This window comes from Castanea sativa, chromosome 5, assembly GCF_040712315.1.
Source record: "Castanea sativa cultivar Marrone di Chiusa Pesio chromosome 5, ASM4071231v1".
NCBI classification, from domain to species: domain Eukaryota; kingdom Viridiplantae; phylum Streptophyta; class Magnoliopsida; order Fagales; family Fagaceae; genus Castanea; species Castanea sativa.
Genome location: NC_134017.1, coordinates 73,687,022 through 73,756,079, shown reverse-complemented (window position 1 = coordinate 73,756,079; position 69,058 = coordinate 73,687,022). Strand labels below are relative to the sequence as shown.

Here is a 69,058-nt window from a genome sequence, read left to right as displayed (position 1 = left end):
GGTTTGCACATATAACAATACAATAAAGAGGCTAAGTTTTATGTTAGGTTTTATTTTGGGTTTGCAATTTCCACGTCAAATTGTTCTTGTAACTAACATCCAAATATTTGTATTTTGGTGTTTGTTAGAAATACTTATTTCAATAGTATTGTATTTCACTCTGAAAGAATATTCATGAGTTTCTTTATATAGGAGGCATATGAGTGCAGTATAAGTAAGAGTGTAGTATAAAAATGTGTGCTATATAAATAATCTAGTTGGGCCTAAAACCTACAACACTATACACGTTAACAACCCCCCTCAAAGTCAAGGTGGGTGTGAGACCAGTTTGAGGTTGTTAACCAAATCACAAAGGTATCCTTTAGGATGTGACTTGGTGAAAATATCTGCAAGTTGATCTTTGGAGGAGACAGAGAAGAGCTTAAGAGCACCATGGACAAGATGATAATGAATAAAATGACAATCAATCTCGATGTGTTTAGTCTGTTCATGGAAGACATCATTGTGAGCAATATGAATGGCACTCTGGTTGTCACAACAAAGAGGAGTAGCAAAGGAGCTTAGATGTGGTATCAACAAGGGCACGATATTATGCTTCAGTACTAGAGAAGGCCACAAAGGTTTGTTTCTTACTTCGCTGGGAAATCAAAGAGGAGCCAAGGAGAAACCAATAACTAGTGGTGGACTTGCGATCAGTGGGATCTCGCATCAGAGAATGCATGGAGTACAAGAGGAGACTGAGTTGAGTAGAAAAGGCCATGGAAGAGAGTGTTCTTCAAGCATCGAAAAATGCACAGAATAGCAGCATAGTGAGTAGATCGTGGAGCAAACAAATACTGGCTTACATAATGAACAACATAGGAAATGTCTGGATGAGTAATTGTAAGATAAACTAGGATGCCAACCGATTGTCTGTAAAGAGAAGGATTAGACAATGCTCTCCCCCCCAAGGGAGTTAGATGCACATTAAGTTTAACTGGAGTGTCAACAGTTTTGCTATCAGTGAGTCCAGCTCAAGACAAAAGGTCAGAAGCATACTTGACTTGAGTAATATAAAGATCATCTGTGGAATAAGTGATTTCAAGACCCAAGAAATAACTGAGATGTTCAAGATCTTTCATCTCAAACTGCTGACTGAGAAAATTCTTGAGTTCTTGAATGGTACTGAGGTCATCACCAGTTATGATCATATCATCCACATATAGGAGAAGTAAAATGGTGCCTTTATTAGTGTGACGAAGAAATAAGGCAGAATCATAAGGACTGGCAATGTAACCCAAGCAAAAGATGGTGGAGCTGAACTTGGCAAACCAAGCTCGTGGAGCTTGTTTAAGGCCATAAAGTGCACGTCGAAGATGATAAACCTTGTTTGATTCAACAGAGAGACCAGGAAGAGGTTGCATATAAACTTCTTCACTCAAATCCCCATTAAGGAAGGCATTTTTAACATCCATCTAAAAAAGATTCCATTTATTAGTAGCGGCAACAGCTAAAAGGGCACAAACAGATGAGATACGAGCAACTGGAGCAAAAGTCTCTTCATAATCAATCTCATACTCTTGTGTAAGACCTTTTGCAACAAGACGAGCCTTATAGCGCTTAATTGACCCATCAGAGCAAGTTTTGATCTTGTAGATTCACTTACAACCAACCACAGACTGTCCAAGAGGGATAGTAACCAGATCCCAAGTATGTTTTTTGGTTAATGCATCAAGTTCCTCTTTCATCACAATATGCTATAAAGGGTTAGTGGAGGCCTCATGATAGGTGTGAGGCTCGTGGAGTGTAGCAAGGACAGTGTAACAATGATAGTCAAGTAAATGTGCAGTAATGGATCTTACCCAGGTTGAGTGACTAGGTGGAATGTCTTGTGGAGGATCTTTAGGTGGAGCAGGACCAGGGGACCAGGCTCAAGGTGGGGTAGCTCCTCATCAACCTATTCATCTTCGACCTGTCCAAGTGAAGCATCAAAAATATCTGGAGGTTGGATAGAAAAGTCCAAAGGAGGATCAAGAATATTTGTAGAAGGAACATGAGACTCGTTTGGAAAGATTTCTAAAACAAAGGAGGTAGTTAGGGAAGAACGAAAGTGAGACAGTTCAACAAACAAGTGGTGTTCCCAGAAGACAAAATTACAGGAAATACAAAGACAATGAGAGACAAAATCATAACACCGATACCCCTTTTGAGTTTCTCCATAACCAAGGAAACAGCAAAGTCTAGACCGAGGCTCAAGTTTGTTGTACTCATGAGGCTAAAGAAGAACGAAACAAGCAGATTCGAATGTGTTCTATACAAGTAATCTAGTTGGGCCTAAAGCCCACAACACTATACACGTTAACAGCCCCCCCTCAAACTCAAGGTGGATGTGAGACTAGCTTGAGGTTGTCAACCAAATCATAAAGGCATCCCTTAGGATGTGAGTTGGTAAAAATATCTGCAAATTGATCTTTGGAGGAGACGGAGAAGAACTTGAAAGCACCATGGACAAGATGATAACAGATAAAATAACAATCAATCTTGATGTGTTTAGTCCGTTCATGGAAGACATCATTGTGAGCAATATAAATGACACTTTGGTTGTCATAATAAAGAGGAGTAGCAGAGGATGTGGACACATCTAAGTCCTTAAGAAACCATCGTAGTCAAAGGAGCTCAGATGTGGTATCAATAAGGGCATGATATTCTGCTTCAGTACTGGAGAGGGCCACAAAGGTTTGTTTCTTACTTCTCTAGGAAATCAAAGAAGAGCCAAGGAGAAACCAATAACCAATGGTGGACCTGCAATCAATGGGATCTCGCATCAAAGAATGCACGGAGTACAAAAGGAGACTAAGCTGAGTAGAAAAGGCTATGGAAGAGAGTTCTCTTCAAGTATCGAAGAATGCGCAGAATAGCAGTATAGTGAGTCAATTGTGGAGCAGACAGATATTGGCTTACCTGATGAACAACATAGGAAATGTCTGGACAAGTAATTGTGAGATAAACTAGGCTGCCATCCAATCATCTGTAAAGAGAAGGATTAGACAATAGTTTTCCCCCCAAGGGAGTTAAATGTGCATTAAGTTCAACTAGAGTATCAATAGTCTTGCTGTCAGTGTTGACGAGCCAACTGGAGCATCAACTTTACTTCAAATTATAATAAAAGGGATAGGAGGGGGTGGCTAGAGTAGCATCCCTACCTGGATGCCACCATCTAGGCATACAAATAGGAGATCTAGTGAGTCATAGCTATTATCTCAATCCCACAAGGACACTAGTGGGCAATGAGGCAGGATTGAGGTTTATTCTAAACGCTTTTCATTGTGAAATTTGAACCTAGACCTCTAATCGCCAAACCACTTGGGAGTATGCTCATTAACCATTAGACCACCACCCTTGGTGATTCAAATCATGCACTGCTGGTCCAGTTGTTACGTTACCTTTTCTTCCAACTTCAACCCACCCAGTTCTCCTAGCTAATGAAATCCTAGTAAAAGACAATTTATTTGACCAAAAAAATTAAAAGTAAAGAAAACATATTAAGTAATCTATTTTGTGTAAATTATGTTGGGAAAAAGAAAACACCACCTCTTGGTGAGAGCAAGATCCCAACCAATATTTTTAATCAAGTGTAAAGTTTCCAACGCAGAATTTAATCCTTTAATCTAACACTCCCCCTTCAAGTGTGGGTCACCTTAGCTGCACTTTAATAGGGGTCTAACAAGGCGTTTTTTTTTTTGGGAGATAAGGTGGAGAAAGGTGATTGAACCCAACAAATACCAAGATTAAGCAAGAAAGATATGTAATATAAAATTTAAGAGACAAATCATTAAACACATTGAAGGAAGGTACATCTACAGGTCGAGCTTTGAATAACCCACTATAATGATCAACAAGTTACAGTAGTTTTCTACACAAAGTGCACACTTTGGTTCGGCCCCTAAGATTTCCATCCTGAACCTAAATCCAACTTCCACCACATCATCCTCTGATACTTTCTTTCTTTATTTCTTTACAATATCCACCTACCTTCCAAATTAGTGTTCAAATTATAATATATGATCAAATTAATCTTAAATCAGTGTCAGTCTTATAATTTTTTTGTAGTTTAGTACGTACACCACCAACTATCCATTAATCCGGAAGAACATCATAAATTAATCTCTTTGGTTATAAAGGTGGAGAGCTATAATTAACCCTTGTCTCTAACCCCAAATAATTTTGAGATGCTTTCTTCGATATCCCTTGTCTCTGACCATTGTGTGCTTTCTTAGTTACATAGAAAACATTCCAGCAGCTTAGTATATAAAGCCTTGAGAACTTGGTCCAATAAATAAGTTAATAAACCCTTATTGTAAGACTTTTTTCCGATATACAACGCCCAAAAAATTAGTATGAAACTTTTTCTTTTCTGTTACAGATACAGAGGGAGATGTAAAAAAAATTGTCACAAACACAGTGGTAATAGAAAATAAGCATTTCTATATTGCTTATTTATTTGCTTTAGCTATTAAATGTTCATGCTTGCTATATGGAACTTGGTTTATCACGTACATTGGACTAATTGGTAGTTTTAGATTAAAAGTGATTAAGCCGGTAAGATGGTTCATAGGTTCTAAATACATGCCAAGGTATTAGTAGCATCTTTTTAACCCTTTTTTTTTTTGTGTAATCAGAGGTGAAGCTAAAGAATTTGGGTAATTTTATATACTTACATAATTTAACTGAAATATGATTATCCTCTCGCATTATATATGATGTTAATACTAATTCCTCTCTATTTGACCAAAAAAAAACAATTGAGGATGATTTACCTCTCTTTAACACAAAATTTTTGGTTTATTAGGGGTTTAAGGTTAATTCCAAAATTTTCGTATTAATATGGCTCCTACCAATAACCAATAACAAATGAACGCACATATTTTTTTAATTATAACCTACTCATAGTTTTATATTATGCCATTCATTATGAATTTATTTACTCAACAAGTTTAAAATTAATGTTTATAGATTATGTGTGTATATTTTCTTTATTGAAGAATTCTTATCTTTGTGGTATTACAATGTGAAATTTGGAAACTATTTGTGTTGAAAAATCACAATTTGACTCCCTATAAATGCTCTAAAAATAAGCCTGTGGGACACATTGCTAAATGCCATAAAAGGCTTGAGTGTCTTCCACATCACTAATATATTTTAAGGTGGAGTGGCACACGGTTTGACAGATGATTTAGAGCCAAGTCATGGATTTAAGTCACATGAGCATCATTGTGAGCAAGGGATTGTCTGGGTGACCACAATTTAACTCCCTACAATCGCACTAAAAATAGACTGACCATTTGTTTATGTATATTACCATGCTTTGTATTTGATGGATTATTTATAAGTTTAACATTGTTTTTTTCTCTTTTTTTATCCTTATTTCTTAGTTTTCTTATGTAATTTGAAGAAAAAAAATGCGCTTGAAAGTTTATCTCTACACACGCATACACACGCATAATTATGACTTCGTAATAGTCCAAGCTCTAACCTGTTGGGTTACAATCTACTTTACATGAATTACGATAAAGATAATCAATTGAATAATTTTAAGCAATCCCAAAAATACTTTTAACAAATTTACCAAACCAAGATACCAAATTATTCAAACCTATTTCTCTGTTAGCGTATCATCCATACGACATTTAGACCATAGTGATGGTCCTTGATTTTAATCCAATTATTAAGAGATTCTCTTATGCCAACTTCAGTGTTTGTCAAATAGGCTTAAAACAGAGATATGAAGCATTAAATAATAATAAAACTAAAAATTAAATAAATAAATAAAATAAAAAAGATAGAGAGAGTTGAAAGAGTTTGGTCTGAAAGAGTTTGGTCTATCACATACGTAATGAAAGTTTATTAATTCTAGTCAACTGCATTATTTTTTCACAAGTTAAAGCCACAAGTAACAGTTCTTTTATAGCTTATGCATTTGATACTGGGACAGGTTGTATATCAACTGCATTATTTTTCCACACTGGAAGCTTAATTGACCCATAGACATTATCTAGCGGCAGAGTTGATCTTTACGTTCGTGCTGCCTATTCAGAACTTGGTGAGTTGTTTTTTGTTCCATCTTTAACCCAATCCCACAAAATTCCTCAGCTCCCCAAGCTGATGAAATCGTTGTAAAATGCAATATATTTTACCCCAAGAAAACATATATAGTTATCTGTTTTATTTGAATTAATGTAATAGTTTTTTCCTGATTTACAGATACAAAGCGAGAAGTGAAAAAAAAAAACTGTCACAGTCACTGTGATCTTAGGAATGACCATTTCAATCTGCGCTAACAGACTGTGGAAGTGGATCCTGGCTAAACAAAGAGGTAATATTTCAACTAAAATAACACCGCTAGTAAAATTTTTGAGTTGTTTTTGAGTTCTTGGGAAGCATTTATAGTGAATGTTTTTGAGTTGTCATGCCAATCTATGGTATATATATATATATATATATATATATATATAAAAGCAGAAACCTCATGTGTTAGAGTATGAGGTTTTGCCATGTGACGATCTCTTTGAGGAGTTTACTCCCTTCATAACTCTCTTCTCTTCATGTCTTTTAGCATACTTGAACAGCTGCGAGTATTTTTCCATTTGACCTTTCACCTTACCTAAATGTTTAATGGCTGCCATGTGGTCATTTCTCTCTCTCTCTCTCTCTCTCTCTCTCTCTCTCTCATTTATAAAAGGGTGAATATCCTTGTCTTAAAAGGAATTAGAATGTTTTTCATTTACCACGCCTTGATATCAGATTTGGGCTTTTCGTCTCCACCTTCGCATGTAATTCTTGCATTGCCTAACTTCTCCTATTCCCAATCTTCTTATATAAGTACTAGAATCAAAATACAAATGCAAAAGCATTAATGTGAAGAAGGCAGGGTTAAAACTATATTGAACCTTGTGGGTTGTGATCACTTTGGGAATCACTATTCGTATCTCTATCCTCAATTTGCTAAATGGCACTTCCTCTAGTACTCTCTCTCTCTCTGTCTCTCTCTCTAGATTTTGACAAGCATATGGCTATAACTAAAATTATATTAAAAGCTAATACTCATTTTGAAAAGAAAATAGTTGTTTTCCTTCTTTCTATCTATTTGTGTGTGAAGATACGACATCGTTGAATCACAACAATTAAGGATTTGAAGCTTGCATTGAAGAAGAAAGTGAACGTCATGGATGGAATAATCCAAGATCGGTCATAGTGATATCACATGGTAATTGTTCTTTATTTGGGTTATTTCAGCAAACAATTTCATATCTACAAAAACAAATTGACCTTTGGTGCTTGGCTGCTTGCTAATGCCAATGAAGGGTGAATATGATTGGTGATGGTTGATGGCGGTGACCACACAATGGGACCCCATTCAGTCTTGCGTCAATTTAGATTGCTTTCATAGATACAATATTGAGTCACCTAGCCTTAAACATGTACAATTTTATTTAAATGGAATTATAGTGGTAATCACTAATCATATGGCTTTAAAAAATCATATGATTTCTTTTTCTTTTTTTATTTACAAATTATTTGGAATTTGTGACAATTCACTGTTAGCACCAAGGTTGTCAAAATCGGGATCCTACGTAGGATCGTGGGAGGTAGGTAGGATCGGAGATCGTAGGATCGGATCGTGAATCGTAAGATCCTACCTATTTTCAGATTTTAAGCAAAAAACCTATTGATAGTGACTTTGTATGTTATATAATTACTTAAAATATAAATCCATCCATTAAAAAAAAATTGCATCATAAAATGTAATTTGCACGCACTACATCGTTCTTATGTCATTCTAATGAAGCAAAATATATTTAACTTTTGACATAATGTATCTAAAAAGTTCAGTACATGTTTAATTAGCAACTAAGTACCAAAATATTATCTACACATATGAAAAATGTTTTCCAAATTCTAAGTTCCAAATCCAAAATAAGTTAGGCTAGTTAGCATATAAAAACTAGCTAACTACAATTTTACAATATGTAATCTAAAAGAAAATTCTCAATCTAAGGTAAACTAGCTAATTAAATAATGAAGATCTTGTTTCATAATTTTTCAAATTTTACTTAATTTAGTTAACAAAATAGAAAAATAAAAACCTTAAAAGTTTTGTCAAAATCATATACGCAACACAACAATATGGAATTAAGCTAACAAAGTACAAATAAATGATAAACTACTAAGTACTAACTACCAAAACAAATTATCAGAAACCTTAAAGGCAGCAATGGCTCATGGCAACATTATTGAGAGGGTTGAGAGGTGCTGGGTTTTTGACTGAGTTTTTTTAAAAAAAAAAACGTTAAACTTAAGTTAAGAAAGCTTAAAGGCAGTGATGGCTCACCATTAACAGGGCTGAAAGATGCTGTGTTTTTGACAAAGGGCTAGTTATGGCATTTTTCACGTTTTATATTTTTGATAATATCGCAATCTCGATTAATCGAACTAGATGTCAAGCTTGAAATCGAAAATCTTATACGGTCTAGCCAGGAATCAAGCTAGCAGTCAAACTGATAGAAACTTTAGTTTTCTTGCTCTAAACTTGATTCTTTCTTGATCTGAACTTGGGTCTTTGTCTTGGACTATAAAATACATCTTTAACCCACTTAAGAGTTAAGACACACCAAAAACACTATGAATTGATTACATTTATCATATTTGCCAACTACAAAAATATGGACTCTACAAAATGCATTTTCTTTTCTATGAAGTTAGAAACACCACTGTTGTGAGTACTAAAACTGTTATTTCTAAGGTAAAGTTTCCTAAATCTAATGCTTTAATGACATTGGTTTCAATTGTGTGGTTTTATTTTTTATTTTTGGTTCTAAAATTGATATTTACTTTTTTAGGTCTTATTATTCTATGAAAAAAAATAGTTCTTCTTAACTCAATAAAAATAATCACTTCAAAATTATATAAAACATGGTTGCCTACAGATAGTGAAACACAAGTACATCATTAGATTTTATGTAACAACATTTCTGAAGGCGATACAAATAGATGATTAATTTAGCATAAGTATGTTAATATTAAAAGTGAATTGGCTTCTACAACAGTTTAAAAAAATAGGAACGGTTAAAGAAAGAAAAGGTTTTGTTTTTGAAAACATTAAACTTATACCATAGGTTTTTTTGAGATTTTATGTTGATATAGGGGTAAATTTGGGACTTCAATTCATTATTGAGCTTCTAAAACCTGTTGGGCTTGTGGGTTTAGGTTTACCCAAATGAATCCCACTTAAAAAAAAATATTAAAAAAAAAAAAAAATTCAAGCCAAATGGTAGGATCGGTAGAATCCCATACGATCCTACGATCCTATACGATTCTATACGATCCTACCTACGATCCTAACATTTTTGCGATCCTGCTACGATTTAAAACTTTTTGGTGAGGTGGGATCGTAAAATCGTGCGATTCTACGATCTGGATCGCGATTTTGACAACCATGGTTGACACCATGTATTACTATATGTGCAATATATTATAATTCACTTTGTTATCTTCTCTTAAGTTCCATAGCACCGTATTTTATCATTTGGTGTTCTTCCACTGTTAAACTATGTGTAAGAATGAATCTGTCACAAAGGAAATTTGCAGCCATAAAAATAATTTCATATATATTATTTCAAAATTTGAATTTCTGTTATATGGTGCTTTATTAGAGTAATTTTGTATTTAATTTTTAATCTCATATTTGCACGTAACGTTGAATGATTGGCATTCAGCCCTTAAAGGATGTAACTTTGAGGTATCCAATTGAGAAAGAATTCGAAAAGGATTACAACCAAAGTTGAATTTTGTTTGAAGTGTATTTCCAAATTAGAAGGCTTCATATTTAGCACCCAAAAAAAAAATTTGTAATGGATATATGCGTGGAACTTAAAATTCTCACTTTTTATGGCAAACTGCTTCATCTAATTTCTAATTTTTATAACAATTATGCTATAGTCTATATTTTTTATGACCTTAATTTGTACTACTTTAATTCAACAAAAATATTTATGTTAATGCAATAATAATTCATATATGTTTAACATTTTTCGTAAACATCTTACATAAAAGCTTACAACATTATCTGCGCATCACGCGGGCAATCCGCTAGTTGCTAATTAATATGGCACCTACCTGTGTAACATATGAACTAACATTTTACTTCAACTAGAAAGCTCACACAATAAACTTCCATTTGAAGGGAAATATATATATACATATGCGCGCGCGTGTGTGACAATGCTATTGAAAAGTTCAAATGGAGACTTTTACATGAGCTCCTTATTGAATCTTTGTTACTTAAAGTATTTTCTGGGTTGTTAGAGTCACGAAAGTCTGGAGTAGTATTTATCCTAGAAAGCAACCAACCATAAATTGTTATATAAACATGGCCCCCTGTTCGGCATTCTCACACCAAGTTGGTTGGAACAAGTTATGGAGCTTGTTAGTAAGATACATTTGTTGTCTTTCCTTCGTTGCCTTTGTTTAAACGTAGTCCTTGCCATAGACACCATTAGATCTTCTCAACCCATTAAAGATCCAAACTACATAATCTCCAATGGGAGCACTTTCAAACTGGGATTCTTCAGTCCCGAAAATTCTACCAATCGCTACGTCGGAATATGGAATAATAAAACTTCTGCTTCCCATGCCCAATGGGTATGGGTAGCTAACAAAGATAAACCCCTCAAGGATTCTTCTGGGGTTCTTACTATTTCTAAGGGTGGAAATCTTGCAGTATTAGATGGACAGAGGAAGGTCCTTTGGTCATCGAATATCACAAACTCTTCTGCCAATGTGAATGCCCAGCTTTTAGAATCAGGGAACCTTGTCTTGCGAGAAAACATTAGAGAGAGCATCATATGGGAGAGTTTCCAACATCCTTCTGATACACTGTTGCCAAAAATGAAAATTGGTAGTAATATTCTGTTTACATCATGGAAAAGCCCTTCTGATCCATCCATTGGAAGCTTCACGGGTGGATTTCAACTTCAAAGTCGTCCTCAAGTATTCATTTGGAAAGACGGTAGCCCACGTTGGCGCAGTGGTCCATGGAACAGCAGGGTCTTCATTGGTGTACCAGAAATGTATTCTAATTCTATATTTCAAAGTGGATTTAATCTCGATGTTGAACAAGATGGAACAGTGATTTTTAGTTACTCTTATACGAACTGGTCTTTGACATATCTTGTCCTGACTACGCAAGGAGATATAGAGCAAAGATATTGGGATAATGATAATGAAGATTGGGAGGTGTCGTGGAAAGCTTTAAAGACTGAGTGCCACGTTTATGGTAAGTGTGGTGCATTTGGAAGCTGTGATCCACAGAATTCACCAATTTGCAGCTGTTTACCAGGGTTTGAGCCAAAAAACACAACAGAATGGAATAGAGGAAATTGGACTAGTGGTTGTGTGAGGAGGACACCGTTGCAGTGTGGGAGGGTGAACAGTACTGGCAGTGAAGGCAACAAAATGGATGGGTTTTTGAAACAGAAGATGCTGAAGGTGCCAGACTTTGCAGATTGGTCAGTTGCTCCTGAATATGACTGCAGGCAGCAGTGTTCTAAGAATTGTTCATGTATGGCTTATGCATATGATGAGGGAATAGGGTGTTTGTCATGGACTAGAAGCTTCATTGACACGCAACAATTATCCAGCGACGGAGTTGATCTTTACATTCATGTTGCCTATTCAGAACTTGGCGAGTTATTGTTTTCTGTCCAAATTTAACTTTACTTTAAATTATGCACTGCTCCTTTTTTTTCTTTTTTCTTTTATAATTATAATAAAAGGGATAGGAGGGGTGGCTAGAGTAGCATCCCTACCTGGGTGCCACCATCTAGGCATACAAGCAGGGGATCTAATGAGTCATAGCTGTTACCTCAATCTCACAAGGGCACTAGTGGGCAATGAGGCAGGATTGAGGTTTATTTTAAGCACTTTTCATTGAGGAATTCGAACTTGGGACCTCCAGTTGCCAAACCACTTGGGAGTATGCTCATTAACCACTAGACCACCACCCTTGGTGATCCAAATCATGCACTGCTGGTCCAGTTGTTAGGTTACCTTTTCTTCCAACTTCAACCCACCCAGTTCCGCTAGCTAATGAAATCCTATTAAAAGACAATTTATTTGACCAAAAAAATAAAAGTAAAGAAAACATATTAAGTAATCTATTTTGTGTAAATTATGTTGGGAAAAAGAAAACACCACCTCTTGGTGAGAGCAAAATCCCAACCAATTTTTTTAATCAAGTGTGAAGTTTCCAACATAGAATTTAATCTTTTAATCTAACACTCCCCCTTCAAGTGTGGCCCACCTTAGCTGCACTTTAATAGGGGTCTAATAAGTGGAGTGTTTTTTTTGGGAGATAAGGTGGAGAAAGGTGATTGAACCCAACAAATACCAAGATTAAGCAAGAAAGATATGTAATATAAAATTTAAGAGACAAATCATTAAACACATTGAAGGTACATCCACACGTCGAGCTTTGAATAACCCACTATAATGATCAACAAGTTACAGTAGTTTTCTACACAAAGTGCACACTTTGGTTCGGCCACTAAGATTTCTATCCTGAATCCGAGTCCAACTTCCACCACATCATCCTCTGATACTTGCTTTCTTTCTTTCTTTACAATATCCACCTACCTTCCAAATTAGTGTTAAAATTATAATATATTATCAAATTAATCTTAAATCAATGTCAATCTTATAGTTTTTTTTGTAGTTTAGTACGTACACCACCAACATTCTTATAGTTTATGGCTTATAGCTATCCATTAATCCGGAAGAACATCATAAATTAATCTCTTTGGTTATAAAGGTGGAGAGCTATAATTAACCCTTGTCTCTGACCCCAAATAATTTTGAGATGCTTTCTTCAATAACCCTTGTCTCTGACCATTGTTTGTTTTCTTAGTTACATAGAAAACATTCCAGCAGCTTAGTAAATAAAGCCTTGAGAACTTGGTCCAATATATAAGTTAATAAACCCTTATTGTAAGACTTTTTTCCGATATACAACGCCCAAAAATTTAGTACGAAACTTTTTCTTTTCTGTTACAGATACAGAGGGAGATGTAAAAAAAAATGGTCACAATCACAGTGGTAATAGGAACAGTTTCTATTTCAATCTGTACTTTCGTTTTGTGGAGGTGGATAGCTAAACATCAAGGTAATATTCTGACTAAAATTAATACAATGGACTAGGAAGTGTTGCTACATATTAGAGATTACTGACAACTTTACTTGAAATCAGCAAGGAAAAAGAAAGGAAAGGAAATCTTATTGTTGAACATAGGGGAAGCACATAAAAAATTTCGAAGTGAAAACATGCTTGGAGACAACCTGAACCAACTTAAAGTCCAGGAGCTACCGATATTCGATTTTGAGAAGCTGGCGAATGCAACAAACAATTTTCATCAATCTAACAAGCTTGGGCAGGGTGGATTTGGTCCTGTATACAGAGTAATGGTTGTTCTCCTAGACGTTTTTTTGTGTAGTAATTTGAATATCTAATTAATGATTTGATGTTTGCTTAATTATAGGGAATATTGTCAGATGGACAAGAAGTTGCAGTCAAAAGACTTCCCAAAACCTCTGGACAAGGGTTAGAAGAATTTATGAATGAGGTGGTAGTAATTTCTAAACTCCGACATCGGAATCTTTTTAGGATCCATGGCTGCTGTGTTGAAGGAGAAGAGAGGATGTTGATTTATGAATACATGCCAAACAAAAGTTTGGATGCATTTCTTTTCGGTTAGTTAATTATGATACAATTTCTTGTTACCAAAATATTCTTCAATTTTTAAATTTGTGCCTAGAAATAGTATCAGTTTATTAATAGACAATGGAACAATATTCTTTGCAGTGGTAATTCACTTGGAATAGTTTTATAATGACTTCTACCGAATGAACTTCATTTGCAAACCTCATGTTCATTCACCTTATAAGTTTAACCCTCACTTTCTTTCCCTTGTTTCTTTTGTTTAAATTCATTAGATCCACAAAATGAAAAATTGCTAGATTAGAGAAAACGCTTCAACATTATTGAAGGAATTAGTCAAGGTCTGCTCTACCTTCATAGGGATTCTAGATTAAAGATTATTCATAGAGATCTAAAGGCAAGTAACATCTTGTTGGATAAAGAGCTACATCCAAAAATATCAGATTTTGGTACGGCTCGAATTTTTCGAGGTAATAAAGACCAAGCGAATACTAGAAGGGTTGTTGGAACATAGTAAGTACCCTTGGTTTGCCAAATTCAATTGGAAGTATGGTTGTAAACAAGCCAAGCCAAGTTTAGTATTAAAAGTTCAAGATTGCATTATTCAAATTTATTCCAACACAAGCTGAGCTTGTCAACAAACGATTACTTGTTCAAACTTAACTCATTTTTTGGTTGAACAAGCTCAAATGTATTCATAAACTACTTGATTAACTTATTATGATCTCATTTATAGTATACACCACAACTAAAAATTTTACCTCTTTACAAATCTATGCAAATAATTCATATAAAGTATTTAGTTGAAATTATATTGTTGGAGTTAATTAGGTAAAATAGTTTTCGCTTATGAACTTTTAATAATTAGATTCACATATGTTGTATTGTTAAAAATTATATATAATTTTACTACAAACTTAATATATATATTTATCAATAAATTAAAAATATTAATTTGATATCTTTTGAACTTATTTACAAATTTGCACAATCCAATACTTAGTATAGTTTTTTACCTAAATCAATTCTTATGCTCCTAAGTTTGTTCTTGAACACATTATTATGTTTAAGCTTGTCCCATTTAATCATCAAACCTATACTTAGGCTTGATCTTGACTCATTTGCTGAATAAATGAATATAAACACTTTTCTTTTAGCCATGCATGAACTATTTATTACTAACTCTGTCAATTTACATCAACACCACTGATATTTGAGATGATAAAATCTGCAATGTGTTCTATTGTTGAAATTTAGTGGCTATATGTCCCCTGAATATGTAATAAAAGGACAATTTTCAGAGAAATCAGATGTCTTCAGTTTTGGAGTATTGTTACTAGAGATAGTTAGTGGAAGAAGAAACACTAGCATCTATAATGATGAGCAGTCCTTGAGCCTTTTAGGACTTGTAAGTCACTCACTGCCTTATTTTGAAATCTCCATTTCCTTTCATTCATAAGTTTAAGTATTGATGCTAACAATTTGAATCATGTTTCAATTTTTCAAGGCCTGGAAATTGTGGAATGCAGACAACATTGTAGCATTAATAGACCCAATGATATATGAACCCTACTTTGAAATGGAGATCTTGAGATGCATACAGGTTGGGTTGTTGTGTGTTCAAGAATATGCTAAAAATAGGCCAACAATATCTGTTGTCGTTTCCATGCTTAAAAGTGAGATTGTTGATCTGCCCCCCCCAAATAAATCAGCATTCACTAAAAGGAATATTGCCTTAGATACAGACTCCTCTCAACTTAGCCAAAGTATATGCTCTGCTAACAATGTTACTTTTACAATAGTTCAAGGTCAGTAGCTTGCATGTGTTCTTGAAATAATGACTTTATTGTTATATATACACTAGTTGGTAACTCATGCAATGCACGAAATAGTTAAATAAATGTATTTATTTTGTTTGAAGGTATAATGGTGACCATATATAGTTATGCAAAAATTACAATTAGAGAAAGATCATTAACCAACCTCACATTCATTTTGAAAGTAATGGAGTTAAAACAAATAAGTGATTGCATTAAAGATAACATTCAAATAAAGTTTCTAAAAGCTTGGAAGGGCTCTAACTATAAATTACTCTTACATAGTTAGAGGAACGTAATAAATAATATAGCCTTAACAATCAGCAATTAGATTACATGGGAGAGCCACAAGTATAAGTGTTTGTGGGGTGTGGGGGACAAGGGTCGGGATTCAAGTCTCTAGGAGGGAGTTTCATACACATATACACTTAGATTAGGCTAGAATAGAATTTTATCTTGTATAAATAAAAAATAAAAATAAAAAAAGATTACATGGGAGAGAGAGAATAGAGGGAATAGACCTATGATAACTGAAACCATCTACAAATATATATATATATATATATATATATATATATATATATATATGAGATGGGTTCAAGTTACACCAGGTATAACTCTAAAGAGTTATATCTTTTTTAAACCATTAGATCTAAGTAGATCCAATGGTTAAAAAAAGATCCACTTTAATTCTAATATCTTTAATAGATCTCATTAAATACTCTTTATTTATTGTATCTCTAGACCCAAAAAAAAATTACACGTATGACTCACTCTCTCTCTACGTTTGGTCTCACGTTTGTCTCTCCGTTAGTCTCTCTATTTTCTAACCTGCGTTCTCTCTCTCTCTCTCTCTCTCTCTCTCTCTCTCTCTCTCTCTCTCTCTCTCTCCCCATTGCTCCTCGACTTCCACCTCTATATGTTGCCGGCAGGAAAAAAAAAAAAAAAAACCCAAGCTAGACTGTTTCTCTTTGTGAGTCCTCTGTTTTTATTTTTCCTTTCTTTTCAGTTGTGAGTGCTCTGTTTTTTTTTTTTTTTTTTGCTGGTCTGACTCTATGTGCTCTATGTGAATGCGTATTGAAGTTCTGACTCTATGCGTTCTACGTGAAGCCAAGCTTAATCTTGTTGAGAGAAAATCACCATTGGTTGCTGCCAGGAAAAAAAAAAAAAAAAAAAAAACTACCAGAAAATCACCATTAGCTCATAGCAATTGCAGGTTGGTTCTCTTCTCTCAAGGTCAATTGTTCTCTTTCTTTATTTATTTTTAATGTAATTCTTTATCTGGGTTTTGCTTTATCGATTAATTTGTTTGCTAAGAAAGTAGAATCCTTTCTTTTTGTGAGTACTCTATTTGGTATCAAAAGAAATCAAGCCAAACTATTTCTATTAATCTGTTTGGTACGCTTTTTCTATTTTTCCTTTCTTTTCTGTTGACTGTCTACATTGCTCCTCTACCATTGTTCTAGGTTGCTGCCAAAAAAAAAAAAAAAAAAAAACCCCAATCGCGTTAACGTATTGTGAGTGCTCTGTTTCTATTGGGAGTACAATTTGAGTGTTGGATTATGATTATGTACATTTTTATATCTTTGTCATTTTAAAATTTTTTATTTAAAACGTTTGCATATTTTTTATTTGTGTTCATTATTTGTATTGGTTTTTATAGTTACTAAATCACAAATGGAACGTGAAGAGTTATATGATGTCCTAAACAATTCGAGACCATCAGAGCAAGAGTTACCACTTGAAGATTTTGGTGATTGTGAGTTGAAATCCAAGCCATATGTCGGAATGCAATTTGACTCCCTTGATGATGTTGAAACTTTTTACAAAGAATTTGCCAAAAAAGAAGGTTTTGGAATCCATATCCGTACGAGTAAAAAAGCAGCCAGAAGTGATAATGTAACAAGTCGTATTTATGTATGTTGTAGTGAAGGGCGGCGCAAAACAAAAAATGCATTAGACAGTGGTTTGAGCAGAGATGATGAAAACAAGGCCCGTAGAAGTTGCTCAAGTCTTAGAACCGGATGTGAAGCAATGCTTAGAGTCATGAAGGATAATAAGTTGCAGAAATGGGTTGTGAAGGGATTTGACAACAACCACAATCATGGTATTATTAGTCCAAAAAGTGTGTCATACCTCCGATGCCACAAAAAAATGTCTACTGCTGTTAAGAGTCTAGTTGAAAAATTTGGTGAAGAAGGTCTTCCAACAGGCAAAGTTGCCTTGATGTTCAATGTAGGTGACCAGACATTTACAAGTAGAGATTGTTGGAATCACTTGAGAGATGTTAGGGGAAAAAATCTAGATGTTGGAGATGCCTCAGCTGTCCTTGATTATTGCCAAAAACAACAAGCTCAAAACTCCAATTTCTTTTATGCAATTCAATGTGATGGTGTTGGCCATATGGTTAATTTATTTTGGGTGGATGCACGATCAAGAATGGCTTATCAATACTTTGGGGATGTAGTGACATTTGACACAACTTGCAAAACAAACAAGTGTGATATGCCATTTGCTCCTTTTACGGGGCTAAACCATCATTGTCAATCAATTTTATTTGGTTGTGCATTGTTGCAAGATGAGACAGAACAAACTTTTGTGTGGCTGTTTGAAACTTGGCTTCAAGCAATGTGGGGGAAGGAACCAAAATCTATTATTACGGATCAAGATTTAGCCATGGGTGTAGCTATTGCAAAGGTATTCCCAAGAACTCGTCATCGTCTTTGTCTTTGGCATATTAAGAAGAAATTTCCAGAGAAACTTTCTCATATATATCATAAGAAGTCAATATTCAAACGGGATTTGAAGAGATGCATACGTGAGTCACCTAGTGTGGAAAATTTTGAGGAGGCTTGGAAGAGCCTAATATTGACTTATGGCTTGGAGAGAAATGATTGGCTTGAAGGATTATATAACATTCGAGAGTCATGGGTACCGGTTTACAATAGAAATACTTTCTTTGCAGGAATGAACACTACCCAGAGAAGTGAAAGTATCAATGCGTTCTTTGACTCCTTTGTTAACTCAAGAACTACATTAAAGGATTTTGTGGTCAAATTTGCAAAGGCAGTGGACAGTCGTTATAAGAAAGAAAGGAAGGAAGACTTTGACTCAAGACATAAAACACCTTCTTTGGTAATTGGCTCAAAAATAGAGCATCAAGCTGCTTCTATATACACGAGAACCATATTTAGCAAGTTCCAAAAAGAATTGGTGAGTAGTAATCACTTTACAAAGGAAAAGGTTGAGAAAAATGGAACTTTTTATAGGTACAAAGTAACAAGTTCCTTTGATCCAGATGATGCATTTATTGTGAAGCTGAACTTGGAATCAAAAGTTTGTGAATGTGATTGTCAACTTTTTGAGTTTATGGGAATTGTTTGTAGGCACATGTTACTAATCTTCCAGGTTAAAAATATTTTTCAGATTCCTAGCCACTACATCCTACAACGTTGGACAAAAGAAGCAAATAAAGAACTCAAAAGTGTAGAATATAGATCAAGCTTTGAGGATGAGCATCATATGTCAAAAGCCTTACGAAGCATCCATGTTTGTCAACGTGTAAGTCAATTGTCTTACCTTGCTGAAAAATCTGAAGATATATATAAAATGATAATCTCAAAATTAGACCACACCCTTAAGAAAGCTTTTGGAATGGAAAATGAACTGTTGGAAGATAAGGAAGATGATGAAATGGATATGCATCACAAGAGTGGTGAATCAGCTGACATTGTTGAAGTAGAAGACTACTCTATCATTGTTCCTTTAAATATAAAAGATCCACTTGTATCACAAACCAAAGGTCGAAAGAAAAGTATCGAGAAACAGGGTCCTGGTGGGAGAATTAAAAGTGGGCTTGAAATATCCTTAGCTCGTGCTATGACAAAAAGACGATCTTGTCAACTTTGTGGGGGTTATGCTCATAATTGTCGTACTTGTAAACAATATAATGGCGAAGGAAGTGATTACCAAGATGAAGAAAACATTACAGAGGTTGATGATAATGATATTGATGATTTAGCATAAAGTGAGTTCTTTCATTATATTTTTCGAGTCTTTTTTTTTTTAAAGAATTTTTTATTGTAATAATATATATCTCATGTTTCAAATTTACTTATTCCTTTTTTTGTTCTAGTGTAGGTACATGTGGCTGAAGAGAATCACAAAATGATCATTCCTTGGTGGAACTATGTTTAAGGACCTATGTTGTTAATCATGATGAAATAGTTTTATTTGGTTTTTTGTTTTGTTTTTTGAGGACCTATATTGGAATACTGTTTTTGCTTCAATTTAATGTCATTAAAAATGTGTTTGTAAGGACCTATGTTGGAATATTGTTGTTTAAGGACATATGCCTCTCTTTTTTTTCAAGATTTTCTACTGCCCACCTCTTGTTTTGAGGGGTACCTGCAGCTTTGTGTTTGCTTTTTTAATAACAGTTTCTTAGGGATGGTCTATCTTTGTTTGTGGTTCTAAATAACAAGTAGTACAGCTATTTTAAGTTACTGCATTAGTGGTTCTGCACTGTTTATTGCACTGTTCACAGTTTACTGCACTATTTACTGCACTTACTGTACTGCATTAGTATAGCTGTTTGTTTACTGCACTGCATTAGTATAACTGTTTGTTTACTGCACTGCACCGCACTATTTGTTTCTGCACTGCATAAGTTACTGCATTAGTGGTTTTATTTACTGCATTATGGTTTTATTTAAGGCACTTTACTGCACTTTAAGGCACTGAATATTTAAGGCACTGGATATTTGATGTGTTACGCATAATGAAAACAATACAATCCCATTGTATAATTATTTAATATTTTAATTTAAGTTATTGATTAGTGTGATATTCATAAAGAGTTGCATAATGTGTAACTTGGTTAACTTGGTCCTATCATACCTATGAATCTTAGTTAGTCTACATATCTTTGATAAAAACCTGCGGTATATACCTTGATCCTTCCCATTCTTCATCATTGCAACATGGGAGTGCCACCCCTATGAAAAAGTTGACAAATCCATATCTTTTCAAATAGGCCTAAAGAGTTAAAAGAATTGATTCACGTAAAATGCACAAGTTCAATTTGCTTTCCTTAGCCAAATTTGACACGACTTCCAATAATTGAAGGGTCCCTTCACCATAACTATGTTAATCATGAGAAGTTGTACCTATATCAATGGCACTATGATTGTCATTTAGTCTCCATCAATCATGGGAATTCAATTGGGATGACTATAAAACCAAACCAAACCAGTAAATTTGATGCATTTAATTATAAACAAGTGTGCTTATACAAAACTTTAGACATATAATTACAAATAGTTCAAGAAGTGTTGTAACCCCACATTTGAACGATTGTAGACTAGTTCAAAAGTGAATTAATGTGGAACTAGTCTCTACAAACAATCAGATCATTACACATGTATATAAATCACAGGTAGTATAGCTGCTTTAAGTTACTGCACTGTCTGCTCTGTTTACTACACTTTTTACTGCACTGTCTGCTCTGTTTACTACACTTTTTACTGCACTGTCGTTTAGGTAGTCTTGCCTTGAACTCTTCCAATGCACTGTTACGGCATTCTGCCACTCTGCCTAAGTCTTTGTCTTGATACACTCCAATACCAAGAGTAGAAAGCCTTTCCCCGTATGTACAAAACCTTGCGTAATTCGCACCTGTAAAAGAGGCAAAGGGGCTCCATCATTTTCATAATACATATAAAAAAATACTCCATGAAATACTGTCTAGAAAAGTATAAGAAATTCAATAGAAGCATTACACAGAATTGACTATTATTGTCATTGGAAGATTAGTTCCAGAACCATATAATTCTTTTATGCTAGAAAGACCCTATCCAAATTTAATGAGATACTATTAAAGATATTAGAATTAAAGGTTTTGGTACATAGTCCCAATTCAGATACATTTGTTAAGCATGTGGAGGAAGTGACTCACGATCTTGGCCGGTCGCTAGGCCTATTGCTCTTAGCTAGTCTTGAAGTGTCCACAGATTTAAAAGAAAAGATTGGGGACTTACATAAAGAATTGATGAGTGCAAGGTTTTGTTTGGATTCAAGTCCTAGTTCAAGTTGGGTATCGGAGTTTGTTAGTGAGTTGAAAGTGGTGAATGAAATAGAGGAGGAGAGTATTAGTCTTGAATCTTTTGATATTGGTGATGTTGTGTTGCAACTCAAGTATGGCAATGATGAAGAATTCAAATATGCACTTTTGGGATTGAATGAGTTAATTGGAAGTGAAAAAGTTAGTAATGAATGGATTGATAAAGAAGGGATTATTCCAATTCTATTTAATCGTTTAGGTTCAAGCAAGCCGGAGAATAGGTTGAATATAATTCAAATACTAAGAAGACTAGCTTTGGAGAATGTTGACAACAAGGTATATGATATGTAAATCTATTGTTTGTGTTTCCCCACTAACTCAACATTCGGATTGGACTTCAAAAATTACAAATTTATATGTTTTTCATTAATTTAAGTTTCATGAAAAGACCATACCCAAATTTTTTTAAATGGAAAAAAAAAATTCATTGGGGAATTTTATCAAATAGATGGGGCACAAAAGGAATGAGCCCAAGTTGTGAAATCAATTGGCTATGAATTCCTAATTACCCAGTACAAAAATCACTCAAGATACACCATTTTATCAAGGACTTAACTGTAATTATCAAATAGATCAACATGATTATCAAAGGGAATCAAATAAAAGCAAATAATTAAAAAATCAATAACACCTATGGCAGAACATTTTATTTTATGGGGCAAGAAAATCCTAGAATTTCATCGGGCCAAAAAGAAAGGGAAAGTGGACTCACAACCCATCGAAGACAATTGTGGATTTTCTCTCAACAGGGTTAAGCTCGGCTTCACGTAGAACACATAGAGTCAGAACTTCTATATGCATTCACATAGAGCACATAGAGTCAAACCAACAAAAAAAAAAAAAAACAGAGCACTCACAACTGAAAAGAAAGGAAAAATAAAAACAGAGGACTCACAAAGAGAAACAGTTCAGCTTGGGTTTTTTTTTCTACCGGCAACATATAGAGGTGGAAGTGGAGGAGCAATGGAGAGGAGATAGAGAGAGAGAGAGAGAGAGAGAGAGAGAGAGAGAGAGAGAGAGAGAACGCAGGTTAGAAAATAGAGAGACTAACGAAGAGACAAACGTGAGACCAAACGTAGAGAGAGAGTGAGTCATACGTGTAATTTTTTTTGGGTCTAGAGATACAATAAATAAGGAATATTTAATGAGATCTATTAAAGATATTAGAATTAAAATGGATCTTTTTTTAACCATTGGATCTACTTAGATCTAATGGTTTAAAAAATGTGTAACTCTTTAGAGTTACATCAGGTGTAACTTGAACTCATCTCTATATATATATTGCCTACTACATTGTCTTTCCATTACATAAAAAATCTTCAATATTTAGATTCATGAAGTAAACCAAGTGCCTAATTTTGAGACTAGTTCATGGCTTAGATCCCATTTATATGCTTTAATAAAATTATTAATCTTTGAGCACGCGCGTGAGCGTATGCTTAGAGACTCTTTTATTTTTTCGGTAAATCTTAATAATTTACTTCCATATAATTTAGGATTACTACATTTTTCAATCACAAAAATACCTAAGGATGTGATGAAATAATTATTTCATCCACAAACGCATAACACTCATCACATCCCTAGGTATTTTTGTAATTGAAAAAGGTAGTAATCCCAAATTATGATGGAAGTAAATTATTAACCCTTACCGAAAAAAATAGAAGAGCATCTGAGCATGTGCTCAGAGACTAGTATTCCGTAATTATCACGCGCTTTTCAGAGGCTCTTCTATTTTTTTGAAAAGATTAATAGTTTTGATTCATCATAATTTGAAATGGCTACATTTTCCGATCACAAAAATACCAAGGTGTGTGATAAGTGTTATGCATTTGTGGGTGAAATATCTTCTTCACATAAACATTAATCACACCCTTTGTTTTAAAAACCATACCAGCCGATCCAACCGAGAATCGAGCACCAATCCGGTCTGGTAAAAATTCCCAAAACTGGTCAAAAACTAGTCATAACCGCTCAAAACCCAAGTTAAACTGGGAACCGGAGGCAAAACCAATTTTTGTCTTGGTCTGATTTCTAAAACCATGATCACACCTTGGGTATTTTTGTAATTGGAAATTGTAGCAACTTTGAATTATGATGAATGAAAACTACTAACCATTTTCAAAATAAAAAATAGAAGAGCCTTATTCGTACACAGGTGAACGCATGCTTATAGGCTAGTTAATTTTTATGTATCTACTTTGACCCACATTTGAAACTCATGTTGTTCTCCATTAACATAAGTGTAGAGTTTATTTAGACCCCTTAAAACACAATTGGATTAACCTAGTTAACAAGCCAAGTTATTACTTAGTCCAAATTCCAAATCTAGGTTAACACAATCATATAATCATATCAATGTAAAATACGGAATATAAAAAACACAAAGATATGATGACCTAGGAAAACCAAACCGGTAAAAAACCTGGGGAGGATTTAACCTAGCTATCCTCAAGGTAAACCTGAATCCACTATGAAAGAATCGAAGTTGTACAATAGCGACTTAGACCACTAACATCCTATTGCTACCCACCAGTAGAAACTTACTGACACGACCACGTGCAAGCTCCGAGACTACAGACTCCTTCTTTCTTGGATTCTCCAGCAAGTACAAGTACTCCCGCTTGGGTATCTTTAAGCTCTTATGGCAGCAACTGAATGATCATCAAGTTCTTGAAGCAATCTCCTTTTTGATAATCCTAAGCTTATGTGAAAGCAAGCACCTCTCAGATCTCACAAGAGATTCACACAAACAGCAATATAAGCAACCTCAAAAACATGACTAGGGTTTGCCTTTTATACCTAGGGCAAAACATAAAATCCTACACGTCATATGGGCTTAGGGCTGAGTTGGAAATTCTACAAAAAAAAAATCTGCACGACTTTCGATCGGTCGAGTTCTCGATCGATCAATCGAGTCAAGCAGAAATGCACAGTAACTTCTGCAGTTAACTCGATTCCAACTTTACATAAATCACATACTTTGAGTAAGTCTAAAACATAACTAGACACCTGTTTCGATCATGGTTTGCTAAAAATACATATTAGAGTTCTAATACATTAATTCCTAAGTACTTAGAACCTAACAATAAGTACAATCAATATAACAAACTCATAAAGTCAACTATGATTTTTTTTTTTTTTTTTTTGCTGCTACTCATCATACTCTTAGGTATTTTTGTGATTAGAAAGCCCATAAAACTTGAATTAGGATAAATAAATAAATAAATAAAAAGTAGTGCTCTTTAGAAGAAGAAAAAAATTGAAGAGAGCGTGTGCTTAAAGTGTAGTTAAATTTATTACTAAATTACACTTTTGACCCTTTAAGATCAAGTTATTTTTTTACTATTTAGATTTGGAAATTTGTACCTTCATATTTGATTTTGTTTTTACTTGCCGTTATTTCTCTCACCCGTGTCCCTAATAAACTTAGATGTATCTAAATATACACCCAATCTTTGGAATCATTGATGTTTGGGGTGAGTTTGAGACGATGCTATGGCTTAACCTATCTAATGGAGTACTTGTGTCACTTTTTTCTAAGAATGGCAAAATAGGCTTGACCTGCGGGTGCCCAACCCAACCTAACCCTAAAGGGAAGGGTTTTGGTTTTAATAAAAAAACTCGAAACGGGTTTGGGTTGGGTTCAGGTAGCATGCAAACCCGGCCTGAACCCAACTTGTATACATATATAATATTTTAAAATTTTTAAAAATCCTAACCCTAAGTATAAATATCTTCTAAACTCTCTCCATTTTATTCCTAATCCTAACCCTAACTCAGCCGCCATCTACCTCGTCATCTCTCAGTTCTCTCACTCACAAGGCCACAAGCACAACTCTTTGACTCTCTTATCTCCAGCTCACCCTCGCCGATCTCGGCACCTTGCATAACCCTCTCATCTCCTTCACCCATCTTACACAACCCATATGCCCATATCCCTCACCCATCTTACGCCGATACCCTACCAGTCAGCCACCCTCTCGTAGCCTCACTCAGCTGCCCCCCTCATGGCCTTGCTCAGATACCCTCTCACAGCCTCACAGCTTTGCTCCATCTTGTTCTCCATCTTCTTCTTTTTTTGAGTTCAGTTCGTCTCAATCATATGACTATGTTTGTGCTTATGATTTCTGTGTTTATATTTACGTTAGTATTTGTGTTTGTGTTTATGATTTTGATAGGGAAAATCATAAATCTAAAATTTGTATTTATGACTTCTGTGTTTGTGTTTGTGTTAGGATTTGTGTTTGTGTTTGTGATTTTGAAAGGGAAAATCATAAATCTAAAATTTGTGTTTGTGAATTCTGTGTTTGTGTTAGGATTTGTGCTTGTGATTGTGATTTTAGGCCTGAAAATCATAAATATGAAATTTGTGTGTTTGTAACGGGCATAATGGGACAGGACTGTAGGGCCCAATGGGGCGGGTTTGGCTTTTTTTTTTAAAACCCGTTTATTAAATAGGACAAGTTCAAGTAACGGGGGCAGGCCCACAAGGCGTGATCGGGCATAAAGAAACCCACTCTGAACCCGACCCGTTACCATTCTTTCTTTTTACGAAAATCTATAGAAAAGCATTAAGATAAAAAGGTGTATTAAGATAAATATAATATACCGGAACTTGCAAACCAAATATGAGTACATCCCAAAAGTGTATTAAGATAGAAAAGTCTATAAAAACGATATAAAAGTCTTTAAACAAAAAACAAAAATGTATATATTAGTAGCAAATTGAAGTCCATTACTGATAAAGGCTAAGAACAACAAAATAACATGAACAAATATGGGAACATGGTTCACTCACTCATTATCTGTGTTGAGGAAATGTAGTAATAATTGAGATTGGTTTTTTAATAGAGAACGCTCATTTTGCTGTCTCAAGGTTTTCAATTCCATTCCATTCCTTTCCACCAATGTGGACTAAATAGTTTTTGTAGTTTTTTTTTTTCTTTTTTTCTTTTAATGAGTCATCTCTCCTTTTCTTTTTCTTTTTTCTTTTTTTTGGGTATTAATAGGTACTCTATTGTCAAAGACTCAAAGGAATGTTTTTTATTTTATTTTTATTTTTTTGTAATTCTTAGTTATTATGAATTTAAAGATAATTACCCAATGGCATTATTGAAGGAAATTAACACTTATGTATTAAAATGACACTAGTTTTTTCGGTATATTTTTTAAAATTATTAGCTCAATCTTCTTTTGATTATTTGTTTAAGGGTAAACTACTGTAGGGGCTTAGGCCTGTGTGACCCAAAATGGCCCATGTGACCAAGGCCCAATGCAGTGGGGATAGAATCCGTCCACTAAGAAAATGGGCAAGAGTTTTAGGATACCATTCGAGGTAAATCGTATTACGTTCGGGCCAAGTTGGGCTAGTACTAACTAGTAAGCTAAAGGGAAGTCAGTGAGGGGAAGGTCAAATTAAGGTCGGTAACCGAGCACTGTCAACGTCTTTGGGAAATCTGCTACCGAACACTATTTGACGTCTGGGACAAGTTTCAAGAGAATCTTCTAAAGTTGTGAGGATTCCTTGGGATTCTAGTGGACGTGAAAATGCATGTGAAGTGGGGAAATGGCAATGATAATAACCCCACTAATGAGAGCCTATAAAAGGAGGAAGAGGGTCAACATAGAGGGGGTTGGAAAAAACGGAGTAAGAGATTGAGAGGGAGAGAGTGACAATATTAGGGAAACAGTGGGAATAAAGGGAGAAAGATTTAGCTTGGACTAACCTAGTGAAGTTTAGAGCTCAACTTGTAGGATTATGATAAAGCCCACATATAAATAAATTAGGGCCCAAATATTACTTGAGGAGGTTTGGGGACCACAATAAGCACCGTCTGTAAGAATCCTACTCTACTCGAGGCTTTGAATAAGCTTAGTACTATCCAACTATGGAAGGTCCACATGTTGGAAAGGGTTCTGTGGGAGGAAATCAACCAAGGGCCTCCTTGAGGGGTCGTAGAAGGCTGGAAAGGAAGCGTAGAAGGGAACAACATCACATGCATGACGGGCACTAGACAAGAGTAGATTTTGTTGAGGGATCTTCATAAGGAGAATGAACTGTCTTATATCCCTAAGTGGTCCTATCGTGGCGATCAGTTACGAGAGTTGGAGAATTTACGAAAACAAGTTAATGATTTGGAAATTGAGTTGAGGGTTCGACACCACAGAAGAGACTGGGAGGATTCCTCTGACAACCCCGACTACATTATGGGAGAATCATCTCAAGGTAGTCGTTCATGTCTATTGAGAGACAATTCCCATGAAGCTTAGAGCGTTACCACAAATCTCTCCATCACAAAAGGTACGAGCACCATAATGCCGCTATGGATGCCATGAGCTGGGCGTTGAGGAGGGCTTCCCATTCACCATTTTTAGATGAGATTAAGCATACAGATATGTTAAGACGATTCACCTGACCTCCGTTTGCAATTTATGAAGGAAAAACTGATCCGGTAGAGAATGTAAGTCATTATATTCAAATGATGTTGTTGTACTCATAATGATGGTTTAATGTGTAAGGTATTCTCATCTAGTCTTAGGCCGACAGCTATGAGGTGGTTCAATGGTTTAAGGAAATGGTCTATCCAAAACTTCAGAGAGTTGATGCAAGCGTTCGGGGCCCAATTCATAACATGTATTAAAGTTCCTTAGCCGATAGATGCCTTATTATCAATGAGGATGAGAAGTGGGGAAACCCTCAGATCTTATGCGAACAGGTATTGGAAGCTATATAATGAGATAAAGGGGGGAACGAGCAAGTAGCTGCCAGCACCTTTTGACTTGGTCTTTCAGAGGAGTCGGGGTTGAAAGATTCTTTGACCATACGGCCTCCCGAAGACATGCATTAGCTGATGAGAAGGATTGAGGAGTATAAGAGATTGGAAGACGATCGATTGTAGGGCAAAGGCAAAGTCCCGGCCTCATTACAATATCGTAAAGAGTATCACCCCCAAGAAGTTCCAGCAGAGAACTAGGAGAAAGACAAGAGCCCTCGGGAAAGGCTCATCACAACATGTCGAGGGAGTTAATGTGACGTTCATGAAACCTATCTATAAGATCCTTGAAATCATTAAGAATGAACCTTATTTCCGATGGTCGCGAAAGATAGGTGAGGAATCGGCAAGAAGGAATTAGAGATTGTAGTGTACCTATCACCGAGAAAAAGGTAATACCATCGAGCAGTGCCACGTGTTGAAGGATCACTTGGAGCAGCTAGTAAAAGCCAGGCATCTTAAGGACTTTTTGGTTGGCCAAGAAGGAGCAAGTGTTGGCTAGGGATCAGAAAATCAAAATAATCGTGCCCTTCCCTCTCCCTTAAGAGTTATTGAGGTTATTCATGCAACCTCTCGGGGAGTAAGTTTGAATAGTTGGAGGGGCATGTTGAGTGTACTGACTCCACCTGAAACAAATATTGTGGACCAACCTAAGAAGAGATCCAGGAGGACCTCAATCTATGTCACTTTTAGTGAAGTAGACTTGGAAGGAATGTCCCAGTCACATGATGTCGCTTTAGTGGTGACTTCTCAGATTGGTAGATTCCTGGTAAAGAGGGTTATGATAAATCAAGGGAATGGAGCTGAGATTATATACCCTGATCTCTATAAAGGATTGAGGCTGAAGCCTAAGGATTTGAGTAGATATAACACCCCGCTTGTAGGGATTGATGGGAGAATTATGACTCTTGAGGGACAGATAAAGCCCCTGGTAGTAACTAAGGGAAAAGAAATGGAAGTTAATTTTATCGTGGTCAATGCCTTCTCACCATACACGACGATTTTGGGGAATCCTTGGATCCATGTCATGGGGGCAGTACCATCAACACTACATCAAAAGTTTAAATTCCCTTCAGAAAATGGGGTCTCAATAGTCTAGGCTGATCAAAAGGTAGCAAGGCAGTGCTTAGTGGCAGCAATAAATCACAAAATTAAGCAAAAGGAGCAAGCTAATTGGGAGCCATTATAGCAATTACCGATAACCAAGAGTTTAACGGGGGTAGATAGTGCAAAAGAGTTGGTCCAAATACCAGTTATGCCGTATTCCGATAGGTATTTCCGAATAGGAAAAAATTTGTCAATAGAAGACCGAGTGGAAATTTTGTTATTGTTAATACAAAATTTGGACGTGCTTGCATGGAGTCCGTACAAAATGCCTGGGGTTGACCTGACTTTTATCATGCATTGGTTATATGTAGACCCTTTAGTTCCACCAAAGAAACAAAGACCAAGGAAGTCCGTGAAACCTCATATGGAGGAAGTGAAGGAGGAAATGGAGAAATTAAAACAGTTAGGGCCTGTAAAGGAAGTGTTACTACCCGAATGGCTAGCTAACACGGTAGTGGTGAAAAAGAAGAATAGTAAGTGGAGAGTTTGCGTTGACTTCACCAACCTAAACCAAGCATGCCCAAAGAACCCATTTCTAGTGCCGAAGATAGATCAGTTGGTGGATACTACAGTCGGACACCAGAGGATAAGCTTTTTGGACGCCTTTCAAGGCTACCATTAAATCACTTTGGCCCTCGAGGATCAGGAGAAAACTTCTTTTATTATGCCGGAGAGAAATTACCATTATGCAGTGATGCCTTTCTGGCTGAAGAATATGGAGGCTATGTATCAACGAATGGTCACTCGCATGTTCAAGGGTTTGATCGGTAAAAGGGTGGAGGTTTACATTGCTAACATGGTGGTGAAGACTAAGGAGAGTAGGGGCAAGTCCATGACCTGGTTTAGGTCTTTAATATATTAAGGCAACACAAGTTACACCTTAATGTAGAGAAATGTGCTTTCAAAGTGGGATCAGGCAAGTTCTTAGGTTATATGATAACCATGCAAGGCATAGAGGTGAACTCCAACCAGATAACGGCTATTCAACACCTACACCTGCCCAACAACCCTAAAGAAGTGCAAAAGCTGACTAGGATGATTGCCACCCTAAAAAGGTTTGTATCAAGATCGAAGGACAGATGCAGACCTTTCTATCAATTTTTGAAGAAAATACATGACTTTGTTGATATAAATGGACAGTGAATCCATATCTTGTGGTCTAAGAGACTAATATATTGCTATACCTTAATTTTTCTTTTCAATGTTTTAATTTGTATATGATAATATATATAGGCTTGGGATCATACGAATATTTTTCCCCTACTACTAGTGAACCTTTATTTATATTAATGTAATACTATGCCTGTTTTTAAAAATAAAAATAAAAATAAAAAGAAGCCACTTCAACTTTAAATTGCTAGTTCGTACCTACATATTGAATATGTAAATTAGGGATGTGTAGCCAACCCACCAATCCGCCAAAATTGACATGATTCAACTCAATCTGCAGATTAGTTCAGCTTTTAGGGGTTGGTGGATTGGGTTAGGTTGTAAAATTTGTTTTAACAATGGATTAGGTTAGATTCGGGTCATAAAATTCAAAACCCGCCTAACCCAACCCGAACCACCTATATTTAATATATATATTAAGGGTGTGCATGGGTCGGGTTGGGTCGGGTTGAGGGGATTTTTTGATCCAACTCACCATGGTGGGTCAAAATAAAATTCAAACTAATCTAACCCGTCACATAAGTCCAACCCAACCCACATGTGTGGGTTGGGTTGGGTTGAACCCATGAGTTGGACAATTTTTTTATTACTATTATTATTAAATTGAGCAAAAAAAATATATTACACTTGCCACCTGAGTTTATAAACAAAATATACATTAATATATAAAGTAATATTCCAACTTAGTTGTAAACAAAATATATTTAAGTATCCAACTAAGTTGATAAACAAAATATAATTGAACTAGTATCCTAATTCACTTATAAACAAAATATACATGAGTTCCTAACTCAGTTATAAACAAAATATTTTTTAATTTTTTAATTTTGTTTTATTAATTATACAATACATTTAAACATATATTAAAAGAACTAATAGGATTTTATATTATATATGATAGTAAGAAACGAGGAAGTGATCTACAATTGGTTTAAAAAAAATTATTAAATATATAATATATTTTAAATATATATTAAAATATGGGTGGGTCGGGTTGGGTTTGGCGGGTTTGTAATTTTATGACCCAAACCCAACCCAACCCCCTATTAAAAAAAAAATTGTAACCCAACCCAACTCACCAAGCCCTAAAAACCGACCCAACCCGGCAGGTTGGGTTGGGTGGGGTCGGGTTTGACGGGTTGACGGGGTTTCTGCACACCCCTAATATATATATATATATATATATATAGATAAAATTTAAAAAAAATATTATACAATTTTGTTGTTTACTTTTTACCCCTCTTCCTTAAAAAAACCCAAACCCTAAGTTCTCCTCATGTAGATGTAGGGTTTAGGTTGGTTTGGTGTTATGCTTAGGATTATCTGGTTATAAATTAGCTCTTTATTTGTGGTGGTGGTGTTTTAATTATCAATTTAATATTAATAATAGTAATTAAAAAATATTTCAAACCCATAAGTCTAACTTGATTAACGTGGATTAGGTTGGGTTCAATAAAAGATTATTATTTTTCCTCTTTCCTCCCTTCCTCTTTCCTCCCTTTCTCTTTCATTCTTCAGTCTCTTTTCTCATCAGAAAACAAAGGGGAAACAACTCTCTCTTACAAAATCAACACAACTTTCTCTCACAAAAATGATCCAATCGAAAGATTTGAAACACAAAAACAATCTTTCTCATAAGCCTAATGAAATCTGAACAATAAAATAAAACTAATCAAACCAGAACCAAAAAAAAAAATGTAGAACGTTGATCTGACCAATATGGTGATTAAGTTGCATGTTCTTAGAAGTGGGGAGGACTCTAATCCTTTTTCTCTGCCGATGATCTATGTGTGTATGAGAAAGAATTTGTTTGTGTGAGATATGTTAAGATTAGTGCCCTTAAATTCTATTGTATGATGTTATGTATGATATTATGTATGACATTATGTATAACATGATATATAACTTAATATTGTGATTAATACAATTGTTTTATTTTTATCTAAAAATAAAGGTAACTTGAATATTTGGACATTATCATATAGTCCATGAGATGCATCGTATGTGATATATGTGAAAAGTCACATAAAATATAAATCACAAATTCTTTGTAAACTCAGAATTGTAGTTCGTAGTCGGTGATGAAATTGGGTATTTCATCTACGAAGACTATAACATATCAACTAAGATAATTTGTCTTGATCATGGAAGTGGAGACTTCTAGATGGTATGTTGATATGTTTTAAGAGTTAAGATATATTGAACTGGACCGCTATGAGATTTATTATTCTCTTAATGACTGTCAAATAAATAATAAATCTCACGACTTCTATTTACATGAACTCTTAATCATGAGAGAATAATGGACCTGATCATAAAATGTATGTTGCTTTGATATATCAGGAGTGAAATCTAAATTATTGGTCAAAACCTCAGTATGTTGGGCAGCCACATTTAGTGTTGATAGAACATATATTCTCAAGATGGAATTCATAGTCTCTTAATGGAGATATAAAATATTCCCTTAAGATAAGTTTAATGGGTTCAGTTATTCAGAGAGTTTGGCCTAACCACTTTGGTAAGAAGTTACTAAAGTATATATTTATGAAATTGGATTTTATAAATATATGATGAATAACTTTAAAAGATTAAATCGGGTACTCAAGGATAAAATGTAGTAATTTACAAAGTGGCAGTCTACATTCATGACTTTGTATTACTATGAATATTTTATGAAAAGATTGCATGTATAATAAAATCTTTGGATATAATTTATTAATAAGACCTAGAGTGCAACTATATTTATATAGTGGTATTATATATAGTTAATGGTAATTTTGAACTTGTCAAGAGTTAACAGAAAAGCCCAATGCCCATTGGAGCTAGTGTCTTATTGGTCCCTTTTGGTCCCACTCCAAGCCACATGCTAAAGTCCAATTGGAAAGGCCCAATAGGCTAGTCTAATTAAATAATCAGTTATAAGGAAAGAAACATACAGAATTTAGTGATATATGAAAAAGAGAGACGTCATCGTGAAATAGTGTGTATGTGAGTGTGAGACACTCTATCATTCTCCCTTGGAAAACTGATTGAGAGACCACTCTTCTTGAGCGTAAATTGGAATTTGAGTAAAGATTAAAAGTGTTCCCGAGTACTTCTGACTTTGGTTTTGATTTTTACCACACCAAGGTACGCTCTCTTGTTCTTGTATTCTGAAAATTGCATAGTACATGTTAACAATTGCGAATGAAGTAGATCCGTTATTTTTCCACTGCGTATGCTTTGTATGCAATACAAACATGTAATTTTCCATCAAGATAGAGGGAGAGAAATTTGTGTGTGTGTGTGTAAGAGAAAGAAAACGAAAGAGAGAGGGAGAAGTGGAGATATGTTCTGGAGATAACTAGAAAAACAAAAGGTCAAACAAAGAGTGAAAATAGATATAGGGGTAGGTGTATGTGTGTGGAGGAGAAAAAACAAGAAAAAAAAAACATATGGATGAAAAAAAAACCTAAAGAAAGAAAGGAAAATTAATATAAGGAATAAGAAATCAAAATTGAGTAACATAACTATGATATTTTCACAATAAATTTTAAGTGACAGATTATTATTAGTTGATATTGGTGAGTAAAAAAATAATTTAAATGGTGGGTTCAAATTAGAACTAGTAACAGCTTACCATATAAAATTTTGTTGTGAAAGTATTGCAAAAAAATGGTTATAGAAGCAACATTTTTCAATAAAGAAAAATATAATTGTTAATGTTGTTTGGAATTTGAAAAATATTTATTGTGATGTGTTCAAATTAAAATCAGTAATAACTTATCACATATGATTTATTATGAAAATATTATAGAATGTTAAGAATGTAACACTTCCCATTAAAATTAGATGAATGAAAGAAGATTGAAAAAGAAATATTAAAGAAAGAATGAAAGAAAATTGAAAAAGAAATATTAAAGAAATAATGAAGAAATAATATTTAAATGGGATAGAGAAAATGATAGAGAGTTTGTTGAAAAGTGTATTTGCAAAAATAGGTAGGTAAAATGTAAAATGAACTGTTCACTCTCCAAACAGTACAAAAATTTGAAGAGTCTAATGGAGATGCTCTCAAGCACAACGTGTTCCATCTTCTTGCATTTTATGAGATGAGATCGAGATCTCATAAACTTTGTCAGGTGAAAGAGATATGTGCATCACTTTAAGGTGTCGGTAAGCTCTTTCAAGCTTGGTGCTATGTTATGTGCATCAATTATGCCATATTCCGATAGTTTATTAAGGTATAGCAATACATATAGGCTTGGGATCATACAAAACTCAATTAATAAGTTTAATTCTTGATATCAGTGGTGACTTTAAAGTAATGCATTTTATATTAAGTAATTTATTGTATGACTTTTCAAATGAAAAATACATGTTGTTTTCTTTATAAAAAAAAAAATCATGTGAAAAATACGGGTCAACCTGACCCGTCCCGCAATCCGATGACCCACAACCCATTTTTAACCTGCTTAAAATGACCCATTTTAAAACCGTAACCCATTTGACCCACAACCCGATTGACCCGATCCGAATCCGATTCGACCCGCCCATTTTGCCATGTCTAATTGGTTCGGCCAACCAGTAGAAAAGAGAGTGAAAAGAGAGGCTTGGAGGGTGAGATGGAGATAACATGTGAACATAAGGGGTGGGAGGTTTTGGACCACTCAAACAATAGTGGCTTGTTAGATAAAGATGGAGTCCCTGTTCTTCACTCAAACATACAAGTAGTTTCTAACGAGTTATGGAACTTCTTAGCAAGATAAACTTTTTGTCTGTCTTTTGTTGCCTTTGTTTAAACTTAATCGTTGCTAGAGACACCATTATATCTCCACAATCCATCAGAGACCCAGACTACATAATCTCCAATGGGAGTGCTTTCAAACTGGGATTCTTTAGCCCAGTAAATTCTACTAACCGCTACCTTGGAATATGGTATAATAGAATTTCCGTATCCACTGTCGTATGGGTAGCTAACAGAGAGAAACCCCTCAAGGATTCTTCTGGGGTTCTTACTATATCAGAGGACGGCAATCTTGTAGTATTAGATGGACAAAAGGAGATTCTTTGGTCATCAAATGTTACAAACTCCGTTGCCAATTCAAATTTCCACCTTTTGGATTCAGGGAACCTTGTATTGCGAGAAAACACTAAAGGGAAAATCGTATGGGAGAGTTTCCAACATCCTTCTAATACATTCTTGCCAAAGATGAAACTTAGTGTCAATTTAAGGACAAATCAGACAGTACAGTACACATCATGGAAAAGCCCTTCTGATCCATCCATTGGAAGCTTCTCTGTAGGCATGGCTTCAAGGAGCATTCCCGAAGCTTTCATATGGAAAGATGGTCGTCCATATTGGCGGAGTGGTCCATGGAATGGTCAGATCTTTATTGGTGAACCTGACTGGAATGCAGAATATCATAATGGATTTAATCTAGTAGACAACAAAGAAGGTACGGTTTATGCAACTTTTGATTATGCAAATGTGTTGCCTCTATCAAAATTTGTGTTGAATTCACAAGGGAATCTAGTGCAGACATATTGGGATGATAGCAAGGAGGATTGGAAGGTTGTGGGGTTAGCACCAAAAGATGAGTGTGATGTTTATGGCACTTGTGGTGCATTTGGAAGCTGTGATTCGCTGAGTTCACCAATCTGTGGCTGTATAAGAGGGTTTGGGCCAAAGATTATTGAGGAATGGAACAGAGGAAATTGGACAAGTGGGTGTATTAGGAAGGCACCATTGCAGTGTCAAAGGGTGAATAATAGTGTTGAAGACGAAAAGGCAGATTGGTTTTTGAAACTGAAGATGTTCAAAGTGCCAGACTTTATGGAGAGGTCATATGGGGCTAAAGAGAGTTGTCGAAAGCAGTGCTTGGAGAACTGTGCTTGTGTAGCTTATGCACATGATGCTGGAATTGGTTGTATGTCATGGAGTGGAAACTTAATTGACCTAAGGAAATTCTCCATTCGTGGATCGGATATATATATTCGTCTGGCCTATTCCGAATTCAGTAAGTCATTTTGTTTTCAGTCAAAATTTGTTTTGCATAATCTTATGCTTTTGATCATCTAGCAGTCAGTCCAGTTGTTTGTTTACTTAGTGATATAATATAAATGCAACAAGATTTCAATGTTTTTATTTACTTCAGCTGTTAGAACTTTACTACTTCTTAAAGCCATCATATATCATATATATGCGGATAAGTCTTAGGACTATTGATCTTCCCACCTACAACCCTGCAAAAATGTCAGCTTATTTGTCAGCCTCCTGAAAGTGGACTGTTTGAAAAACATTATAACTAGGAAAAAAAATGCAGAGCTGCCATCTCTCTTGAAATATATTATTTTCTTAGAACCCATTGATCAGATTTTTAGGTATTATAAATTGTCCAAAATTAACAGTCCAGCAAGTCTCATAGAATAATAATGATTTTGATAAAATATCATCACTTAAATTTGAGCTAGTATTACTTTGAACTTGTTTGATACACAGACAAAGAGGGACATTTGAGAGTAATCATCAGAATTACACTGATTATGGGAGTGATTGCCATTGCTAGCACGGCATGCTACTTAAGGAGGTGGACTGCTAAAAAGCCAGGTACTATGTCTATTATGTTGACAGTGGCCTGACTTTTGTTTAAAATTGGGTGAACCACTTGCCATGCAAGTGGTATTTGGAATACCAAGTTGCCGAGTTTGACAATTCTATAGTCCCTTTTCTTTTTATACGAAATAGTCCTTATACTATGTATATTTGCTTTATGTAAATCAATTCAAGTGGTATTTGGAATACTGACCTGTGTGACTTTGACAATTATATAATTCTTTTTTCTTTTCGTGAGGTTGAGGTACGTATATCTATATACAAAGGAAAAGGCCTACTGCACACAATATGTGCAAACACAAACTGCTCACATACAAATTCTTCCAACCTTAGTTTAGAAGAGCACTTATGACTTTAGTCTTTGTCACTATGACTGTGCACGGGTCGGGTTGGGCAACCTATCAACTTTGGTATCTGGAACATCAGGTTTTGAGCATTATGAATTCATGTGGTGTGCTTGCTGTGGTGAGAGAAAGCTCCTACGGTGTATTTAGAATACGGGTTTTGTGAGATCCCTTTTTTCTTAGTGAAACTTTCTCCTAAACACAACCCATGGGAATAGGCCTAAAGCTGAACCACGTAAATTTTTGTGTTCTCTCTGCAATTATTTTTTGTAATCTTATATTTCCGTTTTGCATAAACTCGCTATTATTGGTTACACATTCAAAAGATAAGTAAGCCAAGCTTTGACTATCTCAACAGATTACTTACTTTTAGAATTTGTAACAGCAAGAAAAAGTAAAAGCGGGAAGAGCTTGCTGTTTGACTACTTGAACGATGTTAAACTCCATGAGCTGCAAGTTTTCAGTTTGGAAGAAGTGGCAACTGCAACAAACAACTTTCATGTATCTAATATGCTTGGGAGAGGTGGCTTTGGTTCAGTCTATAAGGTAATGGTTGCTCTTGTAGACTTCATTGGCTCCTCTTCAAATCATACAGATAAGTTCTCAGATTCATTGTTTGTTTTGCCAGGGAAAATTGCATGATGGACGGGAAATAGCAGTGAAAAGACTGTCAACATCCTCTCAACAAGGGCTTGAAGAATTTATGAATGAGGTGGTGGTGATTTCTAAACTCCAACATCGAAATCTTGTTAGACTTCTTGGCTGCTGCACTGAGGGGGAAGAAAAGATATTGATCTATGAGTACATGCCAAACAAAAGTTTGGACGCAATTGTTTTTGGTTAGTACATTTAGATTCTCTGCCTTTTAGGCTCATCTGTAGAATAACTTTCTATATCGTTAATGTGTTGAACTCTTGACGTCCAAATGTGTATATTTTCTTTCCAAATAAGTTTACTCTTCCTTTCCTTTGTTATTATTTTCTTGTCACTATTCATTTAGATCCACTCAACCAAAGACTCCTTGATTGGAAAAAACGCTTCAACATTATTGAAGGAATTGGTCGAGGTCTGCTCTACCTTCATAGGGATTCTAGAATGAAGATTATTCATAGAGATCTAAAGGCAAGTAACATCTTGTTAGATGAAGACCTGAATCCAAAAATATCGGACTTTGGAATTGCTAGAATTTTCGATGGCATTGAAAATCAAGCTAATACTAAAAGGGTTATTGGGACATAGTAAGTTTGTTCAATTTAAATTTAAGTTGTTCAAAAATAAATAAAAATGCAATAACACCACTTTTTGTGCTTAAATAGTCAAATGATGAGGACGTGTTTCAATGTTTAAATGTAGCGGATATATGTCTCCTGAATATGCAATGCAAGGACTTTTTTCGGAGAAATCAGATATTTTTAGCTTTGGTGTATTGTTACTAGAGATTGTTAGTGGGAGAAGAAACACTAGCTTTTACGACGATGATCAGTACTACTTGAGCCTTGTAGGATTTGTAAGTCTATCTGATTGATTGTCCATTTTATTCAAAGCCCCAATTGGTAACTTCCAATAAGATTATACTCCACATACCAATTTGTCTTTCACACTTGTTATCTTTCAGGCATGGAAATTGTGGAATGATGGCAATAGCATGGCTTTGATTGAACCAGTAATATGGGATCCATGCTTTCGAATGGAGATGTTCAGATGCATACATGTGGGATTGCTATGTGTGCAAGAAACAGCAAGAGACAGGCCTACTATCTCTACTGTTATTTCAATGCTTAATAGTGATATTGTGGATCTTCCCTTTCCTAAGCACCCTGCATTCACCGAAAGGCAAATTGCTTCAAATTGTGAGCCTACTCAACAGGGCCAAATAAGATTCTCCATTTGCAATGTCACTCTTACAACGATTTATGGCAGATAAGAATAAAGTTCTTGAGATAAATCTCTCTAAATTTATGCCCATCCATTATCCCATTTATTGTACATAATGACATTCCATTATATATAAAATCACTTTAAAACCAAAAATCTCTCTTATCTTGTTCTGTAAATTTTTTTGGCTTTGGAGAAATTCCGATGCATTTTGATAATATATTCTGAAAATTTTATTTTAAAATGAAACAATCAATACAAATGAGTATAAGTAATTAAGTATAACTATTTAGTTCAATATTAATTCCTTATTAAATTTTATTTGGGCCGGGGGGATTTGGGTTGGGGAGTCTAAATCCCAATATTCTTATTAGATAATATAAAGAGGATAAATATTTAGATTTGATTTTAATTCACGAAAGATTTTATGAGCCCAAAATCCTCATACTAAAAAAACATATACCCCTCTTTCAAAAGTAACCCAAAATTTTCAAAATGGCAAAGTCCGATGTTCAAGTCTCAAATGAGATATTAATTGATCCATCAGTGAAAAAGTCTCCCTATGATATGTCAACATGTGCTTCACATTGAGAAATGATCTTCAACATAGAGATAACTTTATTGGCAAAATTTTAAATTTATGCACAATAGTACTACCAAGTTCCGACAGGCCAGAAGACCAACAATAGGATACATTCATGCAATCAAAACAAGTTTGAGTCCCAAGTACACAAGAGAAAGTTCAAGAGTTTGACCAAAATAATGGAAAGAAAACAGAGTACATTTAAGTCATACAGTCATGCATAATACCTGTCCATCAACAAGAAATATTATGACTGATCACAGATGCTTAGGCCTGTAAATTCTACCAAGCAGCATTCTAGCATTAGCTGCCTCTAGAGGCCAGTGGAATCCCATCCGTACCAATTTATGTACTACAACTTGAACCATTTTCCTCTCTAGACCTATAAACACTTTGTGCATGGGGTGTCAATTAAGGGACAAGGTTCTAGGTTTGTAATTTTTAGTTATTATAACTATATTGATAATTGCTGAGTGGTATTATTGAAGGAAATTAATGCCTATGTATTGTAATAGCACTAAATTATTATTTTTTTTGGTAGTTTTTTTTCCTAATTATTAGTTTAATCTTCTTTTGGATGTTTTTTATTAAAAAAAATTGGTAGTCAACTAATGCATTTTCAACAAAATTATTGACTAGACATTGAAATGGGAATGGGAATAGTTAGGAAAATTAAAAAGATACAAATGGTAATCATTTTGGTAAGTTATAAGTGTGCTTTAAGACTTGAGAACTTCTATTGTAATGTAATAATAATATGGTAATAATAATATAATTTAGGTTTGTAACCTGAAAATAGTGGTTTAATTTTGGCCTTATTTTTCTATTTAGTTTCTTCAACTCAAACGTTTTTTAACATCAAACATGTTGCAGTTCTTTTTCTTTTCAAGTTTTTTTTTTTCAACTTAGATGTTTTCACACATAACTAATACTCCAATTAGCCTCCATAAACAGGGAAAAATTAGCTGTTTAGCTATAGGAAACCACCTAAGGTACGAATTCCTTTACCATCACACACATTTGGTGTGATGGTCACTCCACAAGTATAAGTGCTTGTAAGGTATAGGAGGCAAGAGTCGGGGCTCAAGTCTTCAAGAGGAATCTTTACACACATATACACTTTAGATTAAACTGGAGTAGAAATTATATCTTATTTAAAAATAAACTACGAATTCCTTTACAACCAAAATCTTAAGAATGATTTTCATGGAACATAGATTGGATTTGTCACGAGTCAAAAAAAAAAAAATTTCTTCATCTAGCATCTTGTATACATGAGACACAAACAAAGAAGGGAAACTATTGACACCCCAATTATTCCCTATTTTCCTTAAAAAACATAATAATTTAATTTATTGTATTTTGTATACCAATTAAATTGTTTTTTTTTTTCTAAACAAAATAAAAATTCTATTCTCGACTAATTTAAGTGTGTATATATGTAAAAAAAAATTTCTTGTAAACTTGAATCTCAGCCCTTAGTCTTTACACCCATGAGCACTTAATACTTATAGAATGATATTGCACGAGGTTATAATTTTAATTGTTCTAAATTTGCAATTTGGGTCTATAGCCTGCACGTAGTAGCATCATTTAGTGCTAAAACTCCTTCAAGCCCAGTCTTAAACCTGACCATGGTCAAGCCCACAGGGCCCTTCACAAATCCAAATCTCAGGCCACGACCAGCCCAAAAAGCCTACTTCGAAAACCACTGAACCCAACACGCTCATTCGTTACACGTGGCATCAGAAATACAAAACTTTTAAAAATTTGGACCTCAGACGTGGCATCAAAGTATGGGCCTCAGACCCATCCAAGCATTGGACTATATCCAGCTCCCTCACAATCAAAATACCAAACTAACCAATGGGAAAATGCTGTTGCTAAGCTTAATTAACCCAAGCCATACTTTGGGGTGCTTATATTTTTATTATTTTTTTAACTAGTTGCGAACTTAGGCAATATGCAACTAAGTTTTAGATAAATTGGTAATGTTTCTGGTAGTTGAATAAGAAATTTGGGGTTCAATTTCCATTTACACCAAAAAACAATTAATATTTTGGTCTAATAATAAAGAGTTATCATCAATAGCGGATGCTAAAAAAAAAAAAGTTCTAACTCATACTATATATATATATATTAATTTTTTGTAATTTTTTGGTTTTTTAGTTTTCATTATCTAATTGGTTGTGTCAATGAAACTCATCTTTGTTAAAACAAAATTAAAAAGATATAAACATGGCACTCTACTTAGCCAAAAAAAAAAAAAAGTAATAACTTATTAGAGTCAACTTTCACAAATAAGATACTTCATCAAAATTTTGAAATTTATTGTAAAAAAAAAATTTGTGTCCTATGTCCATCACATTATTGAGTAAAAAGACAAATAGAAACTAATTCAACTAGAATAATTAAACGAAAAGCAAACAAGTTTATTATATTATTTTATCTAATGACTATCTGATTTCAAATTAGTATGTATTTAATTTTAATTATTTTATATTATTCACTTATTTATTATGAGGAAAATAAATGTGGTTGAAAGTAAGATTGCTTTTGTCTGTATGTTGGATTATCGTATTTAACTTTTTAAAAAAGCATATAAGAATTCTTTTCATATTTTTGTAGTGAACTTTTTGGAATATAAATTTATTGTACTTATATTATATATGTTGAACAATTACAACATAAAGATGAGCTTAAACATAAACTAGTGTTGTACATATCACTAATAAATTAAATTATTTTTATTTTTATTTAACCAATTGGTTGATGACATGATTATTGATCTTTAATTATCTTTAAATTTTGTAAGTATGGAGATTATACAAAGATAATGTAACACATAGGTAGATTTATCAAAATTCACATCTAATTAAAAAATATTAAGTGGTGTAACATTTTTTAAAGTTACATCATGTGTAACTTGAATTCAATCCTACACACACAATCGTACACTCTAGAGGTAAACAAGTGTTTCCAGGAACTAATAAAAATGACGCAAACCTGATAAGTTATGGTGCTATTTGATTAAAAACGAATGCTTTCACAAAATTTTGTTTGCAAAGGTTCTCACACAAACAATGTCACCATCATCAGGCTTAGATATAGTCTTATGCTACAAAAAAAAAACTAGCATGACTTTTGATTATAATGAAATTATAAAAATCAACTTAACACGCCAGCAGCTCTATTAGAGATTGAAAAAATATATATTTAAATTTGAAATGAATAACTTTCACTGAAAATTGACATGAGATATGTAATTAGAAATACCCAAGTTAAATATTGGTACTACAATAGTGATAATAGCTACTATTTAACAGAAAATTTGAGAAATAAATATAAATAACAACCTTGGTATGACTTATAAAAAGACATATTAATTAAATTTTATAATATAAAACTTATAATTAAATGATGAAGAAGAAGTCACCTGAATCCAAGCCCAATATAATTCTCGAAACTGAAATTCACCTTCACCTATATTTGACATTTAAAGAGTTTCTAGTCACAATATATAATGATATGAAATCCTCATTTAGTGTAGATTGACATGGCAATTAAAATTTTGATCTTTATAGAAAAGAAATTTGGTTGGAAAGTAAGTTCGCTTTTGCAAGTATGTTTAATTATTGTATTAATCTCCCAAAATGTATATGATAAAATTTTCATTATTTTATTTTCAAACTTTTAGAATGTAATTGTATAATACTCATACCATTCTTTCTTATTTGCAATATTTTTCTTGAAATATGTTGAATCATATCCATTAAAGAACTTATTGTAGTATATGCATACCATATCTTACTATGATTTACTCATTATCTATTGAAAAAGGTAAAACATAAACATAAACTTGTGTTATACATATTGGAAGAAATAAATTAAACTTTTTTTTATATTTTAATTTCATATGTGCGTACTTAAAAAAACAAACAAACTAGGTAGGTGTGCGGTTTTAGGAACTAAGCAAAATAATACAACTATAACTTTCATAATAAATTCAGTGTTTTTTGGTTTAAAACAAAGATTTTCATAAGGCTGTGTTAGTAGGAGTGGTTGCACAAGCAATGTCACAACTTTCAGGTGTATTTCTAATCTCATAATCTAAACTACTTCTCTTGGAGTTGCCTAGTTGTTTGGAGACTACTGTTGCACTTAGCTAATTAATGTTGAGCTTAGTAGGGGAGAAATTGTTATTCGATTTCTTTTAAATAAGATAGGAAGAATAAAAAATAAACTTTTATTCATGACCTTAAACTTTTTAGAGGGAACCTAGGTACAATTCCATGACTACTCAACGTCAAGTTTTACTAAAGAAAGTCAATATCGTACCGGAGACTATACCAGTTTGGCCACCAGTACAATATATTTCGGATACCGGTCAATACCAGTAAACCGTTTCAAGTTTACCGCTATTTATATATATATATATATATACACACACACACACACACACCAAAATCTCTAGAACCATGTTTATAAACATATAATATTTCATTTATATTATAGTAAATATAAAAATTTATCATAAAATATTACCTCAATTCAGAACAAATTATTCATAGTCTTAGATTTTAGTACCAATTAAAAGAAAAAAAAAACACAATATAAAAAATAGAAAGCTTAGTTGTTCATTGCATACTAAAAAAAAATAACACTAATAAGTTAATGTAAATAAGTTACCATTATGCCCTTACAAAAATTTAAAAATTACAAAACTAAAATAAAAAGTTTTTTACTGTACCGGCCGGTATTGCTCGAAATTGGCCGGTATGGTTGGTACGGCCGGTATTTTTTCCAGTACAATATAGAAGTGTACCGGTACCGGTGCACTGACCGGTACGGCCGGTATCGGTACGGTATCGACCACCCTAATTTTACCTAATCAAATACAGAGATTTGGGCCGGGGAGTAGCGTCAATTGTAAGGTGAAGTCTTTTTTTATGGGTTGACATAGCATTATTTCATTGACTGGCCCCCTCTTTAAAGGTAATAAAATGTGTATATAAAATAGAAATATTAATTTTGAGTAATACTATAAATACAATTTTTTTTTAAAATCTTTTTACAAATTACTAATGTGATGAATGGTTATTAATAAATAAAAAAATGATGTTAATAATAAGTTTAAATGAAAACTAATATGAAGTTGGACGCATCAACAACTTGAAAAAATATTATAAAATAATTTATGCCTATAATAATATCATTACTCAAATAATTTTTCACAAATTACAATCATTTAAATATATATCTTCCATTTTTTCAGAATACAATCATATGATTGGGACCCACAGAACGTGTAAATCAGTAAATGTGATTTATAAGTAAAGTCATTGTTCCTCAAATAAAAAAAGTAAAGTCATTTTATGAAATTTAATTGAAATTTAGAATATATAATTATATATACCAAGAGCGCAATGACGTAAGAAACTTCTAAACTGTGGTCCATGAGATATAAGCAACTACTGTTATTATTATTGTTATTATTATTATTATTATTTTGAGAAACATCTACTCCTATATTATTATTATTATTATTATTATTGTTTAGGTAACGAACCCCTTTGACTTTTATAACGTGGCATAATTTCTGGGTTGTTAATTCTGGAGTAGCATCATAACTAGAAAACAACCAACAATAACTTGTTAGATAAACACGGATTCCCTGTTCTGCTCTCAAACAAGAAGCAGTTTCTAACAAGTCATGGGACTTCTTAGCAAGAGAAACTTTTTGTCTGTCTTTTGTTGCCTTTGTTTAAACTTAGGCGTTGCCATAGACGCCATTATCTCTCCCCAATCCATCAAAGACCCAGACTACATAATCTCCAATGGGAGTGTTTTCAAACTGGGATTCTTTAGCCCAGTAAACTCTACCAATCGCTACCTTGGAATATGGTATAATAGAATTTCTATATTCACTGTCGTATGGGTAGCTAACAGACAGAAACCCCTCAAGGATTCTTCTGGGGTTCTTTCTATATCAGAGGACGGCAATCTTGCAGTATTAGATGGACAAAAGGAAATTCTTTGGTCATCCAATGTTACAAACTCCGTTGCCAATTCAAATTTCCACCTTTTGGATTCCGGGAACCTTGTCTTGCGAGAAAATACTAGTGGGAAAATCATATGGGAGAGTTTCCATCATCCAACTGATACATTCTTGCCAGGAATGAAACTCAGTGTTAATTTAAGGACAAATCAGAAAGTACTGTATACATCATGGAAAAGCCCTTCTGATCCATCCATTGGAAGCTTCTCTACAGGTATGGCTTCAGTAAACATTCCCGAAGCTTTCATTTGGAAAGATGGTCGTCCGTATTGGCGGACTGGTCCATGGAATGGTCAGATCTTTATTGGTGAACCTGACTGGAATGCAGAATATCATAATGGATTTAACTTAGTAGACGACAAAGAAGGTACGGTTTATGCAACTTTTGATTATGCAAATGTGTTGCCCCTGTCAAAATATGTGTTGAATTCACAAGGAAATCTAGTGCAGACATATTGGGATGATAGCAAGGAGGATTGGAAGGTTGTGGAGTTAGCTCCAAAAGATGCGTGTGATGTTTATGGCACTTGTGGTGCATTTGGAAGCTGTGATTCGCAGAGGACAGCAATCTGTAGCTGTATTAGAGGGTTTGAGCCAAAGATTGTTGAGGAATGGAACAGAGGAAATTGGACAAGTGGGTGTATTAGGAGGGCACCATTACAGTGTCAAAGTGTGAATAATAATAGTGGTGAAGAAGGCAAAGCAGATGGATTCTTGAAACTGAAGATGATCAAAGTGCCAGACTTTATGAAGAGGTCATATGGGTCTCTAGACGGTTGTCGAAAGCAGTGCTTGAAGAACAATGATTGTGTGGCGTATGCACATGATGTTGGAATTGGTTGTATGTCATGGAGCAGAGACCTTATTGACCTAAGGAAATTGTCCATTCGTGGATCGGATATATATATTCGTCTCGCCTATTCAGAATTTGGTAAGTGATCTTGTTCAGTCACAGTTTGTTTTGTATAAGCTCATTCTTCTTATCATCTAGCAGTTAGTCCCGTTGTTTATTTTTACTTGGTGATATACTATAAATGCAACTCAATTTCAATGGTTTTATTTACTTCAGAAGTATAGTCTTATTTTTCAGCTTCCATGACTAATCTGAAAAACTTGATATACTTTTTTATAAACTTTTCTGAGAACCCATTGATCAGATTTTTTAGGTATGATAGATTGGCAAAAATGGTAAGTCCACCTTGTCTCACACATTGATAATGATTTTGATTAAATTTCGTAACTCAAATTTGACTTGGTTTGAACTTGTTTGATACACAGCCAAAGAGAGACATTTGAAAGTAATCATCAGAATCTCAATGATTATTGGAGCGATTGCCATTCTCAGCACTGCCTACTATTTTTGGAGGTGGACGGGTAAAATAACAGGTAATAATATGTCTATTAATATTACCTATAGGGTTAGTTATACCATGGTTATATAATGTATTATAAACCAATTTAAAATATTTTCTAATAAGTATTATTATTTATTAAAAAAATATGTATTAGCTAAAGGACTAGGAATTGCCGGCATTTATTGATGACGGAAAGTGTTGACTGTGGCTTGAGTTTTCTCTAAAAGGAGGTGAGCCACTAGCAATTCAAGTCGTATTTGGAACACCACGTTTCTGTCTTTGACAATTACAACATTGTTTTTTTCTTTTGTGTTCTGCATATTGACCAACCTCTCAATATAGAATAGCACACCAAGTTTGAGATATTAGTAATTCACGATGTGCACTGGTGTCAGTAAGAAAGTGAGCCTTTTGGATGTGTTTGGAGTTTGGGCTTTATGAGAATGTCTTTGTGTCACGTTTGTGATCCGTGGAAAGTAGGTTGAAATGAACCACATAAATTATTGAACCGGTAAAGGTTGAACCAATGAGTATAAAGGCACAATTAGTTGTAAAGGACTATAGTCAGAGAGAATGCATAGACTGCAAAGAAGTGTTCTCTACTATTGTGAAAGAGAGCTTTATAGTTGCATGGTTTGACTTGGACTTAGAACAATTTGATGCCGAGATAACTAATCTACATGGTGAACTTTAGGAATAAATTTATATAAATTAGCCAGAAGGTAGTGGTATAATCGATTTGAAACTTTTATGATTGGACATGGTTACTCTAGAAGTGACTATGACAATTGTATGCATCATTGGAAGCTCTCAGATCATATGGTTCTTTTGTCTATTTTTTGTTATATGTTGATGCTTTGTTTACTATAGCTAAAGAACCTAGTTTAAATAAACAAGTTGAAGACTCAATTTTTAGTGGTAAGTTTGAGATGAAAGATTTGGATTTAGCAAAGAGCATGGAGATTCACAGAGATTGACAAGTGTGCTACTTATTTATGTCACAAAAGAATTACATTGAGAAAATACTTAAAACACGTCAGTATCCAGCGATTTAAGGCAATACGTACTCCATTAGCCACATATATTTTAAGCATTCAACAGACTTGTCACCACAGTTTGAGGAAAAGGAGCATATGTTTCGTTCTCTTTATACTACTATAGTTGGTAGCATAATATGCTATGGTTTGCACTCATCTAGATATTTCACATGCTATTATTGTAGTTAACAAGAGGATGATACTGTTGTGTATTGTGATAGCCATTGCATACAGCATACCATACATTTGACTAAAATTCATATGCACGATGATAAAACCAAAAGCATTGATGTCACATACAACGTCATTTGTGAAATTGTATCTTAAGTTATTATTGCATTAAAAAGGTTTCTACAACAAATAATCCAACAAATATGATAACTAAGGGTCCGTTTGGATAGAACTTATTGTTGAAAACTGAAAACTGCAAACTGAAAACACTGTAGCAAAATAATTTTTAAATGTGTAAATAGTACCGTAGGACCCATTTTTAATGAAAAAGTTGCTGAAATGTGAAATTTGTGGGTCCATAAACAGTGCACGGATGCACTGTTCATGGGGGAATTGGTCAACAACTGCGGCTGAAGAAAAAAAAAAAGTTGAAAACGCCCAAACACAAAACGCAGCCAAGATAAGTTGGATCCAAACAGTCACTAAGTCGTTTTCTTTGAGCAAGTTCAAGTATTAATTGGCGTTTATAGAATGTGATCACCTTTAGGGGCTTTAGTAGAGGAGAAGGAAAAGTTTATTATTATTGTTATTACAGGTTTCATCCATTTAAGTTAAGGTGGAGATTTGTCGAAAGGGCATGACATTCCTTTAAAATTCAGTGAAACACTCACAATTGAAGTGATATTTGGACCATCAAGTTGCTAATTTTTTCCAATTTATATGTTGGGTATGTTTTAAACTTTAAGCCCAATAGCTTGAAATTGGAAAAAGGACCAAGCCCTTATTCTATAGCCTTCCTTCTTCTCGCGTAGGTGGAGACAACTCAGACAAGAGCCCATAATCTCGTTTGCTACTCTTGATTTCATATTGCCTCTTTGGCAATTAGAAAATCCCTCAAATCTTCTCATTTTCTTACAACACTCAATCACTTTCTAACTCTCTTCTTATTTATTTTCCTTTATAAGAACATTGAAATATAGAGAACATTGAAATGTTCAAATACTTTTGCAAGTTTATCGTGAATCAAGCTGGCCAAAATTGTAAGCCTAGCTTTTTCTTTTCTGTGTCCAATGGTTTTATATATAAGATCAATCCCAAAAGATGAAAAACATGCAACTCTCATAATTTCCATTCTTTAATTTCTATAATGAAAATTCCATTGGCCATCTTGTGACAAGTTTGAAGCCCTATTTGTGAGTGCACACTAATAAAACTGTCCCATCTTGGAGAGCAACCACTTGAATTATTTGCACCAAGGTTTCCTTGTAGGGTTCGTGTTCTTTTTTAGAAGATAGTGGGGTTCGGATTTTGTGACAATGTTTTTGTGCCACTTTTGTAGTGTCCCTATTTTCATAGTTAAACTTTCTCTTACGCAATGCTCATGAACGTGAACCTAAGTCTAACCACTTAAATCTTTGTATCTTCTGTATGATTGTTTCTTCTAAATTTCTATTTCTATTTCTATTTTGTTCCACTATTATTGGAAACACACATAAGAAATAGTTATCAAAGCTTCAGTTATCTCAACAAATTTACTTTTTACTACTAGAATTTGCATCAGAAAGGAAAAATAAAAGCAGGGAGAGCTTATTGTTTGACTACCTGGATGATGTTAAACTCCACGACCTACCCATTTTCAGTTTGGAAGAAGTGGCAACTGCAACAAACAACTTTCATGTAGATAATATGCTTGGGCGAGGTGGGTTTGGTCCAGTCTATAAGGTAATAGTTTCCCTTGGGTACTTGATTAGTTCCTCTTCAAATCAAACATACATTTAAGTACTTATATTCATTTGTTTCTTTGGCTAGGGCAAATTACAAGATGGACAGGAAATAGCAGTGAAAAGACTATCAAAATCGTCTGGACAAGGGCTTGAAGAATTTATGAATGAGGTGATGGTGATTTCTAAACTCCAACATCGAAATCTTGTTAGACTTCTTGGCTGCTACTTTGAGGGAGAAGAAAAGATGTTGATCTACGAATACATGCCAAACAAAAGTTTGGACGCATTTATTTTTAGTTAGTACATTTAAACTCCCTTCCTTTTACTCTCATTAATAGAATAAGTTTCTATATCCTTAACATTTTGAACTATTGACCTCCATATATCTATATTTTTTCTCCGTACAAATTACGCTTCCTTTACTAATTTTTTTTCACTATTCATTCAGATCCACTCAATCAAAAACTCCTTGATTGGAAAAAACGCTTCAATATTATTGAGGGAATTAGTCGAGGTCTGCTCTACCTTCATAGGGATTCTAGAATGAAGATTATTCATAGAGATCTAAAGGCAAGTAATATCTTGTTAGATGAAGAGCTAAATCCAAAAATATCGGACTTCGGAATTGCTAGAATTTTCAGAGAACATGAAAATCAAGCTAATACTAAAAGGGTTGTTGGGACATAGTAAGTGTTTTTGTTGGAAAATAATTTAAGCTATTCTCACCCCCCCCCCCCCCCCTCCCACTACCAAAAAAAAAAAAACTATTTATGAAAATAGTCAAATGATGAGGAGGCATATGTTTTAATGCAGTGGATATATGTCTCCAGAATATGCAATGCAAGGCCTATTTTCGGAGAAATCAGATGTTTTTAGCTTTGGTGTGTTGCTACTAGAGATTGTTAGTGGGAGAAGAAACACTAGCTTTTACGATGACGAGCAATACTACTTGAGCCTTGTAGGATTTGTAGGTCTATCTAACTTATTGTCATTATATTTAAAGCTCTAATTTATTACTGCCATTAAGATTATATGTCATAATTTTTGTCTTTCACACTTGTTAACTTTCAGGCATGGAAATTGTGGAACAACAACAACATTATGGCTTTTGTAGACCCAACAATATGGGATCCATGCTTTCAAATGGAGATGTTCAAATGCATACATGTGGGATTGCTGTGCGTGCAAGAATCGACTAGAGATAGGCCTACTATCTCTACCATTATTTCAATGCTTAGTAGTGATATTGTGGATTTGCCCTTTCCTAAGCAACCTGCATTCACCGAAAGGCAGATTGCTTCAAATTCTAAGCCTACTCAACAGGGTCAAATAAGACTCTCCAGTTGCAATGTCACTCTTACGACGATTTATGGCAGATAAGAATAAAGTTCTTGAGATAATTTATGCCCATCTCATTATATAATCCCTTTTGTGTGCATTTGGCTCTAACTTAAAAAGTCAGCTTATTTTACTACTCATCTTATTTTTGCTACTATTCATGGGCCTCACTATATTTTTGGATACCATTCATGAGTCTCACTATACTATTTCATCTAACTTTTACCTTTATTTACAGTACTTTCAGCAAAAAGTTTTTAGTTTCAGCAAAAAGTTTTTAGTTTCAGCAAAATAAGCGAATCTCAAATAGACCCACTAATGGCATTCCATTCCAATATAAATAAAATCTCTTTTTATTTAACAATAAAATCTCTCCTAACTTGTTTGATAAACTTTTTGTGGGGAGTAAAAAGATCCTGATGGGAACGTGGGCCTTTTGGGCCGTGTTAAGGAAGGCCGACCTGACCCTGGGTTTAGAAGTTGTTAGAGCTATGGGTCGGCCCATACGCCGAGGATCCGAGGATCCAGCTGAGGGTGAACTTACCCTCGGATGAGCACCGAAGAACTCGAGATTTTATAGTAAAGGTTAGGGGATGACACAGTTAAGGCCAATGGTTAAAAGGGGTGAACCCTAGAACGCCCCAGAAGCACCGGTGTTGAAGAAATGTCAAAGATAAAGGCTGCTACCTCCACATTAAAGACCCTGCACCTACCACCCTGGCCGCATTTATGGGGAAGTGACACCTGAACAGTGGAAGAGAAACTTCTGGTTACTATTCAAAGGCACTGAGAAAAGAAATATCTAGTCTAAGGGGGAGGTGAGGCAACACGTGTACAAAGCATTCAAAAGAGTAATATATAAAGAGCAATTTAAGACAGAAAGTGAGGAGGAACTTTTTTGTAACCTAAAAAGAAAAGAAACAAAGAAAGATATAATATAAGAACAGCCCTTGGCTTACGTCCGAGGAGGCCAATTTGCAATATTCCTTTTTGTTTTCCAAGCATTTGCAATCCTTAGTTTGTTATTTAATTCCCACATACTTCTAACCTGGGTTTCAAGCCCACACTCTACAAATTCGTATTGTTTAAGGCTCATTGGGCCTGAGCCCATAACTGTTCTTGGGTCCAGGTGCAATTGTGCACTTACAATTGGCGCCGTCTGTGGGAAATCTAGTCTAGAAGAAGTAGGGATATTATGGCAGGCTTAGGCTCTCACCATGCAGAGTCACAAGGATCACAACCGGAGGATCACTTTGAACGTCTTGAACATCGTAGGGATCGTGAGGGAAGCGTCCATACAGAATACCCAGCGGCTAGCCATACTCATGGAGGGGGTAGCACTACCCGTGATAAGGGTTCTAAATCCATGCAGAAGGAAATCAATCGTTTGAAGAGGAGGTTACGCCGCGCTAAACGTAAGGTTTCCCCGTCCTCGTCTAGTTCTTCCTCAGAGAAAGATAGGGGACCTGGCTACAGTTCAAGGTCATGTTCCCCCACCAGCGCAACATCCTCTGGTGAGGAGGACGACCAGCCAACCCGCAGACGTAAGAAGCTTCGTTCTAGGAGCTTAGGCAACGATACCATGAGTAGGGCGTTGCACCAACTCTCTAAATCTCCGTTTTCACGGAGGATTGAGAGGGGGAGGCTTCCCAGGAGGTTCACCCAGCCCACCTTTACCATCTATAATGGCCGGACTGATCCGGTGGAGCACGTGAGTCACTTCAACCAAAGGATGGCAGTGCACTCTCACAACGAGACTCTGATGTGTAAAGTCTTCCCCTCCAGCTTGGGACCTGTGGCTATGAGATGGTTTAACGGTCTCAAATCGGGGTCTGTAGGCTCGTTTGGGGAACTAACTAGGGCATTTGCTTCGCGGTTCATTACTTGTAGCAGAGTCCCTCGGCCATTGGATTCGTTGCTATCCATGGTCATGAAGGAAGGGGAGACACTAAAAGCATACTCTGACAGATACTGGGAGATGTTTAATGAAATAGATGGCGACTTTGATGAGGTGGCCCTTAATACCTTTAAGGTGGGTCTCCCTACTGATCAGGACCTAAGAAAGTCTTTGACGAAAAAGCCCGTCCGCAGCGTACGCCGTCTTATGGATCGTATTGATGAATATAAAAGGGTAGAGGAAGACCAAGAGTGGGAAAGGAAAGGAGAAGGTTATCCCACGAGAGAAGGGATTTCAGCGGACGGATATCACAACAACAAACCGAGGAGGGATTACTTCGGACAACTGCCTCGGCAAGACCTCAGTCAGAATACTATCTTCCGGACCCAGTGCATCAGCTATTAGAAAAAGTTCGTAAAGAGCCCTACTTCAGATGGCCCGGCAAGATGTCAGGGGACCCTGCGAGAAGAAATCAAAACCTGTTTTGTCAGTCTCATCAGGATGTGGGTCACACTACCGAGAAATGTCGGACTCGTGGAACCATCTAGAGCACTCGTCGCTGAGGGAAAGTTGAAGCAAGACTTGTGTCAGCCCCACCGGGCAGGTCGGGCCAAGTTGGGTCAAACAACCAGAGGAACAGTTCATCTCGGCCAGCATTGGGAACAATTAATGTTATCTTCGCCACACTCGGTAGGACCGGCTCAGTCCCACCAGGGTGATGGCGGTTTCCCATCCGCAAAGCCGAGGATGTAGGTAGCAGGCCGAAGAGATTAAAGTGTACTTTACCTGTCTTGGGTTTCTCTGAGGAGGATAAGGTAGGGACTATCCAGCCCCATGACGATGCTCTTGTGGTTACCCTCAGGATAGGGAACTATGATGTGAGGAGGGTGATGATATATCGTGCAGCGGTGCGTATATCATGTACCCTGATCTATTTAAAGGGCTGAGATTGAAGTTGGAAGATTTAACCCCTTACGACTCCCCACTTATAAGCTTCGAAGGGAGGGCCGTTGTGCCGAAGGGACAAATCCGTTTACCCGTCCAATCCGGCACAGAGACGGTTGAGGTGGATTTCATTGTGGTTGACGCGTACTCTCCATATACAGCCATCCTCGCCAGGCCATGGCTGCACGCTCTGGGAGCCGTCTCCTCTACCTTACATGTTAAAGTGAAATTCCCCTCGGGGGAGCATGTTGAGGAAATCCTCGGCAGCCAGGTAGTGGCTAGGCAATGCATATCGGCTGTGGTGCTTCGTCAGTCGGAAATTGAGTCATCAACCTTGCCCATCCAGGAGTCATAGCAATTAACAGCTCCAGAGGCACCCGGAGCGATGACAGGAGACGAGGCTATTTGTGAAGAGTTAGAGAAGTTTGTAATAACAGATGATCCACAGAGGTTCTTCCAGGTTGGCATACTTTTGCCACCCCAAGAGAAGATAGAATTGTTGAAATTTCTGAAGGATAATTTAGATGTCTTTGCGTGGGACCCTTATGAGGCTCCAGGCGTAGATCCGAACTTTATTTGTCATCGCCTAAACGTCAATCCTGCCATTGTTCCGAGGAGGCAGCCACCTCGGCGATCTTCCCGAGAGCATTTTGAGGCTGTGAAGGAAGAGGTTCTTAAACTCAAAAGGGCGGGGGCTATCAAAGAAGTTTTCTACCCTGAATGGTTGGCTCATACTGTTGTTGTTAAAAAGAAGAGCGGTAATTGGAGAGTATGTGTGGACTTTACTGATCTGAACAAGGCCTGTCCTAAAGATTCGTTCCCAATGCCACGGATTGATCAACTGGTAGATGCCACTGTTGGACATCCTCGGATGAGTTTCTTGGACGCCTTCCAGGGTTACCACCAAATTCCCTTGGCGTTGGAGGATCAGGAGAAGACTGCTTTCATTACTCCAACCGAGAACTATCATTATAAGGTCATGCCGTTTGGATTAAAAAACGCTGGGGCTACTTATCAAAGAATGATGACCCGAATGTTTGAACAAAGAATCGGGGAAAACCATCGAAGTATACGTGGATGATATGGTGGTGAAGAGTAAGGCGGTACCATCGCACATGACAGATTCGGCCGACACCTTCCGCATGCTAAGGAAGTATAAGTTGCGCCTTAACGCCTCCAAGTGTTCTTTTGGCGTGGGATCCGGAAAGTTCTTGGGATATATGATTAATCATAGGGGCATAGAGGTAAACCCGGTGCGAGGTTAAGGCTATTCGTAATTTGCAGCCGCCTAGGAACCCAAAAGAGATTCAGAAATTGACTGGAATGGTGGCTGCGTTGAATAGATTTATTTCTCGGTCAGCTGACCGGTGCCGTCCTTTCTTTCAGTTGTTGCACAAGTGGAAAGGGTTTCAATGGACTGAGGACTGCGATTTAGCTTTCCAACAGCTTAAGCAATATCTTTCTCGGCTACCTATTTTATCTCGCCCTGAGGTGGACGAGGTTTTATTCGCTTATCTGGCCGTGGCTATTCACGCGGTGAGCTTAGTCCTTATAAGGAATGAAAGCGGAGTACAGAGACCGATCTACTACGTTAGTAAGTCCTTGAATGAGGCCGAGGTGCGCTATCTGCCCTTGGAAAAAGCACTTCTGGCTGTAGTCCACGCCACGCGCAAGCTTCCCAATTATTTCCAATCTCATACTGTGGTTATTTTGACCCAGTTGCCTCTTAAGGCTGTACTGCGTAGTGCTGATTATTCTGGCAGGGTGGCAAAATGGGGAACCATTTTGGGAGCCTTCGATGTTAAATACAAGCCTCGCACTTCGGAGAAGGGACAGGTCCTCGCTGATTTGGTGGCAGAGTTTACTGAACCATTGCTAGAAGAAGCTTCAAAAGAAGCACACATGGGTGAAAAATCGGTTGGTGTGATTACAGCCGTATCGCCCTCAGCTTGGAGAGTTTATGTGGATGGGGCTGCTAATCAAAAGGGGTCTGGTGTTGGACTTGTTCTAATGTCCCCTGAAGGAATTGTCTTCGAAAAATCTTTGAGATTGGCTTTCTCGGCTACTAACAATGAGGCCGAGTATGAAGCAAGCCTTAGTAGGCATGAAAATGGTACATAAGATGGGTGGCAAGGAGATCCATGTGTTCTCGTACTCTCGCCTGGTGGTTGGCCGTGTCATGGGAACCATGGAGGCTAGAGACCCTGCACGGTGAATATTTGGCCCAGTCAAACGCCAGAAGCCGAATTCGATTCCTTTTCCTTAGCTCACGTTTCTAGGAGTGGAAACACTCATGCATTCCTTGGCTACGTTGGCAACGTCCTCGGCTCAAGGTTTACCAAGGGTTATCCTCGTTCGTGATTTGGTAGAACCTTCTCTCGTAATCGCTAACGCACCTCGCATCCATCTAATAAGGCCTGGTCCTAGTTGGATGGATTCGATCATATCTTTTCTTAAAAATGACATTCTTCCCGAAGCCAAGGTTGAAGCAGAAAAGATACGTCGAAAGGCGCCGCGTTTCTGGTTGTCCGAGGACCAGAAGCTATACAAACGATCCTTCTCAGGACCGTATTTGTTATGTGTGCACCCTGAATCAGCAGAGGCATTACTGGAGGAATTGCATGAGGGAATTTGTGGGAGCCACACTGGGGGAAGGTCTTTAGCCCATAGAGCCCTGACTCAGGGTTATTGGTGGCCTAATATGCAGAGGGAAGCTCAAGACTATGCCAGAAAATGTGGTCAATGTCAGAGGTTCGCCCCTAATATTCACCAACTTGGAGGGGTTCTTAACCCTCTCTCCAGCCCTTGGCCTTTCGCACAGTGGGGCTTGGACATTGTAGGGCCATTTCCGAGGGCTGTTGGCAACAAAAGATGGCTGCTGGTGGGAACAGACTACTTCACTAAATGGGTTGAAGCTGAGCCCTTAGCCAATATCCGAGATGTCGATTCGAAGAAATTTATATGGAAAAACATCGTTACTAGATTTGGTGTACCACACACACTCATCTCTGACAATGGTGTCCAGTTCGATAGTAAGGCTTTTAGGAAGTATTGTGGTGACATGGGTATCATAAACAGATATTCCACCCCTGTTTATCCTCAGGGAAATGGACAAGCCGAGGCCGTTAACAAGGTCATAGTTAACGGGCTCAAGAAGAGGTTGGACGATGCGAAAGGTAGATGGGTAGAGGAGCTCCCTCATGTCCTGTGGACGTATCGGACCACACCGCGCAGATCCACTAGAGAAACGCCATTCTCTATGACTTATGGAGCCGAGGCAGTGATACCTTTGGAATCTGGTTTTCCTACTCTAAAGACAAGTTCTTTTAGCCCAGAGAATAACAAGGGACTTCTTGAGAAAGATCTTGATTTACTTGAGGAGCGGCGTGAGGCAGCTATGGTCCAAATGGCCTATTATCAGCAGAAGCTAAAACGAGGATATGATGCCCATGTGAAGCTAAGACCACTTGCACCTGGTGATCTTGTATTAAGGAAAGTTGTAGGCACTTCTAAGAACCCGGCTTGGGGTAAGCTGGGACCTAACTGGGAAGGCCCCTATCGCATTGTTTCAGTAGCAGGCATAGGGTCATATAGGCTAGCTGATCTAGACGAACGGATTGTACCACGTCCATGGAATGTAAATAATCTTAGAAGGTATTATTATTAATAAAATGAGCTTTTGTCAGTTTGTATTTCAAAGTTATGAGTAGCTCTGACGCTCGCAGTTATAATTTTTAAGAATCAAACAGAAACTTGGTTAAGTGCAGTCCTCGGACCACAAACCTTGTGGAAATTGATGTCTTGTCACTTGTTAAACAGAACCTTAGTTATGCCGGGTCTTCGGACCTCCTACTTTGGGAAAATTAACATTTGAAGTTACATTTTTAAGAATCAAACAGAAACTTGGTTAAGTGCAGTCCTCGGACCACAAACCTTGTGGAAATTGATGTCTTGTCACTTGTTAAACAGAACCTTAGTTATGCCGGGTCTTCGGACCTCCTACTTTGGGAAAATTAACATTTGAAGTTACATTTTTAAGAATCAAACAAACTTGGTTAAGTGCAGTCCTCGGACCACAAACCTTGTGGAAATTGATGTCTTGTCACTTGTTAAACAGAACCTTAGTTATGCCGGGTCTTCGGACCTCCTACTTTGGGAAAATTAACATTTGAAGTTACAATTTTAAGAATCAAACAGAAACTTGGTTAAGTGCAGTCCTCGGACCACAAACCTTGTGGAAATTGATGTCTTGTCACTTGTTAAACAGAACCTTAGTTATGCCGGGTCTTCGGACCTCCTACTTTGAGAAAATTAACATTTGAAGCTATAATTTTTAAGAATCAAACAGAAACTTGGTTAAGTGCAGTCCTCGGACCACAAACCTTGTGGAAATTGATGTCTTGTCACTTGTTAAACAGAACCTTAGTTATGCCGGGTCTTCGGACCTCCTACTTTGGGAAAATTAACATTTGAAGCTATAATTTTTAAGAATCAAACAGACACTTGGTTAAGTGCAGTCCTCGGACCACAAACCTTGTGGAAATTGATGTCTTGTCACTTGTTGAACAGAACCTTAGTTATGCCGGGTCTTCGGACCTCCTACTTTGGGAAAATTAACATTTGAAACTATAATTTTTAAGAATCAAACAGACACTTGGTTAAGTGCAGTCCTCGGACCACAAACCTTGTAGAAATTGATGTCTTGTCACTTGTTAAACAGAACCTTAGTTATGCCGGGTCTTCGGACCTCCTACTTTGGGAAAATTAACATTTGAAGCTATAATTTTTAAGAATCAAACAGAAACTTGGTTAGGTGCAGTCCTCGGATCACAAACCTTGTGGAAATTGATGTCTTGTCATTTGTTAAACAGAACCTTAGTTATGCCGGGTCTTCGGACCTCCTACTTTGGGAAAATTAACATTTGAAGTGATAATTTTTAAGAATCAAACAGAAACTTGGTTAAGTGCAGTCCTCGGATCACAAACCTTGTGGAAATTGATGTCTTGTCACTTGTTAAACAGAACCTTAGTTATGCCGGGTCTTCGGACCTCCTACTTTGGGAAAATTAACATTTGGAGCTATAATTTTTAAAGATTAAACGTAAAATTGGTTAAGTCTTATCTTTGGACCACAATTTTGATCAAGGTTATCTCCTTATCATGTCTGGATGTTAATGCGTTACTGTTTATTAAACTCGAACCTTAAGTTTCATATCTTTAAGTTTTAAGCAATTTTGTGCGAGGAATGATCCTCGGATCTTACATCCTACTAGAAACAGTGTTATGCATTATGAGGGTTTAATCGTTATATGAATTCCTCTTTTCTTTTTAATCAAGGCATTGTTTAAATATATTAACCATGTCACCTTTATTAAATCTTTAATGATGTGCATAAGATTATGTGAAAGTTATGATTGTGCGATCCTTGGAGTTAGATTTGTTTACTCTGAGAAACTTTTGGTTATGTGCTAATGGCAATCTTTATAACAAATACAAAAAAAAAAGTAAGGTAAAGTATAACAGATACAACCCAAGTGAAAAGCAAATGAAATTGTTCTTCATTAATCAGTTAAATATGCATTACATAGATAGTTCAAAAATGGAAAAAGAGAAGCCCTAAGCTAAGTCCTAAGCTTTTGGAGGAGGCTCTTGCTGAGAGGTACTAGTGCCCTCGGTCTTTCTCAACTCCAGCTCAAAGGGAGCCAAGATCTGCTTTCCCTTATCTGCTGTCTTCGTTGGAGGGACGTTGGGTTCAACTGTTTGGCTTAAATCCTTCTCTGCATCCCCTCCTCCTTCCTTCTCTTTGTTGGAACCAGAAGGTTCTGTAGGATCAGGAATTTGCTGTGGGACCACTGGAGGTAGAGCAGGAAGAGTTGTCTCAGGGGTAGGAGTAACAGCAGGAGCCTCTTCAATCTCCTGTATTTCTAGGGGAAGCCAAACGTTCTCGGACTTCCTCAAATCCGAAGATTGGGGAACTCCCGCTACGTTTAAAGCTTCCCCCATACTTTTTGACGCATTCGCGGAAAAACGCCGCCAACTCCTCTGTCAGCTGTTCCTCGGTGGTTGCTACCCCTTCATCGAAACTTGCCCGCTTGGCGCCTTGGAGAGAGAGTTGGAAGGAGCCGGCTTCTTCCTTCATCGCGCCGATTGCTTCTTCGCATCCGAGCACTCCCTTTGAGCTTGGGAGAGCTTTTCATCTCTTTCACGAAGGAGCTTGCGCCGTCCTTCTATCCGGGTCTTCATAGTCTTCAAGTTTGACTCGACCCCATTTTTCTCTCTCCTCGGTATCCGCCACCTCTCGAGGTCGGCTTCTCGTTCTCGGCAAGGGCCGTACCCAAGGACTTCTCGCTCCATCCTAATTTCGAGCTCGCTCGGCTACTTTCCGAGTGTCTTCAATAAACTTTTCAGCTACGAAGACCTCCCGAATAGCCTCGTAACAAAGTATGATGGAGTTAGGAATAATAAAAAATAAACTTACCTATAAATATTATTAAAAGTGGAATCTACCTAAAAAGGAGAAAAACTTACCTGCTAAGTCTCTTTTCGGTGAGAGGAATAGTTGTGGCTGGCCCATCTTTTCCAAAGTCTCCATGTCTTTGGGCGGCGAGAGGGCGTTCCAAGACCTCGGCCGGGTGGTGGGCATGGCCTTGTTGAACCGCCCTATACCGGATCGGCAGAGATGGGTGCGCCGTCCAGCCTTAGATCGGGGGACCAGGTGGTCGGTGCTCGGCGCACTTCGGCCTCGTCCCCGAATTCCCCGATTTCAACCGAACAAGGGCTCTACCCTTGCCCTTGTCCGGCCTTCGCCGGGGCCGGTGGGAGTTGTTGGCGTGGTTTCTTGGGGTCTTTATTAATTGTCCCCTCATTATCCCCCTTCCTCTTCTTCTTGGGATCCTCACCGGCGCTTGGCTCAGCTGGAGGAGGAGGAGGAGGTAAAGCTGGGGGAACTTGGGACGTCCCCGTTTTCTTTTTCTCCGCAACCTTAGCAGCCCTATTAGTGAGGAGACCCTCCATTCTTCCCATGTCTTCTTCAAATTCGTCCTCGGGAAGGGCAACTACAAACCCTGCGATTCCAGAGGCCTCGGTGGCTTCTTCCTCCTCGTCGGAAAGTACCACAAACTGGTTCCCGCGAGGTCTCTCGGTGTCTTCGAGATGGAATTGATCTATCTCGTCGTCAAGTGTGTGTGAAGAAGACACCTGCTCTTCTGGAATGACAGCTGTTTGTGAATGCATGGCAAGGGGGACTGCTGCTATTGGCCGGTTGTACAAAATGGTGTTAGGAGCGTCCGGGAGGTCGCGGTCGTCCAAAAAGTGGGGCCGAGCTACGTTTATCCTCTTTCGTCTTCGGTCGCCCGCAATTATGGCGTTCTCTATCTCCTGGAAGTCTTTGGAAAGGGGGGTGTACCCAAGAATAAGGTGAGCAGCCCGGAGTTGTAGGTCTTCACTAACGAACACCTCGGAGCGAAGCACCCGGTTTAGATCTATGATGTTACAGTGACTCAGACGAGGACGCACGTGTTGCTTATCTGCAAAAAAGACATCAAAACAAACAAACTTGGTCAGATTTACATAGATGTTTAACAAATTTAAGTAAGTACGAATACGCATTTCTGTGTGTGTGTTGGTAGAAGTTGTGTCATGGGGAGATTAATCCTACGGCGTCGCACCTGGATCTCCCCACTCAACTGGGCAGTGGAAGCCGTCGTGCCAGTTCCCCGACACGATCAAGTAGTCGTCCTTCATGCCTTTGTTTGACTTGGGCAGACAGGAGATTAGCCTAACGGTGCTGGACCGAGACTTAATATAATAACCTACCTTAGAAAGTTTATGGGACTCATATAGGAACACGACATCGTGCCATGTGAGGTTTAAACCCATTTGCTCGTTTAGAGCATCTACACTACCCAACACTCTAAAAACGTTTGGGAGGCATTGATCGGGACACAACCGGTGGTTGCGAAGGTACTCCCTTGTTACAGGTTTCATTGGAAGGGTCATCCCACCCTCTATAAAGGCTATCATAGGAATGATAACCTCTCCCTCCTTCTTTGAACCGGCCACGGCTGTTGCCGGGCAATATTCTAACCCTACGTCGCTGGGAATATGGTATTTGGCTCTAAAGCCTTCCATCCCAGCGGCGGTATCAACTAGACACTTGAATTTTCCCATTACAGAGGAACGATAGACTAAGCTCTAAAAGGGATAGTGTTTGTAGTGATAGCCAAGGACAAATATCAGGGAGAAAAAGGTTAAGAATAGGAGCAAGAACTTACAAGGTTGAAGGAGTGCAAATTTCCACGGTTTTCTGCAAGTAAGGAATGATGGCTGATGTCTTGATGGGATTACCCCCAGAGGAATTAAATGAAGGCGCAGGTTCCCGAAGCGTCACGACGTGCGAAAAGGCGGCCTCGAAATTATATTTGTCCCGCCTAAAATTTCGTGGAGTGATGAGGGCCGTTGGATGTCCATCTCACCGTTGAACGTGAGGGACAAAATGTAACTGGCAGTAATAAATACGCGCGTTGTTCAAAATAAAACCGCCAAATGGCATACTCTGGGACGCGAAACGATTTCCACACGTGCCATTACTCGCAAAGTGAGTAGAGTAGGTTCTCGTCGGATCAAAACCCTATTTTTCTCCTCGGACGTTGAAAATTAGAGTTTTGAGGGGCTATTGTGGGGAGTAAAAAGATCCTGATGGGAACGTGGGCCTTTTGGGCCGTGTTAAGGAAGGCCGACCTGACCCTGGGTTTAGAAGTTGTTAGAGCTATGGGTCGGCCCATACGCCGAGGATCCGAGGATCCAGCCGAGGGTGAACTTACCCTCGGATGAGCACCGAAGAACTCGGGATTTTATAGTAAAGGTTAGGGGATGACATAGTTAAGGCCAATGGTTAAAAGGAGTGAACCCTAGAACGCCCCAGAAGCACCGGTGTTGAAGAAATGTCAAAGATAAAGGCTGCTACCTCCACATTAAAGACCCTGCACCTACCACCCTGGCCGCATTTATGGGGAAGTGACACCTGAACAGTGGAAGAGAAACTCCTGGTTACTATTCAAAGGCACTGAGAAAAGAAATATCTAGTCTAAGGGGGAGGTGAGGCAACACGTGTACAAAGCATTCAAAGGAGTAATATATAAAGGGCAATTTAAGACAGAAAGATGGGATGAACTTTTTTGTAACTTAAAAAGAAAAGAAACAAAGAAAGATATAATAGAAGAACAGCCCTTGGCTTACGTCCGAGGAGGCCAATTTGCAATATTCATTTTTGTTTTCCAAGCATTTGCAATCCTTAGTTTGTTATTTAATTCCCACATACTTCTAACCTGGGTTTCAAGCCCACACTCTACAAATTCGTATTGTTTAAGGCTCATTGGGCCTGAGCCCATAACTGTTCTTGGGTCCAGGTGCAATTGTGCACTTACACTTTTGAAGACTTATCTGGTAACTAGTTTTCATTAAAAATAAATAAATGGTCAGGATTAAGACATGTAAAATATATGGTCAAGATTTAAAGGGGTACCATACCCACTAAAAAAATAGTGGGTACTGTAGAATGATATATGATTATATTCTCGCATGACATATGATTTTATTACTAATTCCTCTCCATTCAACCCAAAAAAAAAAAAACTAATTCCTCTACTCCCTCTTTAAATTCCTCCATAATTAGTCCAATCTAAGAAGAGCCATTAAAGCATACTCTTATTGGTACACTTAAGGATGATTTACCTCTCTTTAACACAAAATTTTAGGAGTCATAAATAAATAATAATGACATTCCATTATAAATAATATTGCTTTTTCTTTAACAATAAAATCTCTCTTAACTTGTTATTTAAATTTTTGAAGACTTGAGAGAAATCTTAATGCATTTTGATTATATACTCAATACTTTCTTCTTAAAGTGAAACCAATACTTACAAATTATGAGTAAAATTATTTTGTTCAATATTGTTTCCTAATTAGGTTTCATTTGGGCTCAAGGGATTTGAATTTGATAATCTAAATCTCAATATCCTGATTAGATAGTTAACGAGGACAACCATTTAGATTTGGGTTAAATTCGCCAAAGATTTTAATACCTAAAATCGACATATAACCGCCAAAGATTTTAACATATAACTCTTGATCAAAAGTAACCTGATATTTCAAAATGACTAAAATACCTTAAACCTCCAAAAAGATAGAAAAATCCTTGAGCCCTCCAAATGACCAAAAATACTCTCTAAAACCTCCAAAATGATTAAAGTATCACCAAACCTCTAAAATGATCCAAAACATCCTTGAAACTTGTAAATGACTAAAATATTTCAAACTTAAAAAATGACCGAAATATCCATGAACCTCTAAGATCATTAAAAAGAAAAACCCCCCTAAATCTATTAACTGACCAAAATTGTCTTACATATGGATCAAAACTCATCATTATTTATTTATCTAGCATCTTGTATACATGAGACACAAAACAAAGAAGCAAACTACCACATTTTCCACCATATTTTCCTTAGAAAGCAAATATAATTTAATTTATTGGATTATGTGCACCAATTAAAATTTTAATACATTAGGGTTTAAATTTTAATTTTTTTTAAATTATGAGATTTTGGGTCCATTGCAAGCTGCCACGTTGCAGCATCTTTTTATGCCTCGTGTCCTGTTTGTTTTAAGTTTTAAATTTTAACCATAAAATAGCAGCTGCTACACTAGACCCTACCACACAGCAATGAACAAAATGGCCACAACCACTTAACTCACATCCAACCAACCAAAGCCATCACTAGTCCATTAGAAACCTTACGCATATATCCTTTCTCGACTAAACTCCTCCAACCTCTCTCGTCACACTGAAGCCCAACCATCCACAAATCAAACCCTACGTACGCATAGCCCAGCTAAAACCTAACCACACACTGTGGCCAAGCCATCAGCAGAGTTGCCAGGCCATGACGATATACCCAAAAAGCCTACTTTGAAAACCCTTAGAACCCAGCACGTTCGAGGCTCAACCCACCTCTCCCTTCGCAACTTGAGAATACAAACCCAGCCCATGATTCCTCAAGTTCAAGTACAGTGTAAGTCCAGTAAAATTATACTATTTCTCTCATATCTGAGAAATTTTTTTTTTTTTTTTTTCTGATAAAGCAAATCTGAGCAATTTATTACAATCAAAACAGCAAACTGATAGGGAAATGATAATTGACCCGTTCAGGAAATCCAATTTTAAGAGCTAAGAAGTAAGGATGCTTTAGGAAATCCAATTTTAAAAACATAGATTATAATTGAGAGTAGAGACTTTGATAGTGTGAAATTTATTAGAAAATCCAATTTATTAGAAAATATAATAAGGTCAATTCAAGAAATTTAATTGAAATATCCTATTCCCTCTTATGAACTTTCAACATTAGTCCTTGTTCTAACTTTTTATCTTTCTTTTTTCTTTTTTTCTTTTCCTAATGACCTGGGAAAAACTTTTGAAGTTGCTTATAACTCATATTTCTATGTTTTTTAATCTGTCTTTTTCTTCAAAAGAAGAATATGAGTTATAAGTAACTTCTAGACTGGGGTCAATGAGATAAACTTCTAGCGTGGGGAATGGAATCCTTTGAATTTTTGTTACATAAAATGTATTTTATGGGATATTAGAGTACCAACCTGTTTCCTAGAAGACTTCCAACCTAAGTTGTAATTGGAGATGAAGATAACGACATGATTGGTGGCCCAGTGGCTGGGGCCTTAAGCCAACAAGACTCCATTGTGCGGCGTGTCTTGACTTTTGGGGTTCATGTCACCCCTCCCCCACTAAGAGCACTTGCAAGCAGTGGAGTTAAATAGCTATATAGCTATTTTAGCTCAACTAAAACATCAAAAAGAAGCATGCAGCAGTAGAGCTAAATCTTTTTTTTTTTTTTTTAGCTCATTGCTACAGTGCACATCTATAGATAGTAGTGCACATCTATAGATAGATGTACACTGTTCATGAGAGCTAAAAAAATTAATTTTTTATTTTGCGTTCACATTACCTTTTTATTTTTTTATCTTTCTGTATTTCACTCTCTCGTCTCTCTCTCCTTACTGCCTCTCCATCTCTTCTTTCTTCCTCCACATACCCTTCTTTCTTTCTCCACAGACCCGTCGCCGATCTACCCAGCCACCACAGACCCCTCTCTCCCCACTTTTCCTCTCTCACTTCTCAACCCGCCTCAAATCGGAGCATTCCGTTGGTGGCGAAATCGGGCGATCCAGCCCTCTCAGTCACGCCTTGGACCAAGCCATGCCATTGGCGGCGAAATCGGGCGATCTAAGCTCCCTTCTTTCTTTCTCCACAGACCCATCGCCGATCTACCCAGCCACCATAGACACCTCTCTCCCCACTTTTCCTCTCTCACTTCTCAACCCGCCTTAAATCGGAGCATTCCGTTGGCGGCGAAATCAGGCGATCCAGCCCTCTCAGTCACGCCTTGGACCAAGCCACGTCGTTGGCGGCGAAATCAGGCGATCCAAGCTCCATTGCCGACCAAAGCTTCATCTTCGATCCAAGCTCCACCGGCTCCGCCTTCGTGGGTTTCTCTGGGTTTCATTGGGTTTCTTGTGGGTTTTTCTGGGTTGGATTTCGTGGCTGTGGCTGGATTTCTTGGCTTGCTAGTTGTTGATGGGTGGTTGTGGGCGGTTGTTGCCATGGTGGTGGATCGGTTTGTGGTGTTTTTATTATAGTGAGATGTATTATTTTATTGTAGTAAATATATTATTTTATTGTGATGTTTATATTATTTTATTATGTTAAAAACTAAAATAGATCCATTGCTACAGCATGTGTGTAGGTAAAATAGATAAAGTAACTTTTGGTAGAGCTAAATTCCTAAATTTTTAACTCCACTGCTGTGGATGCTCTAATGACGTGTTAGTACTCTTATAGATTTTCACCCAAGTAAAAAAGCCATAAAGGTAATGGCAAAGTGAGGAGGTCACATGGGTGGGACTTTGGAATGGGAAAAGTGATTTGAAAGGAAAGTTTTTTGAAGGTTGTTAGTTTTTATATACCTTAGAGAAACCACATCAGCTCATTTATTTTACACATCTATTTTTACATTAAAAATCTACTTTTTTTATTTTACACATTTATTTTTACAAAACACCAACATCAATTCATCTATTCTACCCATCTTTTAATTAAATAATCAATTTTCTTAAATTTTTTATTATTTATATTAACTACTTGCGCTCGCACTCTCCCTCTCACTCTCTGTACCCAATTTTTTTTCTTCTGATTTTGCTCTCTCTCTCTATACCCATCTCTACACATCCACAACCTAATCCACAGCTCCAATCCACAGCCTAATTCGCAGCTCTGATCTCTAGCTCTGATCCGTAGCTCCACTGACCAAAGCATCGATCCCAGCTCTGATCCACAGCACTAATCCACACTCCGATCCCCAGCTCCAATCCGCAGCTTCGCCGATCCACAGCACCGATCCGCAGCTCCGCCAATCCACAGCACCGATCCACAACTCCACAGACCAAAGCACCGATCCCAACTCCGATTCACAGCACTGATCCACACTCCAATCCCCAGCTCCGATCCGCAGCTCCACCGATCCACAGCACCGATCCGCAACTCCGCCGACCAAAGCACCAATCCCAGCTCCGATCCGCAACTCCGCCGACCAAAGCATCGTGGGTGTGTTTGTGTATCTGTGTGTGTGTGTGTGTTTTTTTTTTTTGGAGCAAGTGTATGTCTGAGTTTGTTACTGAGTATCTGTGTTAATTTCTCTGTGGATGTTACTGAGTTTGTTGAGTTCGTTGAGCACGGAGAAGAGAGGGGAAAAATGGAGTGAATGGGAAAGGAATAAAATAATCCATACACGAGCTACAGTACCCGTGTATATTTACACGGGGACTGTAGCTCGTGTATGGATTTTCACATTTTTGGCTATTTATACACTTACTAATGTGGGTGTTTTTTTGCATAAAATGTGTAAAAATTGAACTTTCTTTTATTTTACAAGATTTTAACTGAGCTGGTGTAGATGCTCTTAGCATGTTAAGTGTATTCACTATTCAGAAGATAATTAATATGTCTATTCTTTAAATAAAAATAAATAAATAAACTGACCACTTATTTTGAGTACTATATTAAATTCATTAATTTATATTATTTATTTATCTATAATAGTAATAAGTTATAATCATATATATTTTTTTATTAATTATATATGTGTGTGTGTGTGTGTGTGTGTGTGTGTGTGTGGTGCATAATTCCGAAGCAGTTTACTATCGTACCAGAATGTTTTGTTCCAATAGTTAATTCGGAATGGAATTCAAAACTTTGATTTGATGTCAACAAGGGATAGAAGAATTTGGTTATTCAAATAATTTTCTTGTATTTTTTATATTTGTT

The 69,058-nt window shown here is 36.5% G+C and overlaps 4 protein-coding genes and 1 pseudogene across 4 annotated transcripts; all 5 read left to right on the top strand.

Moving 5' to 3' along the window:
• The first annotated feature begins 10,452 nt into the window (after positions 1–10,452).
• On the top strand, positions 10,453–15,563 carry LOC142637483 (G-type lectin S-receptor-like serine/threonine-protein kinase At1g11300; annotated as a pseudogene).
• A 1,678-nt stretch (positions 15,564–17,241) lies between these two features.
• On the top strand, positions 17,242–19,590 carry LOC142635779 (protein FAR1-RELATED SEQUENCE 9-like). Its single transcript, XM_075809869.1, has one exon. It carries the CDS (start codon positions 17,242–17,244, stop codon positions 19,588–19,590), a length of 2,349 nt encoding a protein of 782 aa, XP_075665984.1.
• A 9,475-nt stretch (positions 19,591–29,065) lies between these two features.
• Positions 29,066–29,560, top strand: LOC142635777 (uncharacterized). The gene has a single exon (XM_075809868.1). It carries the CDS (start codon positions 29,066–29,068, stop codon positions 29,558–29,560), a length of 495 nt encoding a protein of 164 aa, XP_075665983.1.
• A 5,799-nt stretch (positions 29,561–35,359) lies between these two features.
• Positions 35,360–39,708, top strand: LOC142633526 (G-type lectin S-receptor-like serine/threonine-protein kinase SD1-13). The gene is made up of 7 exons (XM_075807763.1): positions 35,360–36,737; positions 37,220–37,327; positions 38,063–38,223; positions 38,306–38,516; positions 38,678–38,915; positions 39,031–39,184; positions 39,293–39,708. Exons 1-7 carry the CDS (start codon positions 35,465–35,467, stop codon positions 39,599–39,601), a joined length of 2,454 nt encoding a protein of 817 aa, XP_075663878.1. The 5' UTR covers positions 35,360–35,464; the 3' UTR covers positions 39,602–39,708.
• A 6,061-nt stretch (positions 39,709–45,769) lies between these two features.
• On the top strand, positions 45,770–51,977 carry LOC142633874 (G-type lectin S-receptor-like serine/threonine-protein kinase At1g11300). Its single transcript, XM_075808129.1, has 7 exons — positions 45,770–47,124; positions 47,472–47,579; positions 50,306–50,478; positions 50,566–50,776; positions 50,929–51,166; positions 51,294–51,447; positions 51,552–51,977. The coding sequence occupies exons 1-7, from the start codon at positions 45,849–45,851 to the stop codon at positions 51,858–51,860; spliced, it is 2,469 nt and encodes an 822-aa protein (XP_075664244.1). The 5' UTR covers positions 45,770–45,848; the 3' UTR covers positions 51,861–51,977.
• The last annotated feature ends 17,081 nt before the right edge of the window (positions 51,978–69,058 follow it).

Coding starts and splice junctions, on each gene's coding strand:
- LOC142635779 (XM_075809869.1), top strand. CDS start 17,242: ATGGAACGTGAAGAGTTATATGATGTCCTAAACAATTCGAGACCATCA.
- LOC142635777 (XM_075809868.1), top strand. CDS start 29,066: ATGTTGAGTGTACTGACTCCACCTGAAACAAATATTGTGGACCAACCT.
- LOC142633874 (XM_075808129.1), top strand. CDS start 45,849: ATGGGACTTCTTAGCAAGAGAAACTTTTTGTCTGTCTTTTGTTGCCTT. Junction 50,777..50,928: donor TTTGGACGCATTTATTTTTA/GTTAGTACATTT, acceptor CTATTCATTCAG/ATCCACTCAATCAAAAACTC. Junction 51,448..51,551: donor ACTTGAGCCTTGTAGGATTT/GTAGGTCTATCT, acceptor GTTAACTTTCAG/GCATGGAAATTGTGGAACAA.
- LOC142633526 (XM_075807763.1), top strand. CDS start 35,465: ATGGAACTTCTTAGCAAGATAAACTTTTTGTCTGTCTTTTGTTGCCTT. Junction 38,224..38,305: donor GCTTTGGTTCAGTCTATAAG/GTAATGGTTGCT, acceptor TTGTTTTGCCAG/GGAAAATTGCATGATGGACG. Junction 38,916..39,030: donor AAAAGGGTTATTGGGACATA/GTAAGTTTGTTC, acceptor GTTTAAATGTAG/CGGATATATGTCTCCTGAAT.